Here is a 71,175-nt window from a genome sequence, read left to right on the forward strand (position 1 = left end):
AGGGAAAGAACAAGTCAGTAGAACAAGTCAGTGATGTTAAAGAGGGAAAGAACAAGTCAGTAGAACAAGTCAGTGATGTTAAAGAGGGAAAGAACAAGTCAGTAGAACAAGTCAGTGATGTTAAAGAGGGAAAAACAAGTCAGTAGAACAAGTCAGTAGAACAAGTCAGTGACGTTAAAGAGGGAAAGAACAAGTCAGTAGAACAAGTCAGTGATGTTAAAGAGGGAAAGAACAAGTCAGTAGAACAAGTCAGTGATGTTAAAGAGGGAAAGAACAAGTCAGTAGAACAAGTCAGTAGAACAAGTCAGTGACGTTAAAGAGGGAAAGAACAAGTCAGTAGAACAAGTCAGTGATGTTAAAGAGGGAAAGAACAAGTCAGTAGAACAAGTCAGTGATGTTAAAGAGGAAAAAGAACAAGTCAGTAGAACAAGTCAGTGATGTTAGAGGGGAAAGAACAAGTCAGTAGAACAAGTCAGTGATGTTAAAGAGGGAAAGAACAAGTCAGTAGAACAAGTCAGTGACGTTAAAGAGGGAAAGACAAGTCAGTAGAACAAGTCAGTGATGTTAAAGAGGAAAGAACAAGTCAGTAGAACAAGTCAGTAGAACAAGTCAGTGATGTTAAAGAGGGAAAGAACAAGTCAGTAGAACAAGTCAGTGATGTTAAAGAGGAAAGAACAAGTCAGTAGAAACAAAAGTCAGAAAGAACAAGTCAGTAGAACAAGTCAGTGATGTTAAAGAGGGAAAGAACAAGTAGTCAGTAGAACAAGTCAGTGACGTTAAAGAGGAAAAGAACAAGTCAGTAGAACAAGTCAGTGATGTTAGAGGGAAAGAACAAGTCAGTAGAACAAGTCAGTGATGTTAAAGAGGGAAAGAACAAGTCAGTAGAACAAGTCAGTGACGTTAAAGAGGGAAAGAACAAGTCAGTAGAACAAGTCAGTGATGTTAAAGAGGGAAAGAACAAGTCAGTAGAACAAGTCAGTGACGTTAAAGAGGGAAAAGAACAAGTCAGTAGAACAAGTCAGTAGAACAAGTCAGTGATGTTAAAGAGGGAAAGAACAAGTCAGTAGAACAAGTCAGTGATGTTAAAGAGGGAAAGAACAAGTCAGTAGAAAACAAGTCAGTAGAAAAGAACAAGTCAGTAGAACAAGTCAGTGATGTTAAAGAGGGAAAGAACAAGTCAGTAGAACAAGTCAGTGACGTTTAAAAAGAGGAAAGAACAAGTCAGTAGAACAAGTCAGTGATGTTAGAGGGAAAGAACAAGTCAGTAGAACAAGTCAGTGATGTTAAAGAGGAAAGAACAAGTCAGCAGTAGAACAAGTCAGTGACGTTAAAGAGGGAAAAACAAGTCAGTAGAACAAGTCAGTGACGTTAAAGAGGGAAAGAACAAGTCAGTGATGTAAAGAGGGAAAGAACAAGTCAGTAGAACAAGTCAGTGACGTTAAAGAGGGAAAGAACAAGTCAGTAGAACAAGTCAGTGATGTTAAAGAGGGAAAGAACAAGTCAGTGACGTTAAAGAGGGAAAGAACAAGTCAGTGACGTTAAAGGGAAAGAACAAGTCAGTAGAACAAGTCAGTGATGTTAAAGAGGGAAAGAACAAGTCAGTAGAACAAGTCAGTGACGTTAAAGAGGGAAAGAACAAGTCAGTAGAACAAGTCAGTGATGTTAAAGAGGGAAAGAACAAGTCAGTAGAACAAGTCAGTGACGTTAAAGAGGGAAAGAACAAGTCAGTAGAACAAGTCAGTGATGTTAAAGAGGGAAAGAACAAGTCAGTAGAACAAGTCAGTGATGTTAAAGAGGGAAAGAACAAGTCAGTAGAACAAGTCAGGTAGAACAAGTCAGTGACGTTTTAGAGGGAAAGAACAAGTCAGTAGAACAAGTCAGTGATGTTAAAGAGGGAAAGAACAAGTCAGTAGAACAAGTCAGTGATGTTAAAGAGGGAAAGAACAAGTCAGTAGAACAAGTCAGTGATGTTAAAGAGGAAAAAGAACAAGTCAGTAGAACAAGTCAGTAGAACAAGTCAGTGATGTTAAAGAGGGAAAGAACAAGTCAGTAGAACAAGTCAGTGATGTTAAAGAGGGAAGAACAAGTCAGTGACGTTAAAGAGGAAAAGAACAAGTCAGTGACGTTAAAGAGGGAAAGAACAAGTCAGTAGAACAAGTCAGTGAGTTAAAGAGGGAAAGAACAAGTCAGTAGAACAAGTCAGTGATGTTAAAGAGGGAAAGGACAAGTCAGTAGAACAAGTCAGTGACGTTAAAGAGGGAAAGAACAAGTCAGTAGAACAAGTCAGTGATGTTAAAGAGGGAAAGAACAAGTCAGTAGAACAAGTCAGTGATGTTAAAGAGGGAAAGAACAAGTCAGTAGAACAAGTCAGTGACGTTAAAGAGGGAAAGAACAAGTCAGTGATGTTAAAGAAGAAAATAACAAGTCAGTAGAACAAGTCAGTGACGTTAAAGAGGGAAAGAACAAGTCAGTGATGTTAAAGAGGGAAAGAACAAGTCAGTAGAACAAGTCAGTGATGTTAAAGAGGGAAAGAACAAGTCAGTGACGTTAAAGAGGGAAAGAACAAGTCAGTAGAACAAGTCAGTGACGTTAAAGAGGGAAAGAACAAGTCAGTAGAACAAGTCAGTGATGTTAAAGAGGGAAAGAACAAGTCAGTAGAACAAGTCTGTGACGTTAAAGAGGAAAATAACAAGTCAGTAGAACAAGTCAGTGATGTTAGAGGGAAAGAACAAGTCAGTAGAACAAGTCAGTGATGTTAAAGAGGGAAAGAACAAGTCAGTTAGAACAAGTCAGTAGAACAAGTCAGTGACGTTTAAAGAGGGAAAGATCAAGTTAGTAGAACAAGTCAGTGATGTTAAAGAGGGAAAGATCAAGTCAGTTAGAACAAGTCAGTAGAACAAGTCAGTGACGTTAAAGAGGGAAAAGAACAAGTCAGTTAGAACAAGTCAGTGACGTTAGAGGGAAAGAACAAGTCAGTAGAACAAGTCAGTGATGTTAAAGAGGGAAAGAAACAAGTCAGTAGAACAAGTCAGTGATGTTAAAGAGGGAAAGGACAAGTCAATAGAACAAGTCTGTGACGTTAATGAGGAATAATAACAAGTCAGTAGAACAAGTCAGTAGAACAAGTCAGTGATGTTAAAGAGGGAAAGAACAAGTCAGTAGAACAAGTCAGTGATGTTAAAGAGGGAAAGAACAAGTCAGTAGAACAAGTCAGTAGAACAAGTCAGTAGAACAAGTCAGTGATGTAAAGAGGGAAAGAACAAGTCAGTAGAACAAGTCTGTGACGTTAAAGAGGAAAATAACAAGTCAGTAGAACAAGTCAGTGATGTTAGAGGGAAAGAACAAGTCAGTAGAACAAGTCCAGTGATGTTAAAGAGGGAAAGAACAAGTCAGTAGAACAAGTCAGTGACGTTAAAGAGGGAAAATTCAAGTTAGTAGAACAAGTCAGTGACGTTAAAGAGGGAAAGAACAAGTCAGTGATGTTAAAGAGGGAAAGAACAAGTCAGTAGAAACAGTCAGTAGAACAAGTCAGTGACGTTAAAGAGGGAAAGAACAAGTCAGTAGACCAAGTCAGTGACGTTAAAGAGGGAAAGAACAAGTCAGTGACGTGAAAGAGGGAAAGACAAGTCAGTGACGTTAAAGAGGGAAAGAAACAAGTCAGTAGAACAAGTCTGTGATGTTAAGAGGGAAAAGAACAAGTTAGTAGAACAAGTCAGTGACGTTAGAGGGAAAGAACAAGTCAGTAGAACAAGTCAGTGATGTAAAGAGGGAAAGAAACAAGTCAGTAGAACAAGTCAGTGACGGTTAAAGAGGGAAAGATCAAGTTAGTAGAACAAGTCAGTGATGTTAAAGAGGGAAAGAACAAGTCAGTAGAACAAGTCAGTGATGTTAAAGAGGGAAAGGACAAGTCAGTAGAACAAGTCAGTAGAACAAGTCAGTGAGGTTAGAGGGAAAGAACAAGTCAGTTAGAACAAGTCAGTGATGTTAAAGAGGGAAAGGACAAGTCAATAGAACAAGTCTGTGACGTTAATGAGGAAAATAACAAGTCAGTAGAACAAGTCAGTAGAACAAGTCAGTGATGTTAAAGAGGGAAAGAACAAGTCAGTAGAACAAGTCAGTGATGTTAAAGAGGGAAAGACCAAGTCAGTGACGTTAAAGAGGAAAAGAACAAGTCAGTGACGTTAAAGAGGGAAAGAACAAGTCAGTAGAACAAGTCAGTGATGTTAAAAGAGGGAAAGAACAAGTCAGTGAACAAGTCAGTGATGTTAAAGAGGGAAAGGACAAGTCAGTAGAACAAGTCAGTGACGTTAAAGAGGGAAAGAACAAGTCAGTAGAGCAAGTCAGTGATGTTAAAGAGGGAAAGAACAAGTCAGTAGAACAAGTCAGTGATGTTAAAGAGGGAAAGGACAAGTCAGTAGAACAAGTCAGTGACGTTAAAGAGGGAAAGAACAAGTCAGTGATGTTAAAGAAGAAAAGAACAAGTCAGTAGAACAAGTCTGTGACGTTAAAGAGGGAAAGAACAAGTCAGTAGAATAAGTCAGTGACGTTAAAGAGGGAAAGAACAAGTCAGTAGAACAAGTCTGTGATGTTAAAGAGGGAAAGATCAAGTCAGTAGAACAAGTCAGTGATGTTAAAGAGGGAAAGAACAAGTCAGTGACGTTAAAGAGGGAAAGAACAAGTCAGTAGAACAAGTCAGTGACGTTAAAGAGGGAAAGAACAAGTCAGTAGAACAAGTCTGTGATGTTAAAGAGGGAAAGAACAAGTCAGTAGAACAAGTCTGTGACGTTAAAGAGGAAAATAACAAGTCAGTAGAACAAGTCAGTGATGTTAGAGGGAAAGAACAAGTCAGTAGAACAAGTCAGTGATGTTAAAGAGGGAAAGAACAAGTCAGTAGAACAAGTCAGTGACGTTAAAGAGGGAAAGATCAAGTTAGTAGAACAAGTCAGTGATGTTAAAGAGGGAAAGATCAAGTCAGTAGAACAAGTCAGTAGAACAAGTCAGTGACGTTTAAAGAGGGAAAGAACAAGTCAGTAGAACAAGTCAGTGATGTTAAAGAGGGAAAGAACAAGTCAGTAGAACAAGTCAGTGATGTTAAAGAGGGAAAGGACAAGTCAGGTAGAACAAGTCAGTTAGAACAAGTCAGTGATGTTAAAGAGGGAAAGAACAAGTCAGTAGGAACAAGTCAGTGATGTTAAAGAGGGAAAGGACAAGTCAAAAGAACAAGTCTGTGATGTTAATGAGGAAAATAACAAGTCAGTAGAACAAGTCAGTGATGTTAGAGGGAAAGAACAAGTCAGTAGAAACAAGTCAGTGATGTTTAAAGAGGGAAAGAACAAGTCAGTAGAACAAGTCAGTGATGTTAAAGAGGGAAAGGACAAGTCAATAGAACAAGTCTGTGACGTTAATGAGGAAAATAACAAGTCAGTAGAACAAGTCAGTGGAACAAGTCTGTGATGTTAAAGAGGGAAAGAACAAGTCAGTAGAACAAGTCAGTGATGTTAAAGAGGGAAAGAACAAGTCAGTAGAACAAGTCAGTTAGAACAAGTCAGTAGAACAAGTCAGTGATGTTAAAGAGGGAAAGAACAAGTCAGTAGAACAAGTCTGTGACGTTAAAGAGGAAAATAACAAGTCAGTAGAACAAGTCAGTGATGTTAGAGGGAAAGAACAAGTCAGTAGAACAAGTCAGTGATGTTAAAGAGGGAAAGAACAAGTCAGTAGAACAAGTCAGTGATGTTAAAGAGGGAAAGAACAAGTCAGTAGAAACAAGTCAGTGATGTTAAAGAGGGAAAGGACAAGTCAATAGAACAAGTCTGTGACGTTAATGAGGAAAATAACAAGTCAGTAGCAACAAGTCAGTGAACAAGTCAGTGGAACAAGTCTGTGATGTTAAAGAGGGAAAGAACAAGTCAGTAGAACAAGTCAGTGATGTTAAAGAGGGAAAGAACAAGTCAGTAGAACAAGTCAGTAGAACAAGTCAGTAGAACAAGTCAGTGATGTTAAAGAGGGAAAGAACAAGTCAGTAGAACAAGTCTGTGACGTTAAAGAGGAAAATAACAAGTCAGTAGAACAAGTCAGTGATGTTAGAGGAAAGAACAAGTCAGTAGAACAAGTCAGTGATGTTAAAGAGGGAAAGAACAAGTCAGTAGAACAAGTCAGTGACGTTAAAGAGGGAAAATTCAAGTTAGTAGAACAAGTCAGTGACGTTAAAGAGGGAAAGAACAAGTCAGTGATGTTAAAGAGGGAAAGAACAAGTCAGTAGAACAAGTCAGTGACGTTAAAGAGGGAAAGAACAAGTCAGTAGACCAAGTCAGTGACGTTAAAGAGGGAAAGAACAAGTCAGTGACGTGAAAGAGGGAAAGAACAAGTCAGTGACGTTTAAAGAGGGAAAGAACAAGTCAGTAGAACAAGTCTGTGATGTTAAAGAGGGAAAGAACAAGTCAGTAGAACAAGTCAGTGACGTTAGAGGGAAAGAACAAGTCAGTAGAACAAGTCAGTGATGTTAAAGAGGGAAAGAACAAGTCAGTAGAACAAGTCAGTGACGTTAAAGAGGGAAAGATCAAGTTAGTAGAACAAGTCAGTGATGTTAAGAGGGAAAGAACAAGTCAGTAGAACAAGTCAGTGATGTTAAAGAGGGAAAGGACAAGTCAGTAGAACAAGTCAGTAGAACAAGTCAGTGACGTTAGAGGGAAAGAACAAGTCAGTAGAACAAGTCAGTGATGTTAAAGAGGGAAAGAACAAGTCAGTAGAACAAGTCAGTGATGTTAAAGAGGGAAAGGACAAGTCAATAGAACAAGTCTGTGACGTTAATGAGGAAAATAACAAGTCAGTAGAACAAGTCAGTAGAAACAAGTCAGTGATGTTAAAGAGGGAAAGAACAAAGTCAGTAGAACAAGTCAGTGATGTTAAAGAGGGAAAGACCAAGTCAGTGACGTTTAAAGAGGAAAAGAACAAGTCAGTGACGTTAAAGAGGGAAAGAACAAGTCAGTAGAACAAGTCAGTGATGTTAAAGAGGGAAAGAACAAGTCAGTAGAACAAGTCAGTGATGTTAAAGAGGGAAAGGACAAGTCAGTAGAACAAGTCAGTGACGTTAAAGAGGGAAAGAACAAGTCAGTAGAACAAGTCAGTGATGTTAAAGAGGGAAAGAACAAGTCAGTAGAACAAGTCAGTGATGTTAAAGAGGGGAAAGGACAAGTCAGTAGAACAAGTCAGTGACGTTAAAGAGGGAAAGAACAAGTCAGTGATGTTAAAGAAGAAAATAACAAGTCAGTAGAACAAGTCAGTGACGTTAAAGAGGGAAAGAACAAGTCTGTGATGTTTAAAGAGGGAAAGATCAAGTCAGTAGAACAAGTCAGTGATGTTAAAGAGGGAAAGAACAAGTCAGTGACGTTAAAGAGGCGGAAAGAACAAGTCAGTAGAACAAGTCAGTGACGTTAAAGAGGGAAAGAACAAGTCAGTAGAACAAGTCTGTGATGTTAAAGAGGGAAAGAACAAGTCAGTAGAAACAAGTCTGTGACGTTAAAGAGGAAAATAACAAGTCAGTAGAACAAGTCAGTGATGTTAGAGGGAAAGAACAAGTCAGTAGAACAAGTCAGTGATGTTAAAGAGGGAAAGAACAAGTCAGTAGAACAAGTCAGTAGAACAAGTCAGTGACGTTAAAGAGGGAAAGATCAAGTTAGTAGAACAAGTCAGTGATGTTAAAGAGGGAAAGATCAAGTCAGTAGAACAAGTCAGTAGAACAAGTCAGTGACGTTAAAGAGGGAAAGAACAAGTCAGTAGAACAAGTCAGTGACGTTAGAGGGAAAGAACAAGTCAGTAGAACAAGTCAGTGATGTTAAAGAGGGAAAGAACAAGTCAGTAGAACAAGTCAGTGTCAGTGATTAAAGAGGGAAAGGACAAGTCAGTAGAACAAGTCAGTAGAACAAGTCAGTGATGTTAAAGAGGGAAAGAACAAGTCAGTAGAACAAGTCAGTGATGTTAAAGAGGGAAAGGACAAGTCAATAGAACAAGTCTGTGATGTTAATGAGGAAAATAACAAGTCAGTAGAACAAGTCAGTGATGTTAGAGGGAAAGAACAAGTCAGTAGAACAAGTCAGTGATGTTAAAGAGGGAAAGAACAAGTCAGTAGAACAAGTCAGTGATGTTAAAGAGGGAAAGGACAAGTCAATAGAACAAGTCTGTGACGTTAATGAGGAAAATAACAAGTCAGTAGAAACAAGTCAGTAGAACAAGTCAGTGATGTTAAAGAGGGAAAGAACAAGTCAGTAGAACAAGTCAGGTGATGTTAAAGAGGGAAAGAACAAGTCAGTAGAACAAGTCAGTAGAACAAGTCAGTAGAACAAGTCAGTGATGTTAAAGAGGGAAAGAACAAGTCAGTAGAAACAAGTCTGTGACGTTAAAGAGGAAAATAACAAGTCAGTAGAACAAGTCAGTGATGTAGAGGGAAAGAACAAGTCAGTAGAACAAGTCAGTGATGTTAAAGAGGGAAAAGAACAAGTCAGTAGAACAAGTCAGTGACGTTAAAGAGGGAAAATTCAAGTTAGGTAGAACAAGTCAGGTGACGTTTAAAGAGGGAAAAGAACAAGTCAGTGATGTTAAAGAGGGAAAGAACAAGTCAGTAGAACAAGTCAGTTAGAACAAGTCAGTGACGTTTAAAGAGGGAAAGAACAAGTCAGTAGACCAAGTCAGTGACGTTAAAGAGGGAAAGAACAAGTCAGTGACGTGAAAGAGGGAAAGAACAAGTCAGTGACGTTAAAGAGGGAAAGAACAAGTCATTAGAACAAGTCTGTTGATGTGTAAAGAGGGAAAGAACAAGTCAGTAGAACAAGTCAGTGACGTTAGAGGGAAAGAACAAGTCAGTAGAACAAGTCAGTGATGTTAAAGAGGGAAAGAACAAGTCAGTAGAACAAGTCAGTGACGTTAAAGAGGGAAAGATCAAGTTAGTAGAACAAGTCAGTGATGTTAAAGAGGGAAAGAACAAGTCAGTAGAACAAGTCAGTGATGTTAAAGAGGGAAAGGACAAGTCAGTAGAACAAGTCAGTAGAACAAGTCAGTGACGTTAGAGGGAAAGAACAAGTCAGTAGAACAAGTCAGTGATGTTAAAGAGGGAAAGAAGAAGTCAGTAGAACAAGTCAGTGATTGTTAAAGAGGGAAAGGACAAGTCAATTAGAACAAGTCTGTGACGTTAATGAGGAAAATAACAAGTCAGTAGAACAAGTCAGTAGAACAAGTCAGTGATGTTAAAGAGGGAAAGAACAAGTCAGTAGAACAAGTCAGTGATGTTAAAGAGGGAAAGACCAAGTCAGTGACGTTAAAGAGGAAAAGAACAAGTCAGTGACGTTAAAGAGGGAAAGAACAAGTCAGTAGAACAAGTCAGTGATGTTAAAGAGGGAAAGGAACAAGTCAGTAGAACAAGTCAGTGATGTTAAAGAGGGAAAGGACAAGTCAGTAGAACAAGTCAGTGACGTTAAAGAGGGAAAGAACAAGTCAGTAGAACAAGTCAGTGATGTTAAAGAGGGAAAGAACAAGTCAGTAGAACAAGTCAGTGATTGTTAAAGAGGGAAAGGACAAGTCAGTAGAACAAGTCAGTGACGTTAAGAGGGAAAGAACAAGTCAGTGATGTTAAGAAGAAAAGAACAAGTCAGTAGAACAAGTCAGTGACGTTAAAGAGGGAAAGAACAAGTCAGTAGAATAAGTCAGTGACGTTAAAGAGGGAAAGAACAAGTCAGTAGAACAAGTCTGTGATGTTAAAGAGGGAAAGATCAAGTCAGTAGAACAAGTCAGTGATGTTAAAGAGGGAAAGAACAAGTCAGTGACGTTTAAAGAGGAAAAGAACAAGTCAGTAGAACAAGTCAGTGACGTTTAAAGAGGGAAAGAACAAGTCAGTAGAACAAGTCAGTGACGTTAGAGGGAAAGAACAAGTCAGTTAGAACAAGTCAGTGATGTTTAAAGAGGAAAAGAACAAGTCAGTTAGAACAAGTCAATGATGTTAAAGAGGAAAGGACAAGTCAGTAGAACAAGTCAGTGATGTTAAAGAGGGAAAAGAACAAGTCAGTAGAACAAGTCAGTGATGTTAAAGAGGGAAAGAACAAGTCAGTAGAACAAGTCAGTAGAACTAGTCAGTGACATTAAAGAGGGAAAGAACAAGTCAGTAGAACAAGTCAGTGACGTTAAAGAGGGAAAGAACAAGTCAGTAGAACAAGTCAGTGACTGTTAGAGAGGGAAAGAACAAGTCAGTAGAACAAGTCAGTGATGTTAAAGAGGGAAAGGACAAGTCAGTAGAACAAGTCAGTAGAACAAGTCAGTGATGTTAAAGAGGGAAAGAACAAGTTCAGTAGAACAAGTCAGTGATGTTAAAGAGGAGGAAAGGGACAAGTCAATAGAACAAGTCTGTGACGTTAATGAGGAAAATAACAAGTCAGTAGAAACAAGTCAGTGACGTTAGAGGGAAAGAACAAGTCAGTAGAAAAGTCAGTGATGTTAAAGAGGGAAAGAACAAGTCAGTAGAACAAGTCAGTAGAACAAGTCAGTGATGTTAAGAGGGAAAGGACAAGTCAATAGTACAAGTCTGTGACGTTAATGAGGAAAATAACAAGTCAGTAGAACAAGTCAGTAGAACAAGTCAGTGATGTTAAAGAGGAAAAGAACAAGTCAGTGACGTTAAAGAGGGAAAGAAACAAGTCAGTAGAACAAGTCAGTGATGTTAAAGAGGGAAAGAACAAGTCAGTAGAACAAGTCAGTAGAACAAGTCAGTAGAACAAGTCAGTGACGTTAAAGAGGGAAAGATCAAGTCAGTAGAACAAGTCAGTGATGTTAAAGAGGGAAAGAACAAGTCAGTGACGTTAAAGAGGAAAAGAACAAGTCAGTAGAACAAGTCAGTGACGTTAAAGAGGGAAAGAACAAGTCAGTGATGTTAAAGAAGAAAAGAACAAGTCAGTTAGAACAAGTCAGTGACGTTAAAGAGGGAAAGAACAAGTCAGTAGAACAAGTCAGTGACGTTAAGAGGGAAAGAACAAGTCAGTAGAACAAGTCAGTTATGTTAAAGAGGGAAAGAACAAGTCAGTAGAACAAGTCAATGATGTTAAAGAGGGAAAGGACAAGTCAGTAGAAACAAGTCAGTGATGTTAAAGAGGGAAAGAACAAGTCAGTAGAACAAGTCAGTGATGTTTAAAGAGGGAAAGAACAAGTCAGTAGAACAAGTCAGTAGAACAAGTCAGTGACATTAAAGAGGGAAAGAACAAGTCAGTAGAACAAGTCAGTAGAACAAGTCAGTGACGTTAAAGAGGGAAAGAACAAGTCAGTAGAACAAGTCAGTGATGTTAAAGAGGGAAAGAACAAGTCAGTGACGTTAAAGAGGAAAAGAACAAGTCAGTGACGTTAACGAGGAAAAGAACAAGTCAGTAGAACAAGTCAGTGATGTTAAAGAGGGAAATAACAAGTCAGTAGAACAAGTCAGTGACGTTAAAGAGGGAAAGAACAAGTCAGTGACGTTAAAGAGGAAAGAACAAGTCAGTAGAACAAGTCAGTGACGTTAAAGAGGGAAAGAACAAGTCAGTTAGAACAAGTCAGTGACGTTAAAGAGGGAAAGAACAAGTCTGTAGAACAAGTCAGTGACGTTAGAGGGAAAGAACAAGTCAGTAGAACAAGTCAGTGATGTTAAAGAGGGAAAGAACAAGTCAGTAGAACAAGTCAGTGATGTTAAAGAGGGAAAGGACAAGTCAGTAGAACAAGTCAGTAGAACAAGTCAGTGACGTTAGAGGGAAAGAACAAGTCAGTAGAACAAGTCAGTGATGTTAAAGAGGGAAAGAACAAGTCAGTTAACAAGTCAGTGATGTTAAAGAGGGAAAGGACAAGTCAATAGAACAAGTCTGTGACGTTAATGAGGATAATAACAAGTCAGTAGAACAAGTCAGTGATGTTAAAGAGGGAAAGAACAAGTCAGTAGAACAAGTCAGTGATGTTAAAGAGGGAAAGACCAAGTCAGTGACGTTAAAGAGGAAAAGAACAAGTCAGTGACGTTAAAGAGGGAAAGAACAAGTCAGTAGAACAAGTCAGTGATGTTAAAGAGGGAAAGAACAAGTCAGTAGAACAAGTCAGTGACGTTAAAGAGGGAAAGATCAAGTCAGTAGAACAAGTCAGTGATGTTAAAGAGGGAAAGAACAAGTCAGTGACGTTAAAGAGGAAAATAACAAGTCAGTAGAACAAGTCAGTGACGTTAAAGAGGGAAAGAACAAGTCAGTGATGTTAAAGAAGAAAAGAACAAGTCAGTAGAACAAGTCAGTAGAACAAGTCAGTGACGTTAAAGAGGGAAAGAACAAGTCAGTAGAACAAGTCAGTGATGTTAAAGAGGGAAAGAACAAGTCAGTGACGTTAAAGAGGAAAAGAACAAGTCAGTGACGTTAACGAGGAAAAGAACAAGTCAGTAGAACAAGTCAGTGATGTTAAAGAGGGAAATAACAAGTCAGTAGAACAAGTCAGTGACGTTAAAGAGGGAAAGAACAAGTCAGTGACGTTAAAGAGGAAAGAACAAGTCAGTAGAACAAGTCAGTGACGTTAAAGAGGGAAAGAACAAGTCAGTAGAACAAGTCAGTGACGTTAAAGAGGGAAAGAACAAGTCTGTAGAACAAGTCAGTGACGTTAGAGGGAAAGAACAAGTCAGTAGAACAAGTCAGTGATGTTAAAGAGGGAAAGAACAAGTCAGTAGAACAAGTCAGTGATGTTAAAGAGGGAAAGGACAAGTCAGTAGAACAAGTCAGTAGAACAAGTCAGTGACGTTAGAGGGAAAGAACAAGTCAGTAGAACAAGTCAGTGATGTTAAAGAGGGAAAGAACAAGTCAGTTAACAAGTCAGTGATGTTAAAGAGGGAAAGGACAAGTCAATAGAACAAGTCTGTGACGTTAATGAGGATAATAACAAGTCAGTAGAACAAGTCAGTGATGTTAAAGAGGGAAAGAACAAGTCAGTAGAACAAGTCAGTGATGTTAAAGAGGGAAAGACCAAGTCAGTGACGTTAAAGAGGAAAAGAACAAGTCAGTGACGTTAAAGAGGGAAAGAACAAGTCAGTAGAACAAGTCAGTGATGTTAAAGAGGGAAAGAACAAGTCAGTAGAACAAGTCAGTGACGTTAAAGAGGAAAATAACAAGTCAGTAGAACAAGTCAGTGACGTTAAAGAGGGAAAGAACAAGTCAGTGACGTTAAAGAGGAAAAGAACAAGTCAGTGACGTTAACGAGGAAAAGAACAAGTCAGTAGAACAAGTCAGTGATGTTAAAGAGGGAAATAACAAGTCAATAGAACAAGTCAGTGACGTTAAAGAGGGAAAGAACAAGTCAGTGACGTTAAAGAGGAAAAGAACAAGTCAGTAGAACAAGTCAGTGACGTTAAAGAGGGAAAGAACAAGTCAGTAGAACAAGTCAGTGACGTTAAAGAGGGAAAGAACAAGTCTGTAGAACAAGTCAGTGACGTTAGAGGGAAAGAACAAGTCAGTAGAACAAGTCAGTGATGTTAAAGAGGGAAAGAACAAGTCAGTAGAACAAGTCAGTGATGTTAAAGAGGGAAAGGACAAGTCAGTAGAACAAGTCAGTAGAACAAGTCAGTGACGTTAGAGGGAAAGAACAAGTCAGTAGAACAAGTCAGTGATGTTAAAGAGGGAAAGAACAAGTCAGTTAACAAGTCAGTGATGTTAAAGAGGGAAAGGACAAGTCAATAGAACAAGTCTGTGACGTTAATGAGGATAATAACAAGTCAGTAGAACAAGTCAGTGATGTTAAAGAGGGAAAGAACAAGTCAGTAGAACAAGTCAGTGATGTTAAAGAGGGAAAGACCAAGTCAGTGACGTTAAAGAGGAAAAGAACAAGTCAGTGACGTTAAAGAGGGAAAGAACAAGTCAGTAGAACAAGTCAGTGATGTTAAAGAGGGAAAGAACAAGTCAGTAGAACAAGTCAGTGACGTTAAAGAGGGAAAGATTAAGTCAGTAGAACAAGTCAGTGATGTTAAAGAGGGAAAGAACAAGTCAGTGACGTTAAAGAGGAAAATAACAAGTCAGTAGAACAAGTCAGTGACGTTAAAGAGGGAAAGAACAAGTCAGTGATGTTAAAGAAGAAAAGAACAAGTCAGTAGAACAAGTCAGTGACGTTAAAGAGGGAAAGAACAAGTCAGTAGAACAAGTCAGTGACGTTAAAGAGGGAAAGAACAAGTCAGTAGAACAAGTCAGTGATGTTAAAGAGGGAAAGAACAAGTCAGTAGAACAAGTCAGTGATGTTAAAGAGGGAAAGAACAAGTCAGTGACGTTAAAGAGGAAAAGAACAAGTCAGTAGAACAAGTCAGTGACGTTAAAGAGGGAAAGAACAAGTCAGTAGAACAAGTCAGTGACGTTAAAGAGGGAAAGAACAAGTCAGTAGAACAAGTCAGTGACGTTAGAGGGAAAGAACAAGTCAGTAGAACAAGTCAGTGATGTTAAAGAGGAAAAGAACAAGTCAGTAGAACAAGTCAATGATGTTAAAGAGGGAAAGGACAAGTCAGTAGAACAAGTCAGTGACGTTAGAGGGAAAGAACAAGTCAGTAGAACAAGTCAGTGATGTTAAAGAGGAAAAGAACAAGTCAGTAGAACAAGTCAATGATGTTAAAGAGGGAAAGGACAAGTCAGTAGAACAAGTCAGTGATGTTAAAGAGGGAAAGAACAAGTCAGTAGAACAAGTCAGTGATGTTAAAGAGGGAAAGAACAAGTCAGTAGAACAAGTCAGTAGAACTAGTCAGTGACATTAAAGAGGGAAAGAACAAGTCAGTAGAACAAGTCAGTGACGTTAAAGAGGGAAAGAACAAGTCAGTAGAACAAGTCAGTGACGTTAGAGAGGGAAAGAACAAGTCAGTAGAACAAGTCAGTGATGTTAAAGAGGGAAAGGACAAGTCAGTAGAACAAGTCAGTAGAACAAGTCAGTGATGTTAAAGAGGGAAAGGACAAGTCAATAGAACAAGTCTGTGACGTTAATGAGGAAAATAACAAGTCAGTAGAACAAGTCAGTGACGTTAGAGGGAAAGAACAAGTCAGTAGAACAAGTCAGTGATGTTAAAGAGGGAAAGAACAAGTCAGTAGAACAAGTCAGTAGAACAAGTCAGTGATGTTAAAGAGGGAAAGGACAAGTCAATAGTACAAGTCTGTGACGTTAATGAGGAAAATAACAAGTCAGTAGAACAAGTCAGTAGAACAAGTCAGTGATGTTAAAGAGGAAAAGAACAAGTCAGTGACGTTAAAGAGGGAAAGAACAAGTCAGTAGAACAAGTCAGTGATGTTAAAGAGGGAAAGAACAAGTCAGTAGAACAAGTCAGTAGAACAAGTCAGTAGAACAAGTCAGTGACGTTAAAGAGGGAAAGATCAAGTCAGTAGAACAAGTCAGTGACGTTAAAGAGGGAAAGATCAAGTCAGTAGAACAAGTCAGTGATGTTAAAGAGGGAAAGAACAAGTCAGTGACGTTAAAGAGGAAAAGAACAAGTCAGTAGAACAAGTCAGTGACGTTAAAGAGGGAAAGAACAAGTCAGTGATGTTAAAGAAGAAAAGAACAAGTCAGTAGAACAAGTCAGTGACGTTAAAGAGGGAAAGAACAAGTCAGTAGAACAAGTCAGTGACGTTAAAGAGGGAAAGAACAAGTCAGTAGAACAAGTCAGTTATGTTAAAGAGGGAAAGAACAAGTCAGTAGAAACAAGTCAATGATGTTAAAGAGGGAAAGGACAAGTCAGTAGAACAAGTCAGTGATGTTAAAGAGGGAAAGAACAAGTCAGTAGAACAAGTCAGTGATGTTAAAGAGGGAAAGAACAAGTCAGTAGAACAAGTCAGTAGAACAAGTCAGTGACATTAAAGAGGGAAAGAACAAGTCAGTAGAACAAGTCAGTAGAACAAGTCAGTGACGTTAAAGAGGGAAAGAACAAGTCAGTAGAACAAGTCAGTGATGTTAAAGAGGGAAAGAACAAGTCAGTGACGTTAAAGAGGAAAAGAACAAGTCAGTGACGTTAACGAGGAAAAGAACAAGTCAGTAGAACAAGTCAGTGATGTTAAAGAGGGAAATAACAAGTCAGTAGAACAAGTCAGTGACGTTAAAGAGGGAAAGAACAAGTCAGTGACGTTAAAGAGGAAAAGAACAAGTCAGTAGAACAAGTCAGTGACGTTAAAGAGGGAAAGAACAAGTCAGTAGAACAAGTCAGTGACGTTAAAGAGGGAAAGAACAAGTCTGTAGAACAAGTCAGTGACGTTAGAGGGAAAGAACAAGTCAGTAGAACAAGTCAGTGATGTTAAAGAGGGAAAGAACAAGTCAGTAGAACAAGTCAGTGATGTTAAAGAGGGAAAGGACAAGTCAGTAGAACAAGTCAGTAGAACAAGTCAGTGACGTTAGAGGGAAAGAACAAGTCAGTAGAACAAGTCAGTGATGTTAAAGAGGGAAAGAACAAGTCAGTTAACAAGTCAGTGATGTTAAAGAGGGAAAGGACAAGTCAATAGAACAAGTCTGTGACGTTAATGAGGATAATAACAAGTCAGTAGAACAAGTCAGTGATGTTAAAGAGGGAAAGAACAAGTCAGTAGAACAAGTCAGTGATGTTAAAGAGGGAAAGACCAAGTCAGTGACGTTAAAGAGGAAAAGAACAAGTCAGTGACGTTAAAGAGGGAAAGAACAAGTCAGTAGAACAAGTCAGTGATGTTAAAGAGGGAAAGAACAAGTCAGTAGAACAAGTCAGTGACGTTAAAGAGGGAAAGATCAAGTCAGTAGAACAAGTCAGTGATGTTAAAGAGGGAAAGAACAAGTCAGTGACGTTAAAGAGGAAAATAACAAGTCAGTAGAACAAGTCAGTGACGTTAAAGAGGGAAAGAACAAGTCAGTGATGTTAAAGAAGAAAAGAACAAGTCAGTAGAACAAGTCAGTAGAACAAGTCAGTGACGTTAAAGAGGGAAAGAACAAGTCAGTAGAACAAGTCAGTGATGTTAAAGAGGGAAAGAACAAGTCAGTGACGTTAAAGAGGAAAAGAACAAGTCAGTGACGTTAACGAGGAAAAGAACAAGTCAGTAGAACAAGTCAGTGATGTTAAAGAGGGAAATAACAAGTCAGTAGAACAAGTCAGTGACGTTAAAGAGGGAAAGAACAAGTCAGTGACGTTAAAGAGGAAAAGAACAAGTCAGTAGAACAAGTCAGTGACGTTAAAGAGGGAAAGAACAAGTCAGTAGAACAAGTCAGTGACGTTAAAGAGGGAAAGAACAAGTCTGTAGAACAAGTCAGTGACGTTAGAGGGAAAGAACAAGTCAGTAGAACAAGTCAGTGATGTTAAAGAGGGAAAGAACAAGTCAGTAGAACAAGTCAGTGATGTTAAAGAGGGAAAGGACAAGTCAGTAGAACAAGTCAGTAGAACAAGTCAGTGACGTTAGAGGGAAAGAACAAGTCAGTAGAACAAGTCAGTGATGTTAAAGAGGGAAAGAACAAGTCAGTTAACAAGTCAGTGATGTTAAAGAGGGAAAGGACAAGTCAATAGAACAAGTCTGTGACGTTAATGAGGATAATAACAAGTCAGTAGAACAAGTCAGTGATGTTAAAGAGGGAAAGAACAAGTCAGTAGAACAAGTCAGTGATGTTAAAGAGGGAAAGACCAAGTCAGTGACGTTAAAGAGGAAAAGAACAAGTCAGTGACGTTAAAGAGGGAAAGAACAAGTCAGTAGAACAAGTCAGTGATGTTAAAGAGGGAAAGAACAAGTCAGTAGAACAAGTCAGTGACGTTAAAGAGGAAAATAACAAGTCAGTAGAACAAGTCAGTGACGTTAAAGAGGGAAAGAACAAGTCAGTGACGTTAAAGAGGAAAAGAACAAGTCAGTGACGTTAACGAGGAAAAGAACAAGTCAGTAGAACAAGTCAGTGATGTTAAAGAGGGAAATAACAAGTCAGTAGAACAAGTCAGTGACGTTAAAGAGGGAAAGAACAAGTCAGTGACGTTAAAGAGGAAAAGAACAAGTCAGTAGAACAAGTCAGTTACGTTAAAGAGGGAAAGAACAAGTCAGTAGAACAAGTCAGTGACGTTAAAGAGGGAAAGAACAAGTCTGTAGAACAAGTCAGTGACGTTAGAGGGAAAGAACAAGTGAGTAGAACAAGTCAGTGATGTTAAAGAGGGAAAGAACAAGTCAGTAGAACAAGTCAGTGATGTTAAAGAGGGAAAGGACAAGTCAGTAGAACAAGTCAGTGACGTTAAAGAGGGAAAGAACAAGTCAGTGATGTTAAAGAAGAAAAGAACAAGTCAGTAGAACAAGTCAGTAGAACAAGTCAGTGACGTTAAAGAGGGAAAGAACAAGTCAGTAGAACAAGTCAGTGATGTTAAAGAGGGAAAGAACAAGTCAGTGACGTTAAAGAGGAAAAGAACAAGTCAGTGACGTTAACGAGGAAAAGAACAAGTCAGTAGAACAAGTCAGTGATGTTAAAGAGGGAAATAACAAGTCAGTAGAACAAGTCAGTGACGTTAAAGAGGGAAAGAACAAGTCAGTGACGTTAAAGAGGAAAAGAACAAGTCAGTAGAACAAGTCAGTGACGTTAAAGAGGGAAAGAACAAGTCAGTGATGTTAAAGAAGAAAAGAACAAGTCAGTAGAACAAGTCAGTAGAACAAGTCAGTGACGTTAAAGAGGGAAAGAACAAGTCAGTAGAACAAGTCAGTGATGTTAAAGAGGGAAAGAACAAGTCAGTGACGTTAAAGAGGAAAAGAACAAGTCAGTGACGTTAACGAGGAAAAGAACAAGTCAGTAGAACAAGTCAGTGATGTTAAAGAGGGAAATAACAAGTCAGTAGAACAAGTCAGTGACGTTAAAGAGGGAAAGAACAAGTCAGTGACGTTAAAGAGGAAAAGAACAAGTCAGTAGAACAAGTCAGTGACGTTAAAGAGGGAAAGAACAAGTCAGTAGAACAAGTCAGTGACGTTAAAGAGGGAAAGAACAAGTCTGTAGAACAAGTCAGTGACGTTAGAGGGAAAGAACAAGTCAGTAGAACAAGTCAGTGATGTTAAAGAGGGAAAGAACAAGTCAGTAGAACAAGTCAGTGATGTTAAAGAGGGAAAGGACAAGTCAGTAGAACAAGTCAGTAGAACAAGTCAGTGACGTTAGAGGGAAAGAACAAGTCAGTAGAACAAGTCAGTGATGTTAAAGAGGGAAAGAACAAGTCAGTTAACAAGTCAGTGATGTTAAAGAGGGAAAGGACAAGTCAGTAGAACAAGTCAGTGATGTTAAAGAGGGAAAGAACAAGTCAGTAGAACAAGTCAGTGATGTTAAAGAGGGAAAGACCAAGTCAGTGACGTTAAAGAGGAAAAGAACAAGTCAGTGACGTTAAAGAGGGAAAGAACAAGTCAGTAGAACAAGTCAGTGATGTTAAAGAGGGAAAGAACAAGTCAGTAGAACAAGTCAGTGACGTTAAAGAGGAAAATAACAAGTCAGTAGAACAAGTCAGTGACGTTAAAGAGGGAAAGAACAAGTCAGTGACGTTAAAGAGGAAAAGAACAAGTCAGTGACGTTAACGAGGAAAAGAACAAGTCAGTAGAACAAGTCAGTGATGTTAAAGAGGGAAATAACAAGTCAGTAGAACAAGTCAGTGACGTTAAAGAGGGAAAGAACAAGTCAGTGACGTTAAAGAGGAAAAGAACAAGTCAGTAGAACAAGTCAGTGACGTTAAAGAGGGAAAGAACAAGTCAGTAGAACAAGTCAGTGACGTTAAAGAGGGAAAGAACAAGTCTGTAGAACAAGTCAGTGACGTTAGAGGGAAAGAACAAGTCAGTAGAACAAGTCAGTGATGTTAAAGAGGGAAAGAACAAGTCAGTAGAACAAGTCAGTGATGTTAAAGAGGGAAAGGACAAGTCAGTAGAACAAGTCAGTAGAACAAGTCAGTGACGTTAGAGGGAAAGAACAAGTCAGTAGAACAAGTCAGTGATGTTAAAGAGGGAAAGAACAAGTCAGTTAACAAGTCAGTGATGTTAAAGAGGGAAAGGACAAGTCAATAGAACAAGTCTGTGACGTTAATGAGGATAATAACAAGTCAGTAGAACAAGTCAGTGATGTTAAAGAGGGAAAGAACAAGTCAGTAGAACAAGTCAGTGATGTTAAAGAGGGAAAGACCAAGTCAGTGACGTTAAAGAGGAAAAGAACAAGTCAGTGACGTTAAAGAGGGAAAGAACAAGTCAGTAGAACAAGTCAGTGATGTTAAAGAGGGAAAGAACAAGTCAGTAGAACAAGTCAGTGACGTTAAAGAGGGAAAGATCAAGTCAGTAGAACAAGTCAGTGATGTTAAAGAGGGAAAGAACAAGTCAGTGACGTTAAAGAGGAAAATAACAAGTCAGTAGAACAAGTCAGTGACGTTAAAGAGGGAAAGAACAAGTCAGTGATGTTAAAGAAGAAAAGAACAAGTCAGTAGAACAAGTCAGTGACGTTAAAGAGGGAAAGAACAAGTCAGTAGAACAAGTCAGTGACGTTAAAGAGGGAAAGAACAAGTCAGTAGAACAAGTCAGTGACGTTAGAGGGAAAGAACAAGTCAGTAGAACAAGTCAGTGATGTTAAAGAGGGAAAAAACAAGTCAATAGAACAAGTCAATGATGTTAAAGAGGGAAAGGACAAGTCAGTAGAACAAGTCAGTGATGTTAAAGAGGGAAAGAACAAGTCAGTAGAACAAGTCAGTGATGTTAAAGAGGGAAAGAACAAGTCAGTAGAACAAGTCAGTGATGTTAAAGAGGGAAAGAACAAGTCAGTAGAACAAGTCAGTGACGTTAAAGAGGGAAAGATCAAGTCAGTAGAACAAGTCAGTGATGTTAAAGAGGGAAAGAACAAGTCAGTGACGTTAAAGAGGAAAATAACAAGTCAGTAGAACAAGTCAGTGACGTTAAAGAGGGAAAGAACAAGTCAGTGATGTTAAAGAAGAAAAGAACAAGTCAGTAGAACAAGTCAGTGACGTTAAAGAGGGAAAGAACAAGTCAGTAGAACAAGTCAGTGACGTTAAAGAGGGAAAGAACAAGTCAGTAGAACAAGTCAGTGACGTTAGAGGGAAAGAACAAGTCAGTAGAACAAGTCAGTGATGTTAAAGAGGGAAAAAACAAGTCAATAGAACAAGTCAATGATGTTAAAGAGGGAAAGGACAAGTCAGTAGAACAAGTCAGTGATGTTAAAGAGGGAAAGAACAAGTCAGTAGAACAAGTCAGTGATGTTAAAGAGGGAAAGAACAAGTCAGTAGAACAAGTCAGTAGAACAAGTCAGTGACATTAAAGAGGGAAAGAACAAGTCAGTAGAACAAGTCAGTGACGTTAGAGGGAAAGAACAAGTCAGTAGAACAAGTCAGTGATGTTAAAGAGGGAAAGAACAAGTCAGTAGAACAAGTCAGTGATGTTAAAGAGGGAAAGGACAAGTCAGTAGAACAAGTCAGTAGAACAAGTCAGTGATGTTAAAGAGGGAAAGAACAAGTCAGTAGAACAAGTCAGTGATGTTAAAGAGGGAAAGGACAAGTCAATAGAACAAGTCTGTGACGTTAATGAGGAAAATAACAAGTCAGTAGAACAAGTCAGTGATGTTAAAGAGGGAAAGAACAAGTAAGTAGAACAAGTCAGTGATGTTAAAGAGGGAAAGACCAAGTCTGTGACGTTAAAGAGGAAAAGAACAAGTCAGTGACGTTAAAGAGGGAAAGAACAAGTCAGTAGAACAAGTCTGTGACGTTAAAGAGGAAATAACAAGTCAGTAGAACAAGTCAGTGACGTTAAAGAGGGAAAGAACAAGTCAGTAGAACAAGTCAGTGACGTTAAAGAGGGAAAGAACAAGTCAGTAGAACAAGTCTGTGATGTTAAAGAGGGAAAGAACAAGTCAGTAGAACAAGTCTGTGACGTTAAAGAGGAAAATAACAAGTCAGTAGAACAAGTCAGTGATGTTAGAGGGAAAGAACAAGTCAGTAGAACAAGTCAGTGATGTTAAAGAGGGAAAGATCAAGTCAGTAGAACAAGTCAGTAGAACAAGTCAGTGACGTTAAAGAGGGAAAGAACAAGTCAGTAGAACAAGTCAGTGACGTTAAAGAGGGAAAGAACAAGTCAGTAGAACAAGTCAGTGACGTTAGAGGGAAAGAACAAGTCAGTAGAACAAGTCAGTGATGTTAAAGAGGGAAAGAACAAGTCAGTAGAACAAGTCAGTGATGTTAAAGAGGGAAAGGACAAGTCAGTAGAACAAGTCAGTAGAACAAGTCAGTGATGTTAAAGAGGGAAAGAACAAGTCAGTAGAACAAGTCAGTGATGTTAAAGAGGGAAAGGACAAGTCAATAGAACAAGTCTGTGATGTTAATGAGGAAAATAACAAGTCAGTAGAACAAGTCAGTGATGTTAGAGGGAAAGAACAAGTCAGTAGAACAAGTCAGTGATGTTAAAGAGGGAAAGAACAAGTCAGTAGAACAAGTCAGTGATGTTAAAGAGGGAAAGGACAAGTCAATAGAACAAGTCTGCGACGTTAATGAGGAAAATAACAAGTCAGTAGAACAAGTCAGTAGAACAAGTCAGTGATGTTAAAGAGGGAAAGAACAAGTCAGTAGAACAAGTCAGTGATGTTAAAGAGGGAAAGAACAAGTCAGTAGAACAAGTCAGTAGAACAAGTCAGTAGAACAAGTCAGTGATGTTAAAGAGGGAAAGAACAAGTCAGTAGAACAAGTCTGTGACGTTAAAGAGGAAAATAACAAGTCAGTAGAACAAGTCAGTGATGTTAGAGGGAAAGAACAAGTCAGTAGAACAAGTCAGTGATGTTAAAGAGGGAAAGAACAAGTCAGTAGAACAAGTCAGTGACGTTAAAGAGGGAAAATTCAAGTTAGTAGAACAAGTCAGTGACGTTAAAGAGGGAAAGAACAAGTCAGTGATGTTAAAGAGGGAAAGAACAAGTCAGTAGAACAAGTCAGTAGAACAAGTCAGTGACGTTAAAGAGGGAAAGAACAAGTCAGTAGACCAAGTCAGTGACGTTAAAGAGGGAAAGAACAAGTCAGTGACGTGAAAGAGGGAAAGAACAAGTCAGTGACGTTAAGAGGGAAAGAACAAGTCAGTAGAACAAGTCTGTGATGTTAAAGAGGGAAAGAACAAGTCAGTAGAACAAGTCAGTAGAACAAGTCAGTGACGTTAAAGAGGGAAAGAACAAGTCAGTAGAACAAGTCAGTGATGTTAAAGAGGGAAAGGACAAGTCAGTAGAACAAGTCAGTAGAACAAGTCAGTGATGTTAAAGAGGGAAAGAACAAGTCAGTAGAACAAGTCAGTGATGTTAAAGAGGGAAAGGACAAGTCAATAGAACAAGTCTGTGACATTAATGAGGAAAATAACAAGTCAGTAGAACAAGTCAGTGACGTTAGAGGGAAAGAACAAGTCAATAGAACAAGTCTGTGACGTTAATGAGGAAAATAACAAGTCAGTAGAACAAGTCAGTAGAACAAGTCAGTGATGTTAAAGAGGGAAAGACCAAGTCAGTGACGTTAAAGAGGAAAAGAACAAGTCAGTGATGTTAAAGAGGGAAAGAACAAGTCAGTGACGTTAAAGAGGAAAAGAACAAGTCAGTAGAACAAGTCAGTGACATTAAAGAGGGAAAATTCAAGTTAGTAGAACAAGTCAGTGACGTTAAAGAGGGAAAGAACAAGTCAGTGATGTTAAAGAGGGAAAGAACAAGTCAGTAGAACAAGTCAGTAGAACAAGTCAGTGATGTTAGAGGGAAAGAACAAGTCAGTAGAACAAGTCAGTGATGTTAAAGAGGGAAAGAACAAGTCAGTAGAACAAGTCAGTGACGTTAAAGAGGGAAAATTCAAGTTAGTAGAACAAGTCAGTGACGTTAAAGAGGGAAAGAACAAGTCAGTGATGTTAAAGAGGGAAAGAACAAGTCAGTAGAACAAGTCAGTAGAACAAGTCAGTGACGTTAAAGAGGGAAAGAACAAGTCAGTAGACCAAGTCAGTGACGTTAAAGAGGGAAAGAACAAGTCAGTGACGTGAAAGAGGGAAAGAACAAGTCAGTGACGTTAAAGAGGGAAAGAACAAGTCAGTAGAACAAGTCTGTGATGTTAAAGAGGGAAAGAACAAGTCAGTAGAACAAGTCAGTAGAACAAGTCAGTGACGTTAAAGAGGGAAAGAACAAGTCAGTAGAACAAGTCAGTGATGTTAAAGAGGGAAAGGACAAGTCAGTAGAACAAGTCAGTAGAACAAGTCAGTGATGTTAAAGAGGGAAAGAACAAGTCAGTAGAACAAGTCAGTGATGTTAAAGAGGGAAAGGACAAGTCAATAGAACAAGTCTGTGACGTTAATGAGGAAAATAACAAGTCAGTAGAACAAGTCAGTGACGTTAGAGGGAAAGAACAAGTCAATAGAACAAGTCTGTGACGTTAATGAGGAAAATAACAAGTCAGTAGAACAAGTCAGTAGAACAAGTCAGTGATGTTAAAGAGGGAAAGACCAAGTCAGTGACGTTAAAGAGGAAAAGAACAAGTCAGTGATGTTAAAGAGGGAAAGAACAAGTCAGTGACGTTAAAGAGGAAAAGAACAAGTCAGTAGAACAAGTCAGTGACATTAAAGAGGGAAAGAACAAGTCAGTGATGTTAAAGAGGGAAAGAACAAGTCAGTAGAACAAGTCAGTAGAACAAGTCAGTGACGTTAAAGAGGGAAAGATCAAGTCAGTAGAACAAGTCAGTGATGTTAAAGATGGAAAGAACAAGTCAGTGACGTTAAAGAGGAAAAGAACAAGTCAGTAGAACAAGTCAGTGACATTAAAGAGGGAAAGAACAAGTCAGTGATGTTAAAGAGGGAAAGAACAAGTCAGTAGAACAAGTCAGTAGAACAAGTCAGTGACGTTAAAGAGGGAAAGAACAAGTCAGTGAGGTGAATCAGGTTAACACACCCATGTTAACTCTCTAGACAGGTGTGTGTATATCCTTTACTTATTTGAATGATCATGTGAGCAGTATATGTTGTATTGTGTTATGCTGCAGTGTGTATGTTGTATAGTGCTATGCTGCAGTGTGTATGTTGTATGGTGTTATGCTGCAGTGTGTATGTTGTATAGTGCTATGCTGCAGTGTGTATGTTGTATAGTGTTATGCTGCAGTGTGTATGTTGTATAGTGTTATGCTGCAGTGTGTATGTTGTATAGTGCTATGCTGCAGTGTGTATATTGTATGGTGTTATGCTGCAGTGTGTATGTTGTATAGTGCTATGCTGCAGTGTGTATGATGTATAGTGTTATGCTGCAGTGTGTATGTTGTATAGTGTTATGCTGCAGTGTGTATGTTGTATAGTGTTATGCTGCAGTGTGTATATTGTATGGTGTTATGCTGCAGTGTGTATGTTGTATAGTGCTATGCTGCTGTGTGTGTATGTTGTATAGTGCTATGCTGCAGTGTGTATGTTGTATAGTGCTATGCTGCAGTGTGTATGTTGTATGGTGCTATGCTGCAGTGTGTATATTGTATGGTGTTATGCTGCAGTGTGTATGTTGTATAGTGCTATGCTGCTGTGTTTGTATGTTGTATAGTGCTATGCTGCAGTGTGTATGTTGTATGGTGTTATGCTGCAGTGTGTATGTTGTATAGTGCTATGCTGCAGTGTGTATGTTGTATGGTGCTATGCTGCAGTGTGTATGTTGTATAGTGCTATGCTGCTGTGTGTGTATGTTGTATAGTGTTATGCTGCAGTGTGTATGTTGTATGGTGTTATGCTGCAGTGTGTATGTTGTATAGTGCTATGCTGCAGTGTGTATATTGTATAGTGTTATGCTACAGTGTGTATGTTGTATAGTGCTATGCTGCTGTGTGCTGTCTGTGTGCATGAGCTCATTGTAAGAGCTAGGGGTCTCTCTTTCTCTCCTCCCCCTCTCTCTCCCACAGACCTCAGCAGAGCTCCACGTCATGTCTGTCACCTTCCCTCTGGCCACAAAGCTGCCCATTATAGACAGGGCTCAGTGACCAGAGCAGACCCTTACCAGCACCCCTCCACCCTTCTTCTTCACAGGGCTCTCCCCTTCTCCTGCTGCTCCCCCCTCTCTCTCCCTCCCCAGTTTCCAGAGTGATTGTGAATATCCCCTAGCTAGTCCAGTGTTCTCAAGGAGAGAGCAGAGTGGTTGAAGCAGGGCCAGGATCATCCCTTTTGGCTCCAATCAAACTAGTCAGCAAATCTGCTGCTGACTGATCCGCCTCCATCGCTCCTCTCATCCCCTTTCAGCCCTTCTATGCCTCCTCTCATCCTTCTCTCCCCTTCCCTCGCTCCTCTCTTCCCTATTTCACCCTCTATCACTCATCTCTCTATGGCTGAAGCTCTCTATGGTTGTCTATGGCTGAAGCACTCTATGGTTGTCTATGGCTGAAGCACTCTATGGTTGTCTATGGCTGAAGCTCTCTATGGTTGTCTATGCCTGAAGCACTCTATGGTTGTCTATGGCTGAAGCACTCTATGGTTGTCTATGGCTGAAGCTCTCTATGGTTGTCTATGCCTGAAGCACTCTACGGTTGTCTATGCCTGAAGCACTCTATGGTTGTCTATGGCTGAAGCTCTCTACGGTTGTCTATGCCTGAAGCACTCTACGGTTGTCTATGGCTGAAGCTCTCTATAGTTGTCTATGGCTCAAACTCTCGATGGTTGTCTATGGCTCAAGCTCTCTACGGTTGTCTATGGCTGAAGCTCTCTATAGTTGTCTATGGCTCAAACTCTCTATGGTTGTCTATGGCTCAAGCTCTCTACGGTTGTCTATGGCTGAGACCTTCCTAATAGTGAATTGTGGTTGAGAGCAGAGAGTCCTGGAGTGGAGCTCTGTGGCCCAGAGGTGAACCAGCAGTGCTCCAGGTCTGGACAGGTCCTGATTTACTCCTGCAGTCTGGAGACAGTATGTCGACAGATCTATGTTGTGGAGTGGACCCCCGGGATCTTAAAGAGGGCCATAATTGGACTCTGTGCTTTTGGGAAACACTTGCTACAGTACTACCTAATGCTGACACCTTTTGTGAGAGAAAGAGAGAGAGTGATAGGGGGACTAGTCCTGGGGAAAGATAAAGGTAGAGAAAGGAGAGTGAAAGGGAGGTTATTCATGAGGAGGAGGGTAGAATGAGAAGGGAGGAGAAAGAGGTAGAGTAAACTCTTCTCTCACGAGAGCTACAGGACTCCCCCCAGTGTCCCAAACTCGCTCACTGCCTGACAACTCAGACAAAAGTGCAACTGAGATCCCGGGGATTCTCACCTTTTAGACACACACATACACACACACACACACACATCTCACACACACACTAACTCACACTGTGAATACATTACATTTACATACCCCACCATCTGTCTTATATACATTTAAATCTACACCCATGTTCTCTCTTTCTCATACACACACAAACGTATGCTTGCTGCAGCAGGAGTCAAATGGCCCAATGTGTTAAAAGTATTAGGTAAGCACAAATCCAAAAATGCTTCTCAGGCTGATATCATGTGTATACATTCAGCTGCATCTCTGACCCCCCTCTCCCCCCTCCGCCCCCTCCTCTCCCTCAGGGGAGCTCTAAAACGGAGCGGCTTGGATTTTTGCTGAAGAATAGATGGGGTATTATTATTTTAAGCGTGTATGCTCTCGTTGGCGGTGGAGCCTGTCCAAGCAGGGCGCTGATGTTTGGACGAAAGGTATATAAAAGTACACTTCAAAGCCCTGCAGCGGCCTTTATGTGGCCGGACCCTGTTTATCTTTGCAGCAGACACATGCACGCGCACAGCGAAAAATAAGGAAAGTCATTTCTATCGCAGGATTTATGAGGAAGGAGGTAGAGCGCGGTAGAGGTAAAAGGGGCAGGCCGTGCAGAAGCGAAATGACAGAAAACACCACCATTTGATATGAGTTTAACAAGAAATGTATTGTCCAGATTGGTAAAGAGAGTCATTTTTTATCGGTAAAGAGAGTCTCTTTGTTTTTTTTGTGGCTATTTTGGGTCCTGATACAGTACTACACGGGAAGAAGCTGACCAAGGAAATCCTCTGCTTTGACCGTGGCCACTGGCCACTCTGAGAGAGAGAGAGAGAGAGAGTGCCCCAACCTACTGGTTGAGACCGTATACAAAGCCACACCTCAGCACATGAAACCAACACAGACCTTATTTGTGCAGCGCAGCCATTGGCGTCCCGTCCAGTCTCTAACAGGCAGGGTTAGGGTAATGTTAGTGTTAGCAGTTTCTCCCTCTGCAAGCAGCCTCAGCCCTGCCAGCCACCTGCACACAGGGAAGAGCTGAGGCATAGAGGTCAGGGGTCACAGACTAGACCAGAGGAGAGGGGTGGACAGAAAAAAGGGATGGCTGGTAAAGCTGGTGAGCCCTGCCAGCCACCTGCACAATGGAAGGGGTTGAGGCAGAGGGGTCAGGGGTTAAAGATCACCAAGGGAAGGTCATCGCTGTCTTTGGGTGCACATGGAGGAATGTCCCTAATTTAGACTGTGGACAAAGACAGGAGAGAGGGAAGGGGTGAAAGGAGTTAGGGAGGAGTAAAGAAGAGACAGAGGGGGGCTAGATAGGGGTACAGAGACAGGGTAGTGAGGGGAAGCAGGAGAGTTCCCTTTCACACTACAGTCCTGTTTAAGTTTGGCATTGCTAATCTGACCTCCATAAATCAAGCCCCAAATATCATCCATCAACACTGAGATCTCTCTCTCACACGCACCCTAACAGGTTGAAAAAACACAACTGCAAGCTCAAACTATCTCAACTCAATCATAAGCCCTCTGACAGGCTGGATTTCTAAACCAGAAGCCCAATAACAGAATAGGCTTTGTGTGATACTCTGCAGAACGCTAAGAGAGAGGAGAGAGAGAGCAGTGAGAGAAGAAAGGAGTGCGAAGGAATATCTTGGAGAGGGGGGGGGGGGGGGTTCCAGTGGCCTTAGTGAGTAACTGTTGTCGTGGTGGTGTGGTGTGTTCCAAACGGCAGGCTGGGGAGTTGGTAGGAGCTGCAGCCTCTTCTCAGCTGCCTCGATGGGTGTCACTGACTCACACCAGTACACCAAAATAACTCCACTACACCCCCGATACACACACACACACACACACACACACACACACACACACACACACACACACACACACACACACACACACACACACACACACACACAAGTAAAATAGAACTTTTGAAAGAAAGGAAAAGGTTTGGGTAATCACTCTTTGGCTCTTGATTGTGTGCTCATGCACCCCCCCACCCCCACCCCACCCCACCCCCATAACTCTGGCTAGTTGTAATAGATGAGGATAGCAGAGTGCATGTTTACGAGCGCGAGTGCTGGACTTGGCAGGCCTGAACGCTCCTTCAGTGTCTCACAGTTCATCACAGCTCAGTGTCTGGGCCCTGACTCAACCCGTGTCTCTTACACACAGTTTACATGGGGGGGGGGGGGCTGTCATGCACCCAACCAAACCCCCCACTACCCCCATACTGCACCTATCCCTGTTCACCCCCACCCCTCTCTCTATCCCTAACCGCCCTGGCTTACTGTACCCCTTATAGCCCTTTGTCGCTGCACAGTATCTGTCTTATTGTTTGAAATTGTGCATTGATTAAGTACAGTACTACCAAATACAATTTTTTTGCCATTTACTCAACAATCTCTCTCTGTCTCTCTCTAACTTCCTCTTTCCTTCTCTGTCTCTCTGTCTGTCTGTCTCTCTCTTTCTTTGTCAGTCTCTCTCTCTCTCTCTCTCTCTCTTTCTTTGTCTGTCTCTCTTTCTTTGTCTGTCTCTCTCTCTCTTTCTTTGTCTGTCTCTCTCTCTCTTTCTTTGTATGTCTCTCTTTCTTTGTCTGTCTCTCTGTCTCTTTCTTTGTCTGTATGTCTCTCTTTCTTTGTCTGTCTCTCTCTCGCTTTGTCTGTCTCTCTCTCTCTCTTTCTTTGTCTCTCTCTCGCTTTGTCTGTCTCTCTCTCGCTTTGTCTGTCTCTCTCTCGCTTTGTCTCTCTCTCTTTCTTTGTCTGTCTCTCTCTCGCTTTGTCTCTCTCTCTCTCGCTTTGTCTCTCTCTCTGTCTCTCTCTAGTGGTCGTATGCATTGGAGAAGCCTAACACTGGTCAGCAGACGGCACGCAGCTCACAGGGACCCCCACCAAGAGGAGGACCATGCAGGTAGAACACACAGATCACCCTCACCAAGAGGAGGACCATGCAGGTAGAACACACAGATCACCCTCACCAAGAGGAGAACCATGCAGGTAGAACACACAGATCACCCTCACCAAGAGGAGAACCATGCAGGTAGAACACACAGATCACCCTCACCACGAGGAGGACCATGCAGGTAGAACACACAGATCACCCTCACCAAGAGGAAGACCATGCAGGTAGAACACACAGATCACCCTCACCACGAGGAGGACCAAGCAGGTAGAACACACAGATCACCCTCACCGCGAGGAGGACCATGCAGGTAGAACACACAGATCACCCTCACCAAGAGGAGAACCATGCAGGTGTTTCGGTTCCTTATGCCATATGATTGGTTAAACCTCCAGAAAAAGTCTTAATCTTTACTTCACCTAAGAAGCCAAACAGTCCCCGAGCCTAAATTAATTAATGAGACAGCTAACTGAGGGTGAATAGGCCGGTGTGAGAGGCAGACGCAAGTGAGGTGAAGTTAACAGGCTATTTTAAAGGGCCAGACTATTCCCCAGGCCTGGGTACTTGTGGCTATACATTATGCTATAAGCCTCCCAGTGTGGACCAGTGACAATGGCTAGCCTGTATAGCAGCCTCCGTCACAGAGTGTGTTTAAACTTCAGAAAACCACAAGGTAGCGTTTACACGCGGTCAACACACCCCCGTGCGCACACACACTGTAACGGACACACACACACGTGGATAAGCGCATACGCACACGCACATGCACTCTCACCATAGACAACCCTCACTGAGCACTGTTTGCGTTAACCAAACAAACCTGTGTCTTCAGCCATTTATTTTCAGGCTTGCAGGGTTTTTTTCTCTCCCTCTCTCTTTTTTAAAAGTGCACATCTGCCAATGGTTTGTGAATCAGGCGGCTAAATTTACCACTTCGCGGTTAAACATTTTTATTCCTGGTTGTTTGGTGAGTAAATTTGGGTTGTTAGTGGGGGTTAAAGAAGGATGATGTTTGAACCGTTAAATAAATACCCACCACACCTTTTACCTGCTGGTGGAAAACCACATTTCATTCATTCATTCATTCATTCATTCACAGGGGAAATGGGGAAGAACATTTTTATCCTAACGGGTGAAAAAAGTAGAAACACACGCGGACGTACGTTTCCACACCAGGCATTTCTGTCCCCTCCTGTCCTATGCTTAGACATGGGCTGTTTCCTGTGTATATCAACAGTTAATCCACTCTGGAGTTTACGTGAGTGCCTCCATACCGACGAAACATCTATGAGTGTCTCAGAAAATAGGTCTTGTGTGTGTATGCTCTAGTCTGTTTGTTACAATTAGTTTGTTAGTATTTCAGATTATTTGGTAGTCAATGTTTGTGGGTCAAGATCTGAGCGACGTGTGTGTGTGTGTGTGTGTGTTCCTAAACTGTCCCTCTCTCTCTCTCTATCCATCACCCAGGTGAGGAACGTGGTGAATGATGCGGGGGATATTCTGGAGTTCAGGGACCAGGTCACCAAAGCCTCTCCGGCCCACGGTCACCTAGTGGTCACCACCTCTCTCCAGTACTATGCCTCCAGTGCTAAGAACTGGAACACACCTCTCATTTTTGACCTGAAGGAGGGGACCGTCAGCCTCATTATACAGGCTGAGAAGTAAGTCTCTCTTTATCCTTGTATCTCATTCTGTCCCTCCTCCATTTCTTAGTCTTTCCCATATTGCCTATCCCTGTTGCACCTATCTCCCTGTTGCTCCGATCTCTGGACCCCCTCTCCTTTTCGTTCCCTCCCACTCTCTCACTCTGTGTGTGTGCGTCTGTGTGTGTGAGTGTGTGTGTTTGTGAGAACTGTGTGTGAGAGTGCGAGTGTGTGCCATTAGCAGAGCAGGTCTGGCTATGGAAGCCTGACTGCAGTGGGGAACAAAGAGATGGACATTTATCATTCTCTCCTCTGGGTTGTTCCACCTCTTAAAGCACCAGAAAGAGGATTTCAACTCCCACCATCTCAGATTGTTCTGAAATAGTTTCTGTTGATAGAAACAGATAAGATGAGCATTCCTGCAACATTACTTTGTTGAAATATAATTTGATCTCTGAGAAATTACGATAATTCATTGCACCCAAATTGTCCATTTTAATTTATAGGATTCATAATATATTAAATAAATATAGTACCTAACATCTGATTTGGACCAAACTTTTTTATAACAATGAGTAAGACACGAGGATCCAAAGAAATGGTCAAAAGCCCCACTCGGACCCCCCACACCCCACGCCAATCCCACACCATGCCAATCCCACCCCAACAAAGAGGTTATAGCGTCAGCTCTCTGACAAGTAGTATGGAGCTGTGGCTCAGAGTATTGTTTGTTCATCCTATGTAATGTATTCATCCTATGTAATGTATTCATCCTATGTAATGTATTCATCCTTTGTAATGTGTTCATCCTATGTAATGTGTTCATGTGTTCATCCTATGTAATGTATTCATCCTATGTAATGTGTTCATCCTATGTAATGTATTCATCCTATGTAATGTATTCATCCTATGTAATGTGTTCATGTGTTCATCCTATGTAATGTATTCATGTGTTCATCCTATGTAATGTATTCATCCTATGTAATGTATTCATCCTATGTAATGTATTCATCCTATGTAATGTATTCATCCTATGTAATGTATTCATCCTATGTAATGTGTTCATGTGTTCATCCTATGTAATGTATTCATGTGTTCATCCTATGTAATGTGTTCATCCCACGTAATGTATTCATCCTATGTAATGTGTTCATGTGTTCATCCTATGTAATGTGTTCATCCTATGTAATGTGTTCATCCTATGTAATGTGTTCATGTGTTCATCCTATGTAATGTTTTCATGTGTTCATCCTATGTAATGTATTCATGTGTTCATCCTATGTAATGTGTTCATCCTATGTAATGTGTTCATCCCACGTAATGTATTCATCCTATGTAATGTGTTCATGTGTTCATTCTATGTAATGTATTACTCCTATGTAATGTATTCATCCTATGTAATGTGTTCATCCTATGTAATGTATTCATCCTATGGAATGTGTTCATGTGTTCATCCTATGTAATGTGTTCATCCTATGTAATGTATTCATCATATGTAATGTATTCATCCTATGTAATGTGTTCATGTGTTCATCCTATGTAATGTTTCATGTGTTCATCCTATGTAATGTATTCATCCTATGTAATGTATTCATCCTATGTAATGTATTCATCCTATGTAATGTGTTCATCCTATGTAATGTGTTCATGTGTTCATCCTATGTAATGTATTCATCCTATGTAATGTGTTCATCCTATGTAATGTATTCATCCTATGTAATGTATTCATCATATGTAATGTATTCATCATATGTAATGTATTCATGTGTTCATCCTATGTAATGTATTCATCCTATGTAATGTATTCATCCTATGTAATGTATTCATCCTATGTAATGTATTCATGTGTTCATCCTATGTAATGTGTTCATCCTATGTAATGTATTCATCCTATGTAATGTATTCATCCTATGTAATGTATTCATCCTATGTAATGTATTCATGTAATGTATTCATGTGTTCATCCTATGTAATGTATTCATCCTATGCAATGTATTCATCCTATGTAATGTATTCATCCTATGTATTGTATTCATCCTATGTAATGTGTTCATGTGTTCATCCTATGTAATGTATTCATGTGTTCATCCTATGTAATGTATTCATGTGTCCATCCTATGTAATGTATTCATGTGTTCATCCTATGTAATATATTCATGTGTTCATCCTATGTAATGTATTCATGTGTTCATCCTATGTAATGTGTTCATCCTATGTAATGTATTTATCCTATGTAATGTGTTCATCCTATGTAATGTATTCATCCTATGTAATGTGTTCATCCTATGTAATGTGTTCATCCTATGTAATGTATTCATCCTATGTAATGTGTTCATCCTATGTAATGTATTCACACTATGTAATGTATTCATGTGTTCATCCTATGTAATGTATTCATCCTATGTAATGTGTTCATCCTATGTAATGTATTCATCCTATGTAATGTGTTCATCCTATGTAATGTGTTCATCCTATGTAATGTATTCATCCTATGTAATGTATTCATCCTATGTAATGTGTTCATCCTATGTAATGTATTCACACTATGTAATGTATTCATGTGTTCATCCTATGTAATGTATTCATGTGTTCATCCTATGTAATGTATTCATCCTATGTAATGTGTTCATCCTATGTAATGTGTTCATCCTATGTAATGTGTTCATCCTATGTAATGTGTTCATCCTATGTAATGTATTCATCCTATGTAATGTATTCATCCTATGTAATGTATTCATCCTATGTAATGTATTCATCCTATGTAATGTGTTCATCCTATGTAATGTATTCACACTATGTAATGTATTCATGTGTTCATCCTATGTAATGTATTCATGTGTTCATCCTATGTAATGTATTCATCCTATGTAATGTGTTCATCCTATGTAATGTGTTCATCCTATGTAATGTATTCATCCTATGTAATGTGTTCATCCTATGTAATGTATTCATCCTATGTAATGTATTCCCAGTAAGTATGAAATTGTTTTTTTCCTTGTTCAGAGAAATGAGTCATTGAAATTGTTACGTCCCATCATCCTACATCCTGATATTACCAGGTTCTGACCACTAGATGGTGAATTTACAAAATGATATATTGATTTCCACAACCTGTAAGCAGTCTATGGACAAGTATTGACAGCAATCCAAATCATCCTAATGTTAAAAAAAATGGATTGTGTAACTCAATGATGTTACCTATAGATGATTTGGATATGAAGCACAAAAATGCTACTATAGATGCCATTGACTTATTTGGGATTTATGCCACTAATGCTAAAAGTTAGCATTTGAAACAGTTGCCAGGTAAACAAAACCTAATATGCTTTCATACCTTGTCCATAGACTGCTTACAGGGTAAGTGTAACAATATAGCTTCCGTCCCTCTCCTCGCCCCTACCTGGACTCGAACCAGGGACCCTCTCCTCAGCACACATCAACAACCTCCCACCAAGCATCGTTACCCATCGCCCTTACAGAGCAAAGGAAACAACTACTTCAAGGTCTCAGAGAGAGTGACTTCACCGATTGAAACGCTATTAGCACGCACCCCGCTAACTAGCTTCCCATTTCACATCGGTTACACTCACCCCCCCTTTGACTTCACTGAACGGAGAAAAAAACGTCACCAAATTCACTGAGAATACATTACATAGGATGAAGAAACAATACTCTGAGTCACAGTTCCGTGCTGCTTGTCAGACACAGATAACTGATACTGTATAGTCGTTGATGGGATTGGCGCGTGGAGTCTGTGTGGGGCTTTTGACCATTTCTTTGGATTCCTCATGTCTTACTCCATGTTAAAAAAATGTTTGGTCCAAATCGGATGTTAAGTACTATATTTATTGAATATTATATGAATCCTATAAATTAAAATGGCCAATTTGGGTCCAATCAATTCGCTTAAATTATATTTAAACTAAATAATGTTGCAGGAATGCTAATATTTTCTGTTTCTAACTACAGAAAAGACATCAGAAGAATCTGAGATGGTGGGTGTCATGGATTGCAGAAATGACATGGAATGACCCTAATGCTCCATTTCTCAGTGTTTGTTCATCAAGCCGCCTGTGAAATAGAAACTATTTAGATTTCTGGCAGCCCCTCTTCGCTCTGTTATGAAATTTGATTGAGAACGAGACAGTAGATGGAAATGAACTTGATAGACCCCTGACAAATACACTGAATGAATATATCAATCAAATTAACAGACTCCCTCTTATTTATTTGGTGAGATTTTTGTAATATCTTGGCTCCATCTTGCGGTTTGTTACTCTCTTCTCCTTTCTACCACTCCCACTCTCCTCTTTGTTGCGCCCTCCTTTCTCTCACTCGTTCTCTTCTCCATCTCTCTGTCCCTAACCCTGCTTTCTATCACCCCCCCATCTTCATCTCTCTATCCTTCCCTTTCTCCTCTTTGTTTTGGCTCCTCTCTGTCTCAGACACTTCCTGTTGGACGGGGGTCTATGTGTTCTCCTACGAGGGCCGTCTCATCTCCACGCCCAGATTCCCCGGCATGAGAACGGACATCCTCAATGCCCAGTCAGTCTCCCTTAGCAACGCCACCATCGCCATCCGGGACAAGAGCGATGAGAAGGGTGAGTGGAAGGCCAGCCGAGCTGTCCCTTCACTACTATAATACTAAACTTTGTTGTCCACAGAGCAGGGCGAGATTTGCCTTAGGCTTTTTTACTCAATGACATTTACAGCCGTTAAACACATTGAAACATCAGGAGCACTTTGTCAACAAGAGGATTACTCTTCACCAGGAGATAAAACGCTGGAGAAATGACTTTAGCAGGACTGGAACAACGACCATTTGTCATCATTATCCTGCTCGCTCTGTCCTCCATCCTCTCTTCTTTTCCTCAAATCATCTCTCTGTTTGGTGCCCTGACGGGGAAAGCCCTGGGTGAAGGGAAGCCCCTGACTGACAAGCTGGGTGATTCACCAACCAACACACACCAACAGTCAGTCACAGCACACATTACACACTCCTGTTAGTGTGCACACACTGACATGAGAAGACTGTGCATATCTCCACGTGCCTACGTCTTAATCCATACTGTTACATTGAGCAACCTGTTAGGATTGGGGGAGGGTAAGCCGATCCTAGATCTGTGCCTCAGGGTAGCTATGGGTTCGAGTGCCCCCAACAGGCCAGGGTGAAAAGGTCAGGGAGCCATGGAGAGAAGACAGAGAGAAGAATTAGTGGTGTTGAGGGGAAAGAAGAAACTTCATAGTTAAGAGGGAGACATACAGCCTGTGTGGAAATTGGAGTGAGTGCATGTGTGTGAGAAAGAGATGGAGAGAAAGGGGGAGGGTTATGGAGGAAGAACAGGACTGAAAGGGATTAAGATAGAGGGAGTGAATTAGAGAGAGAGAAAAGGAGGAGAAGTGGCCAGGATCAGTAGTTACTGTCTCTGCCAGCACTCCACAGCTCCAAGACAGAGGAGCACTGCACTGGAGCCAGCTGGCTCTGAAACACACGCACACACACACAGTCACACACCCCTGTTGGGGAGTATGGGCCAGGAGCTGTGGGGTCAGACTGCTGGCACCCCCTTCCACTCTCTTGCCTCCCCCATTTCTCCCTTTCCTCCACCTCTTCCCTCTGAGTTGAGTCTCTTCCCTCTGATCTGGCCTCAATTGTTCCCTCCTAGTCCTCCTGTGTACTCAGGGCTGTACTGGGGACTAGAGAGTGTGGAGGAGGAGAGGAGGGGGCCTGTGATTTGGGTGATCATGTGTTGAGAAGAGATGTGTATCAAAAGACACTATTGTAAGTGTATGTGTTATGGGGACTGGTGGGGTTTGACACTGGTGGGGTTTGACACTGGTGGTTCAGTTTGCCCTGTTAATGTGAACCAGGCCTCTCTCACACAACTTTCTGCCTCCCATTTCACTGTGTGTGTGTGTGTGTGTGTGTGTGTGTGTGTGTGTGTGTGTGTGTGTGTGTGTGTGTGTGTGTGTGTGTGTGTGTGTGTGTGTGTGTGTGTGTGTGTGTGTGTGTGTGTGTGTGTGTGTGTGTGTGTGTGTGTGTGTGCGTTCCAGATGGAGGTGGTGGAGATAGCTCTGGACCAGTGTGGCCCGTCCAGCGAGAGGAAGATCGCAGTCATAGACAAGAACCGTGACCTGTACCTGACCGCTGTGCATCGCATCAACAGAGAACACAACATCTGCAAGATAGGTAGGAGAGAGGGAAAGAGAGAAAGGGAGGGGGAGATAGATTTCAAACTGCTTTGTGTTGTTAAGCACCTAAAGCCTACCAGATAGATCCTTCTAACCATAACCCACATGCACTATGGTCTACACACCATGTGGTAGAGCTTATAGTTAGTTATTCTGAGTGTAGTCAATAAGAGTGTGTTGTCTGTCTCTATCCTGCTCAATAGGTCCACACCATGTCCTAGAATGACTCCGCTAACATCCTGTGTGGTATTCAGGACACACAGTTCACTGTGTGGCACTATCCCGGTGCGGTCTTCTAGCCAGCGGACCTGCTGGCTAAAACACTCTACATGAAAGACGCCAGGTAACATGAGCGCACACACACACACACACACACACACACACACACACACACAGAGAGAAATCAGTTCCCCATTATCGGAAATAAAAGGTACTGCATCATCTGAAATGTTTTCATGTTGTGGTAAAGCTGTTTAAAAGAGATTCCTGAGTGGCTGCCCCCAGAATGTATTTTTATATCTGTCGGTCTGTCCCCCTCCACAGTGAGTTCAGCCGTGCGGCCCACATCCTGAACTATGTGGGGACCCAGGTGACGGCTCGTTGGTGTACAGCAGCTTACCTACACCACCGTGCTGCATGAGTACAGCGCCTCCTTTCGCTGGGAGGACGCACTGCGCCTCTGCCGCTTTGCCAAGGTAACACACACCTGACAGATTCTCGTGGGGACATTCTATGGTGACTCCCTGGTCCGGTGCAGAATGAGTCTGATCTGTATAGAGCAGAGCACACATCATATTCAACACCAAATACTGTACAAAACACATCTTTAAAAAACATTATGTTGAAAATAGAATAATGGTGTGGAATAATCCAGGGCCAGATGGCTAACACCAGGCCTGCTGTCTCCCTGGCCCTGTCCCTACCCTACCCAGGAGTGGAGGCCTGCTGTCTCCCTGGCCCTGCCCCTCCCCTACCCAGGAGTGGAGGGCTGCTGTCTCCCTGGCCCTGGCCCTACCCTACCCAGGAGTGGAGGCCTGCTGTCTCCCTGGCCCTGCCCCTACCCTACCCAGGAGTGGAGGCCTGCTGTCTCCCTGTCCCTACCCTACCCAGGAGTGGAGGGCTGCTGTCTCCCTGGCCCTGCCCCTACCCTACCCAGGAGTGGAGGGCTGCTGTCTCCCTGGCCCTACCCCTACCCTACCCAGGGGTGGAGGGCTGCTGTCTCCCTGGCCCTGCCCCTACCCTACCCAGGAGTGGAGGGCTGCTGTCTCCCTGGCCCTGCCCCTACCCTACCCAGGAGTGGAGGGCTGCGGTCTCCCTGGCCCTGTCCCTACCCTACCCAGGAGTGGAGGCCTGCTGTCTCCCTGGCCCCGCCCCTACCCTACCCAGGAGTGGAGGGCTGCTGTCTCCCTGGCCCTGCCCCTACCCTACCCAGGAGTGGAGGCCTGCTGTCTCCCTTCCCTACCCTACCCAGAAGTGGAGGGCTGCTGTCTCCCTGGCCCTGTCCCTACCCTACCCAGGAGTGGAGGCCTGCTGTCTCCCTGGCCCTGCCCCTCCCCTACCCAGGAGTGGAGGGCTGCTGTCTCCCTGGCCCTGCCCCTACCCTACCCAGGAATGGAGGGCTGCTGTCTCCCTGGCCCTGCCTCTACCCTACCCAGGAGTGGAGGGCTGCTCTGAGCCATGAGCTCTGAGCCCTCTCTAAAAGCCAGTTATTTATGATAAATGGTGTAATTAGCGGCCTGTAATTGCTAGCACATTGTGGGTTGCAGCAGAGCAAAGCAGGGCCAGAGGGACCACAGAACCAGAGCCCTGGCCCCAGGGGAAACAGTCAGCCCCCGAGAGGGGCCACGCGGCCTAGGGGGCCACAGATCAGTGAATGTGATTTCTCCTTATGGGTTCCCCCCACCATAGCGTGGTAACAACAGGCAGCGTGGGAACTCACTGTCACCCTTTGGAAGTGGGGTGTATGTGTATCTCAATGTCTTGTCTCAGGTCTCAGTGTGTCAAATTTCTTTCCTCATTTCTGTGTGGTCTGTTCTATTGTCTCATGTCGGTCTTGTTGCCTCATGTCTGTCCGGTTGTCTCGTGTCTGTCCGATTGTTTATTCAAATAACATTTTATTTATCACATGCGCCGAATACAACAGGTGTAGTAGACCTTACAGTGAAATGTTTACTTACAAGACCCTAACCAACAAAGCAGTTTTAAGAAAGTACTTTTTTTTAAAAGTAAGAGATAAGAATAACAAATAAATAAAGAGCAGCAGTAAATAACATTAGCGGGGCTATATACAGGGAGTACCGTTACAGAATCCATGTGTGGAGGCACCTGTGTCGAGGTAATTATGTACATGTAGGTAGAGTTATTAAAGTGACTATGCATAGATAATAACAGAGAGTAGCAGCAGCGTAGAAGTGGGGGAGGCAATGAGTCTGGGTAGCCATTTGATTAGCTGTTCAGGAGTCTTCTGGCTTGGGGGTAGAAGCTGTTTATAAGCCTCTTGGACCTAGACTTGGCGCTCCAGTACAGCTTGCCGTGCTGTAGCAGAGAGAACAGTCTATGACTAGGGTGGCTGGAGTCTTTGACAATTTTTAGGACGTTCCTCTGACACCGCCTAGTATAGAGGTCCTGGATGGCAGGAAGCTTGGCCTCGGTGATGTACTGGGCCCTACGCATTACCTTCTGTAGCGCCTTGCGGTCGGAGGCAGAGCAGTTGCCATACCAGGCAGTGAAGCAACCCGTCAGGATGCTCTTGATGGTGCAGCTTTAAAATCTTTTAAGGATCTGAGGACCCATGCCAAATCTTTTCAGTCTCCTGAGGCGGAATAGGTTTTGTTGTGCCCTCTTCACGACTGTCTTGGCGTGCTTGGACCATGTTAGTTTGTTGGTGATGTGGACGCCAAGGAACTTGAAGCTCTCAACCTGCTCCACTACAGCCCTGTCGATGAGAATGGGGGCGTACTCGGTCCTCCTTTTCCTGTAGTCCACTATCATCTCCTTAGTCTTGATCACTTTGAGGGAGAGGTTGTTATGCTTGCACCCCACTGTCAGGTCTCTGACCTCCTCCCGAAAGGCTGCCTGATTGTTGTCGGTGATCAGGCTGTTGTGTCATCGGCAAACTTAATGATGGTGTTGGAGTCGTGCCTGGCAGTGCAGTCATGAGTGAACAGGGAGTACAGGAGCGGACTGAGCACGCACCCCTGTGCGGATGTGTTGTTTTCTACCCTTACCACCTGGGGGCAGTTCTTCAGGAAGTCCAGGATCCAGTTGCAGAGGGAGGTGTTTAGGGGTGAAAGGGCAGTGTGGAGTGCAATAGAGATTGCATCATCTGTGGATTTGTTGGTGCGGTATGCAAATTGGAGTTGGTTTAGGAGTTCTGGGATAATGGTGTTGATGTGAGCCATGACCAGCCTTTCAAAGCATTTCATGGCTAGAGGCGTGAGTGCTACAGGTCGGTATTCATTTAGGCAGGTTACCTTCGTGTTTTTGGCACAGGGACTATGGTGGTCTGCTTGAAACATGTTGCTATTCCAGACTCAGACAGGGAGAGGTTGAAAATGTCAGTGAAGACACTTGCCAGTTGGTCAGCGCATGCTCGGAGTACACGTCCTGGTAATCCGTCTGACCCTGTGGTCTTGTTGACCTGTTTAAAGGTCTTTCTCACATGGGCTGCGGATAGCGTGATCACACAGTCGTCTGGAACAGCTGATGCTTTCATGCATGTTTCAGTGTTACTTGCCTCGAAGCGAGCAAAGTTATTTAGCTTGTCTAGTAGGCTTGTGTCACTGAGCAGTGCTCGGCTGTGCTTCCCTTTGTAGTCTGTAATAGTTTGCAAGCCCTGCCACAGCCGACGAGTGTCGGAGCCGGTGTAGTATGATTCAATCTTAGTCCTGTATTGACGCTTTGCCTGTTTGATGGTTCGTCGGAGGGCATAGCGGGATTTCTTGTAAGCTTCCGGGTTAGAGTCTCGTTCCTTGAAAGCGGCAGCGCTACCCTTTAGCTCAGTGCGAATGTTGCCTGTAATCCATGGCTTCTGGTTTGAGTATGTACGTACAGTCGCTATGGGGACGACGTCCTCGATGCACTTATTGATAAAGCCAGTGACTGATGTGGTGTACTAGTCAATGCCATCGGAAGAAGCCCGGAACATATTCCAGTCTATGCTAGCAAAACAGTCCTGTAGTTTAGCATCTGCTTCATCTGACCACTTTTTTATAGACCGAGTCACTGGTGCTTCCTGCTTAAATTTGAGCTTGTAAGCAGGAATCAGGAGGATAGAATTATGGTCAGATTTGCCAAATGGAGGGCGAGGGAGAGCTTTGTAAGCATCTCTGTGTGTGGAGTATAGGTGGTCTAGAGTTTTTTTCCCTCTGGTTGCACATTTAACATGCTGATAAAAATGAGGTAAAACTGATTCAAGTTTCCCTGCATTAAAGTCCCCCGGCAACTAGGAGCGTCACCTCTGGATGAGCATTTTCCTGTTTTCTTATGGCGGTAGACAGCTGCCTGAGTGCAGTTTTAGTGCCAGCATCGGTTTGTGGTGGTATGTAGACAGCTACGGAAAATACAGAAACTCTCTAGGTAGATAGTGTGGTCTACAGCTTATCATGAGATACTCTTCCTCAGGTGAGCAAAACCTTGAGACTTCTTTAGATATCGTGCACCAGCTGCCGTTTAAATATATGCATCGGCCCCCGCCCCGTGTCTTACCAGAGGCTGCTGTTCTATCCTGCCGATAGGGTGTATAACCCGCCCGCTGTATGTTATTAATGTCGTCGTTCAGCCACAACTCAGTGAAACATAAGATATTACAGTTTTTAATGTCCCATTGGTGGAACATACATGCTTTCAGTTCGTCCCATTTATTTTCTAGCGATTGAACGTTAGCTAGCAGGACGGATGGCAAAGGCAGATTAGCTACTCGTCGCCTGATCCTCACAAGGCACCCTGATCTTTTTCCGCGAAATATTTGTTTCCTTCTTGAGCAAATTACATGGATGAGGGCCTGTTTGGGTGTTTGTAGTATATCCTCCCCATCCGACGTATTAAAGAAAAACTCTTTGTCCAATTCGAGGTGAGTAATCGCTGTTCTGATGTCCAGAAGCTCTTTTTGGTCATAAGAGACGGTAGCAGCAACATTACGGGGCGGCAGGTAGACTAGTGGTTAGAGCATTGGGCCAGTAACTGAAAGATTGATAGATCGAATCCCTGAGCTGACAAGGTACAAATCTGTCATTCTGCTCCTGAACAAGGCAGTTAACCCACTGTTCCTATGCCGTCATTGTAAATAAGAATTTGTTCTTAACCTCTCTGCGCACAGAACCCGTTAGCGGGATGAAATTCGACAACATACGGTGATCGCTACATAAATAGTCATATTAAACATTCATGAAAATACAAGTGTCTCACGTTTCGAAAGCCTAGAATCTTGCTAATTCAACTGCGTTGTCAGATTTTAAAAAAGGATTTACTGCGAAAGAATACGATGCGATTATCTGAGGATAGAGCCCCATAAAAAAACAACTATTTCAACCAGCCCAGGCGTAACAAAATCACAAACTGCAATAAAATAAATTGTTTACCTTTGACAATCTTCCTCTGTTTGCAATCCCAATGCTCATTGTTACACAATGAATGGTCTTTTGTTTGATAAAATCAATTTTTATAGCCTAACACGAAACATTCCTCCATGCAAAACAGCTCGAGCTCAGTGAGGTTTGATGGAGAGCATTTGTGAACAGCAGTTTTCAGTTCTTTCCACAGATTCTCGATTGGATTCAGGTCTGGACTTTGACTTGGTCATTCTAACACCTGGATATGTTTATTTTTGAACCATTCCATTGTAGATTTTGCTTTATGTTTTGGATCATTGTCTTGTTGGAAGACAAATCTCCGTCCCAGTCTCAGGTCTTTTGCAGACTCCATCAGGTTTTCTTCCAGAATGGTCCTGTATTTGGCTCCATCCATCTTCCCATCAATTTTAACCATCTTCCCTGTCCCTGCTGAAGAAAAGCAGGCCCAAACCATGATGCTGCCACCACCATGTTTGACAGTGGGGATAGTGTGTTCAGGGTGATGAGCTGTGTTGCTTTTACGCCAAACATAACGTTTTGCATTGTTGCCAAAAAGTTCAATTTTGGTTTCATCTGACCAGAGCACCTTCTTCCACATGTTTGGTGTGTCTCCCAGGTGGCTTGTGGCAAACTTTAAACTACACTTTTTATGGATATCTTTAAGAAATGGCTTTCTTCTTGCCACTCTTCCATAAAGAGTAAATCTTTTTGTATCCAAATCCGGCTTTAAACTTCTTCACAACAGTATCTCGGACCTGCCTGGTGTGTTCCTTGTTCTTCATGATGCTCTCTGCGCTTTTAACGGACCTCTGAGACTATCACAGTGCAGGTGCATTTATACGGAGACTTGATTACACACAGGTGGATTGTATTTATCATCATTAGTCATTTAGGTCAACATTGGATCATTCAGAGATCCTCACTGAACTTCTGGAGAGAGTTTGCTGCACTGAAAGTAAAGGGGCTGAATAATTTTGCACGACCAGAGCACCTTCTTCCACATGTTTGGTGTGTCTCCCAGGTGGCTTGTGGCAAACTTTAAACTACACTTTTTATGGATATCTTTAAGAAATGGCTTTCTTCTTGCCACTCTTCCATAAAGGCCAGATTTGTGCAATATACGACTGATTGTTGTCCTATGGACAGAGTCTCCCACCTCAGCTGTAGATCTCTGCAGTTCATCCAGAGTGATCATGGGCCTCTTGGCTGCATCTCTGATCAGTCTTCTCCTTGTATGAGCTGAAAGTTTAGAGGGACGGCCAGGTCTTGGTAGATTTGCAGTGGTCTGATACTCCTTCCATTTCAATATTATCGCTTGCACAGTGCTCCTTGGGATGTTTAAAGCTTGGGAAATCTTTTTGTATCCAAATCCGGCTTTAAACTTCTTCACAACAGTATCTCGGACCTGCCTGGTGTGTTCCTTGTTCTTCATGATGCTCTCTGCGCTTTTAACGGACCTCTGAGACTATCACAGTGCAGGTGCATTTATACGGAGACTTGATTACACACAGGTGGATTGTATTTATCATCATTAGTCATTTAGGTCAACATTGGATCATTCAGAGATCCTCACTGAACTTCTGGAGAGAGTTTGCTGCACTGAAAGTAAAGGGGCTGAATAATTTTGCACTTGTTAAAAAGTTTGAAATATCCAATAAATGTCGTTCCACTTCATGATTGTATCCCACTTGTTGTTGATTCTTCACCCCCCACTGAGTCTCTGAGGAAGAGTTGAGTCTCTCTCTCTCGTTCATTTACGTCTTTCCATGTCCACGTCTTTCCATGTTGTGATACAGCCCGGGCTCGAACCCGGGTCTGTAGTGATGCCTTTAGCCCTGGGCCTTGGAATGGTGAAGGGTCCATGACGGAGCCACTGTAGTGGAGCTTTAACGAGACATGACCAGCAGCTTTGAATTAGTTTCTAATTCGCCTGGGTGACACCATTTATGTATTTAACCTCCCCAACACACACACACAGCCAACCCCTGAACCCCAACCCCAGTGAGAGCCTAACTTGCTGACCAGCGCGAGTGTCGAAAAATACATTTAGAAATCCATGTTATTCAATTATTGCACCCACACTGCTTGCACGCGCCAACGAGCGTCTGCGTTGCCAAGGGCTAAAATAGAACTCCTTTCTATTACTGATGCAGATCATGCTGCGAGGCAGGACTTTCAGCGCGATCTGCGTCAGAAATAGAAAGAAGTTCTATTTTAGCCCTTGGTAACGCAGACAATCATTGGCGAGTGCGAGCAGTGTGGGTGCAATAATTGAATAACATGGATTTCTACATTTATTCTGCGACTTGTCCGGTCTGGTCAGCATGTAAGGCTGGACAAAATTGTTTAACGGATTTTCCCCCCAGAAAAGTGAGGCGAGCGAGCGAAAAATATATAAATAAATCAAATCATTAGGTGGTAAAGGAATAACAGTAGTTTACCACATTGTTCTGGGCTGCTATATGGACATGAACAATCGGATAAATATTCAATTTCAGACTGATTGTCAGATGATTATTATAATACACAAATGAACATTATTCAGGATGTATAATAGAATGCAATATTCTATCATATTCAAAACTTATTTGAAAAAAAAAGTTATGACTGTATTCAGTTGTATAGCCTAACAAATTCAATAATTATTGACAATAAATAATTGTCATCAAATTAAAATGTTGATGAATAATAATGAGTTCATTACCTGAATGCATCTATATAGCCTTGGCGTTAACAAAATATTCAATCAAATATGATTAGGCCTCTCATAGACTAGGCCTTGTAGAAAGAGAGTCAATCAAGTTTGGTCTGCCAAATGAATGTAGCATTGACAAAAATACATACATCCAGCCATAGAGTATAACCTTTAATCATTCAAAAAATGTGTTTATAAAATGCACAATTAGAAGCATCAATATATATAGAGCAAGCGTGACTAAATTCGAGCCCAAATCCTCACCGCATCCTCATTCGATTGTCTCGTCTGGCTGCCACGAAAAGCCCCCACTTGCTGAACTGCACGAAGTGTGTGCGTGCCGCTGGCGATGTACTTTGCTGGACATGCTAGCTGTTCTCGGCGTTGCATCATCACTTCAAACGCATTCCATTGTGGTGTTATCGGTTGGCCTAGTACTACCGGTAAAATGTAAATTATGAATTGCAAATCACCATATAGCTGATACACTTCGAGTTCATCAATCATTTTGACTTAAATTTGGTTATCCAAAATACTATCAGCTTGCACTGCGTCTTTGCTGATGAATACTCTGATCTCTGGCCAGTCAATTGGTTAAATTACATTGTTGTTTCGTCTTTTTAATCGCTTATAATAGATCTGAAAAGTATGGCATCACCATGAATTTAACTGACTGTTTGTTTATAATGAGGGATGTCCCACATTTAACCTCGACACATAATTTGCGCTGGCATGAGAGAGAAATGAAACATCTGCACGTTGCCTGCAGGTGCGAGCGTGTGTATTTCGTTGTCCAATCCGAGACCCAAACATGATCTGAGCACGTGATCTGAGGCTGTTTGGTCTCTTGGGCGTCAATTTGGGAAGCCAGACTGACGACACCGCTCGCACGACCGTTTTATGTGTGAATTCATTGTCAGAGTAGAGGACCTTGTGCATTTCAGGTAAAATAACAACTCAATGTTTATATCCCAGGACAAATGAGCTAGCAACAGCAAGCTAGCTAAATGGGACAAATTAGCTAGCAAGTGCAAGCTAGCTAGCTAAATTGTCATAAATGTTTAATGCTTTTCGACCTGTCCCCAAATTAATGTAATTGGTTCAGCGTTTGTTTTGATATTTAACCTGCATGTCGTGATCGCGTTTGGTGTGGGGATGACAAAATAAATGTATGCAAGCTGGAGCATGCTCACAGCCGGGTTGGGTTCGGTGTCATCAAGGGAGAGCTGACAGTTAATTATAAACAATGAGCCGCATATATTGGCCAAAATAAACAGTAACACGGAACCCAAACTGACTGGTGTGTTAGAACTGACTTCTATTTTTGCCATTTTTTGCCATTTTACTTTAGTACCTTGTTGAAAACAGGATGCATGTTTTGCATATTCTGTACATGCTTCCTTCTTTTCACTCTGTCATTTAGGTTAGTATTGTGGAGTAACAACAATGTTGTTGATCCATCCTCAATTTTCTTCTATCACAGCCATTAAACTCTAACTGTTTTAAAGTCACCATTGGCCTCATGGTGAAATCCCTGAGCGGTTTCCTTCCACTCTGGAAACTAAGTTAGGAAGGATACCTGTATCTTTGTAATGACTGTGTGTATTGATACACCATCCAAAGTGTAATTGATAACTTCACCATGCTAAAAGGGATATTCAATGTCTGCTTTTTTAAATGTATTTTTAATAGGTGCCCTTCTTTGCGAGGCATTGGAAAACATCCCTGGTCTTTGTGGTTGAATCTTTGTTTTAAATTCACTACTCAACCTGGGGGACCTTACAGATGATTGTATGTGTCGGGTACAGAGATGAGGTAATCATTCAAAAATCACGTTAAACACTATTATTGCACACAGAGTGAGTCCATGCACCTCATTGTGACTTGTTTAGCACATTTTTTACTCCAGAACTTATTTAGGTTTGCCATAACAAAAGGGTTGAATACTTACTGGGTAAAGACATTTCAGCTTTACATTTTTTATTAATTTGTACATAATTACACTTTGACATGATGGGGTATTGTGTGTAGGCCAGTGACACAAAATCTCAATTTAATCCATTTCAAATTCAGGCTGTAACACAACAAAATGTGGAAAAAGTTAAGGGGTGTGAATAGTTCCTGAATGCACTGTATGGAAGAAGGAGCGTCACCACTTTAAATAGCCACCCCTCCTCCTTCCTCCCCCATTTCTGGTAAGGGTTTGGTCTTTCGTGGCCGTTTGGTGTGGTTTTTCCCGGAGTGGGAGGAGTGTTGTGGGGAAGTCCTGTCAGCCAGGTATGGAGGATTAGCCCCTTGTGGATACTTTTCATGGCACTGATTGTTGGTAACAGACGCACGCACACAACACACATAGACACACACATGCTGATAGACCTGTACACAAACAACCATACTGTACACAGTCACACAAACATGGACAGCCCAGCAGTGTGACTAAATCCCTAGCCAGGCTCTAACAGTGAGCCAACACCACAATCTCTCCTCTGATTGGAGGATACTGGCCCATCTCTCTGACCAGCATTTAGTGGCTTTAGCAAAGGATGATTTTGTTGTTGTCTTCACAGTTTTATGGCCAATGTTGTTTTTCTTAATGAAGGATTCAGATGACAGGATGCATCAGGATGTTGTTCTGGGCTTTGCTTTCAACGATAATGTTGAGTGGCGTAGTTTGAGTGTGACTAAGAGTGAATGGGAGTGACATTATAGTGACATTATGTCTGTGTGCGTGTGTGCCTGCATGTTTGTCTAAGTACGTCTCCATGTCCTGAATGAGTATGATATCAGAATCACACACACGGAAGTCAGTTTACAAGGTGTGTGTGTGTGCCCTGCAGAGTGACACTAACGAGGCCTGTGTTGTGAGGATGAGCAGACTGGTAATGGGAAGAGTGTCCATGTGGAGACGCCAGTGTAATGGACCTCCCATCCCTCTAATAACACACAGCCCTCCTCTCTCTCAGTGCCCCGTCCCTTTAATGACCCAGGCGAGCAGGGCTAAGCTAGCCCCCCTGTGCAGGGCCTTGTGGTCAGGGCTGGGCCACGCGCTACGCCCCGGCGCCACCACCAGCCTGTCAGGCTGAGCAGCAGCCCACCCCCCCGACAAATATCCCCATATCCCGGCTCACTGTCCCCTGGCACTCATGCCTGCTCCCTATCATGTGTGGATGTGTGCGTTTGTTTATATGTGCGTGAGTGAGTGAGTGAGTGAGTGAGTGAGTGAGTGAGTGTATGCGTGCGTACGTGGTGTGTGTGTTTATTTATGCTAAGATAATGTGTGCATGGCAAATGTAATTTCCTATTTGCTTAATGTCTGTCTCTGTTTCTATAGGACCAGTTGCTGTGGGCGTGTCTCGCTGGCATGGCAATGGCCAATAGGGAGATGACGACAGTGGAGGTTGCCTATGCTGCCATTGGAGAGGTAAGACCCTCCATCAATCTCTTTCTCTCTCTCTTTCTCTCTCCAGGTGGTTATGGTGCAGTATATTAACTCTATCAAGGATCTGCCATCTAAGGAATCTTTAGTGGCCCACATGTTACTGTCCACTCTGCTACAGGCTGGTCTACCAAGCCATACAGGTCCACATCAACCTCTACAACTGGGACAGGTGTGGGGGTGTGTGTCTGTCTCTAAATGTCTGTCTGCCTGTGAATCTGAATATTTCTGTCTCTCTGACATGCCTTTCTGTTGGTCTGTCTGTCTTACATATGCGTCTGTGAATGGGACTGAAAGCTTCATGTGTCCTCAGGGCGTTGGAGCTGGCAGTAAAACATAAGACCCATGTGGACACAGTGCAGGCCTACAGCCTCCAAGTTCCAGCAGGACTTTAGCAAGAAAGAGACCAACAAGAGGTTCATGCAGTACGCTGACAGGTTAGGATATGTCATTGCTTTTGACTGTCATATAGTGAACACTAACCAGCTGTAGTAGTAAAGACTTATTCTCTTTGAAACTAGAAAGGATTTTGTTACAAGAGGTAATGTGCACTTTCTATCAAACTATGTCCCATTAGACTGACCCACTTCTCTAATTCCCCCCCCCCCTGGGAAAAGATCCAGGTTAAGGAGAGAGAGAAGGCTGCCATCACCTCTGTTGGGAGCAGCTTGGCCTCTCGACTCTGACCGTTGACCCCACACCTCTGACCTCATCCAGGGATCAAATGTACAACATATTTTAAAGTCGTCATTTATCAAACGTGGTTAGTGTTATTTTTGTGTTTGTGATTTTTATAAAAAATATATTTTTACAATTTAACTTAAATGCCTTATTCTCTTAGAATGTACATATGTAGACGTTTAATAAATACATATTTATCAGATCGATCAACTCTGACTTATTTTTATCTCAACTGCTATTTCAATTCAATGCAGTCAGCCCCAGCCCAGTGCGTTTGAACTAGTAATCATAGGCTGCTCGAGGGACAGAGTGGTCTAAGGCACTGCTTCGCAGTGCTAGAGGCGTCACTACAGATCCGGGGTCGATCCCAGGCTGTGTCGCAGCCGGCTGCGACTGGAAGAACCATGAGGCGGCGCACAATTGGCCCAGCGTTCTCCAGGTTAGGGGAGGGTTTGGCCAAACGGGATGTCCTTGTCTCATCACGCTCTAGCTACTCCTTGTGGCGGGCCGGGCGCATGCACAGTGACTTCAGTTGTACAGTGTTTCCTCCGACACATTGGTGGGCTGGCTTCCAGGTTAAGCAAGCAGTGTGTCAAGAAGCAGTGTGGCTTGGACCGGGTCGTGTTTCGGAGGACGCATGGCTCTTGACCTTCGCCTCTCCCGAGTCCATATGGGCGTTGCAGCGATGGGACAAGACTGTTACTACTACCAATTGGATATTGTGAAAAGGGGGTAAAGAGAACCTTTTAAAAAAGAGTAATCATAGATATTTGTGTTTATATTAAGTATTAAGGCTTTTACATGTATTCTCTGTGGTGGTGGGAAACAGCTTCCTCCCCTGACAGCGGTCCAGCCCATAATTTGCCATTACACCCTATCGATCTCCACTTCCAACACACACACTCAAACACAGCCCCAGTATGGAAGCCAGGAGCAGCAGGATAGATCCCTGTTATTCTGGTCTGGACACCGGCGCTCCTGGATTCCTGATGGATACAGGATGATGGCTAATGGGCGCAGTAGAGGAGCAGTCTAGGGCTGCTTGTCATACACCATTACAGAGCAAGACTGAATCATTAAGTTCAGCCTCTCTCACACCCCTTTCTCTTCATGTCCACTCTTTTTCTCTCTCTGTTTTTGTATCCTATCAATCCCCGTTCACCCAGGTATTGTCCTAAGTGCAGGCTAGAATGAATTCCCTCCATCTTTCCCCAGCTAACTGCAGTCAGGCCGTTCTTGTCTAGAGTAAAGTTCAATAGAGGGGGACAGGTAGCTATGATGCCGGTGGTAGTGTGGAAGCTCTCCAGTCATCTCTGACCCAAGAGGAGCAGCACTCTGTATCAGCCAGGAGTCAGGTTTCTCATGTGTTACCACCGGAAAACACACACCTCAACACACGTGTTCCCTGAACTCTTACATAAGTATGTTCAGACACACAGCACACAGATAACACACATACTGAATTGAATACGCTTTATCCAAACCATGCTGCTACTACCAAAGCTCAGACCCTGACGGGGCATAATGTAGGATTTATGAGGAGCTTAATAATGCACATTGATCTGGCCGATGAGTGAGTCAATTGTAAGCTGGGGATGATTAGGTGGCGGTATGGGGGCCAGCTTGGGAATTTAGCCAGGACACCTGGGTTAACACTCCTAAGTGCCATGGGATCTTTAGGTACCACAGAGAGTCAGAACACCCGTTTAACATCTCATCCGTAAGACAGCACCCTACACAGGGAAATCATTTCCCTGGGGCTTTGGGATATTATTTTTTTAGACCAGGGGAAAGGGTGCCTCCTACTGGCCCTCCAACACCACTTCCAGCAGCATCTGGTCTTCCATCCAGGGACCAACCCTGCTTAGCTTCAGAAGTAAGCCAGCAGTGGGATGAAGGGTGGTATGCTGGTGGCAGCAAGTCATGTCAGCAGTCTGTCTCATTATTGTATTCAGATCTCCTTCGAGGGACTCCTCAATGTGCAGAATAGCAGAGATTTACTCCATCAGATTAAACATTAATGCTGGGGATTCTAGAGGATTGGACCGTGCCCTAGGCCCCTGCTCACAGCCTGAGTGCAGAGGACTTGTAGAGGCTGTCTCCACTGCAGAGAGTGAAAGTGAGAGAGAGAGAGCCTCAGAGCCAAAGATGCAAAAATATGATCTCTACTGTTAAATCACAAAATCCAGTAAACCATATCTGTATTCTGACACTAAAACGTACTGTGATGTGTAATGTGTCTGCATCTTGTCTCATTCATCCATCAGTGGATTGAATGCATTTTTGTGTAAACTCCTCTTATCCACCAATTTCCTCTGTGGAGGAAATCCATCAGTGTCCAACACAACAGGCCGGCCCTGGCTGGACGGCATAGTATTACCCTCCAGTCAGACAGACTAGCTTTCCCATTATCGTGATCCATAACGGCCATGGTCAGAAACCCTATTGAAGATGATGATATCATTGAGACTAGGAAGCCTGGCTAAAGCACATACAGTATTTATCTGACATCACTCCTGTAACCCAAACTCCTAATGAGTATCCTTTAGTTTCTCATTGCTTATCCACTCTTATGCACTTCAGTTAAACCAGTTCTTGGAGAGTTGGTGCATCTCAACAGTCCACTGTTCCACAGAAAGATTAATGATGACTTTTCTCACCCAGCCTACTGTGGAGAGGATGTGGCTGTGCACAGAGGAGTAGTTTGTAAATGTAGAAATCTATTGCCCAATTCCAAATAGAACCCTACTCCTGTGTCATTTTCTGTGTAGATCTGAGAAGAATGGATAGGTAAGGTTTATAAAATATGGCCAAAAATGCCACCTAGTCTATCATAAGCTTAGCTGGACATAGCTACAGTTGAAGTCGGAAGTTTACATACACCTTAGCCAAATACGTATATGCTCAGTTTCACAATTCTTGACATTTAATACTAGTAAAAATTCCCTGTCTTAGGTCAGTTAGGATCACCACTTTATTTTCAGAACGTGAAAAGGCCAGAATAATAGTAGAGATAATGATTTATTTCAGCTTTTATTTCTTTCTTCACATTCTCAGTGGGTCAGAAGTTTACATACACTGAATTAGTATTTGGTAGCATTACCTTGAAATTGTTTAACTTGGGTCAAATGTTTTGGGTAGCCTTCCACAAGCTTCCCACAATAAGTTGGGTGAATTTTGTCCCATTCCTCCTGACAGAGCTGGTGTAACCGAGTCAGGTTTTTTCTGCCTCCTTGCGCGCACACACTTTTTCAGTTCTGCCCACAAATGTTCTATAGGATTTAGGTCAGGGCTTTGTGATGGCCACTCCAATACCTTGACTTTGTTGTCCTTAAGCCATTTTGCCACAACTTTGGAAGTATGCTTGGGGTTGTCCATTTGGAAGACCCATTTGCGACCAAGCTTTAACTTCCTGACTGATGTCTTAAGATGTTGCTTCAATATATCCACATAATTGTTCATCCTCATGATGCCATCTATTTTGTGTAGTGCACCAGTCCCTCCTGCAGCAAAGCACCCCCACAACATGATGCTGCCACCCCCGTGCTTCACAGTTGGGATGGTGTTCTTCGGCTTGCAAGCCCCCCCATTTTCCCTCCAAACATAACGATGGTCATTATGGCCAAACAGTTCTATTTTTGTTTCATCAGACCAGAAGACATTTCTCCAAAAAGTATGATCTTTGTCCCCATGTGCAGTTGCAAACCGTAGTCTGGCTTTTTTTATGGCGTTTTTGGTGCAGTGGCTTCTTCCTTGCTGAGCGGCTTTTCAGGTTATGTCGATATAGGACTGGTTTTTACTGTGGATATAGATACTTTGTACCTGTTTCCTCCAACATCTTCACAAGGTCCTTTGCTGTTATTCTGGGATTGATTTGCACTTTTCGCACCAAAGTACGTTCATCTCTAGGAGAAGGAACCGAACGCGTCTCCTCCCTGAGCGGTATGACGGCTACGTGGTCCCATGGTGTTTGTACTTGCTTACTATTGTTTGTACAGATGAATGTGGTACCTTCAGGCGTTTGGAAATTGCTCCTAAGGATGAACCAGACTTGTGGAGGTCTACAGTCTTTTTTCTGAGGTCTTGGTTGATTTCTTTAGATGTTCCCATGATGTCAACCAAAGAGGCACTGAGTTTGAAGGTTGGCCTTGAAATACATCCACAGGTACACCTCCAATTGACTCAAATTATGTCAATTATCAGAAGCTTCTAAAGCCATGACATCATTTTCTGGAATTTTCCAGGCTGTTTAAAGGCAAAGTCAACTTAGTGTATGTAAACTTCTGACCCACTGGAATTGTGATACAGTGAATTATAAGTGAAATTTGTCTGTAAACAATTGTTGGAAAAATGACAAGTAGTTGTCCTAACCGACTTGCCAAAACTATAGTTAACAAGAAATTTGTGGAGTGGTTGAAAATTTTGTTTTAATGACTCCAACCTAAGTGTATGTAAACTTCCCGACTTCAACTGTATATTATTTCTGGTTCCTGGACTACAGATCGATTTAGAATTGAGCATTAAGATATTGAAATGTACCTGCCTGCTAACTGGTCTGGGCGACAGACAGACAGACACAGGTAAGTATGACAGATCAATCAATAAACAGACAAGGGTGTAATCTCTGTTCACTGATCTCTCCTGTATTCTGGCTATCTCAGTCTGCAGCTCCAGCTTTATGTCTGCCAGCTTAGCTCTTTATTTACTGCTGTCTATTCTATACTTCTGTCTTTATGACTGTCTGTATTGTCTATCAGTCATCTTCCTGCCTTTTTCCATGCAAGGCATGTCTGTATTCAAGTGCTCTAATGCTGATGATGGTGAGTGATTTGTCATTCAACTATGGTCACTACATCAAAGAAACTATCAGAGGTGGTCTGCTCACTCACATAGTAACTAGACCTTGGCTCAGTATTTAGGATCATCATCATCTCTCATTGAGGAGGGAGGGAGGTGTTCATGCTGCAGTGTGTGTGAGCTGAGCTCTCTGATACATTGGATAAAAGCACTTGCTGATGTAACAAAATGTCAGGCATAGCTTATGTAGATGTGTTGGAGAGAGTATTTGTATTCATTTCATGGTGTGACTATTCTATTACTTTTGAATCCCCACTAGGCTACTGAAAACTGCACTAGGTGATTCTCATAGACCCAGCCTGTGACCTGGGGAGAGTTGTGATATGAAGAAAATAAAAAAAAACATTTCCAATTCTCGCATGCATAATAATACACAGTTGTACATGTGTGAAAAATGACAAATACTATTATATGACATGATTTCTAGGATATAGATATATGAATGAATAGACGTCTTTCAGGCCCAGTAGACTCAAACTCATTCTCAGCCTGTTCATCTCATAAAAGAAAAATATGGAGGAGAAAGCCAACTGTCTCATGGTGCCTTTGGAAATTGAACCACTCAGCAAAACTTAATGTGATTGTACCGGGGCCAAATTAGCTGCCTGTCAATACACAAAAGAGCGCCAATTATAGCAGCCATATCTCTTTTATTGTCTCCGTTTCTCATACCAAGTCTTAATTTGCATACAAAAGGGGAATCATCCACCCAATCATATAAAACTCACGTCATTGACCAAATTGCCAGTTCATATTATTTTTAACATTCATTGCAACAGATTGTAATTGCACTTGTTATAATATAGCCTGTAAGTCTCTCCTTTAGTTCATAATAAAATAACAATTCTTAAATTGGATAGTCCATCACATTTAGTCAGACAGAATTCCGTGACGCGCGTATGTCCTGTCCTGAAGTGTCCTGTCCCTCTTCTCTAGGTATCGGTCCTCCCCGCGTCCCTCGGTCCGCAGCAGGCACCTCCGAATGGACCAGTAAATTATCATCCGACTGGTCTCTGCGCACCTCCTGCATGGTCTCTTCGTAGGTCGGCAGGTACTTCACCTCATCATATGCGGGTAGCAGCACTGGCGAGGTGAAGTCCCCAAAACTGTATTCGGGGTACCGGTCCAGTAGGGAGTCCTGGGACGCGGTGGCGTGTCCGTGGAAGAGAGAGGGCTCCTCGGGGTGTTCTGGGTGGGGGTGTCGGCGCGGGCGCGGGCAGATAATCCGCTGGATGAAGTAGCCCATTGCGAAAAGGAGCAGCAGGATCAGGATGCCCGATAGTTTGCGCGTCACCCAGCCCACATTGTCGAAGAATATATGCAGTGGGAGCTTGCAGCAGCGCACCATGGAACTCGCGCTACCGTTGCCGGTAACGGTAGGGGGACAGCACTGCTGGCCCTCAACGCACTGCACGTCCCCACAGCGGCGGAGCGCGTGGCAGGAGGAAATCACGACCGCGGACAGAAAGGTGATGCTGTATATGCACGTTCTGCTGCAGGTGGCTAGATTAAACATTATGCCCATTTACTAGTCGGTTCGTCCGGTTAGGATAGACCTGTGCGTCCGTGCGTGCCTGCCGTCTGGTTCCTCTTTTGGTGAGAAAGAGTCCACAGCAGTTTTAGCTACTATGCTGCCTGTTTGTTCCAATCTTCTTCCTTCATTCGCTCACCGGAGACAGCTACTGCAGAATAATATAGCCACCAGCTCCTCCGGTTCTGCGAGTGAGACGAGTAGCCTCTTCTACAGGGTGTGAGTGCGCGGGACAAGACCACCAGTAAGCAAAATGACGTATTTTTCAGACGTTGAAGTCAGGTGCATTCTAGGTGCTGAGTGAAAGGTGGAAAACGTCTTTTCCGGGTGTCGAAAATATGTATTTTCTATCCGTTAAATAAGTATTTTGGGGATGTTGAAATCCAGTGCATTTTAAGTGCTGAAACAAAAGTGAAAATAAGTATTTTTGGAATTTTCCAGATGTAAAAAAATATGTATGTTCCAGATGTTGAAAATACAACATTAGCAGCAGTAAATTCCATGGACAAATTTCAACTGCACATACAGTGCTTTTGGGAAGTTTTCAGACCCCTGACTTCTTCCACATTTTGTTACATTACAGCCTTATTCTAGAATTGATTAAATTGATTTCCCCCTCATTAATCTACACACAATACCCCAAAATGCAAACGCAAAATCAGGTTTGTAGACATTTTTGCAAATTTATAAAAAATAAAAAACATACCTTATTTACATGAGAATTCAGATCCTTTGCTATGAGAAATTGAGCTCAGGTGCATCCTGTTTCCATTGATTATCCTTGAGATGTTTCTACAATTTGTTTGGAGTCCACATGTGGTAAATTCAATTGATTGGACATGATTTGGAAAGGCACACACCTGTCCATATATGGTCCCACTGTTGATTGTGCGTATCAGAGCATAAAACAAGCCATGAGGTCGAAGGAATTGTCTGGAGAGCTCCGAGACAGGATTGTGTCGAGGCACAGGGCTAGGGATGGGTACCAAGAAATGTCTGCAACATTGAAGATCCCCAAGAACACAGTGGCCTCCATCATTCTTAAATGGAAGAAGTTTGGAAACACCAAGTCTCTTCCTAGAGCTGGCTGCCCAGCCAAACTGAGCAATCAGGAGAGAAGGATCTTGCTCAGTGAGGTGACCAAGAACCCGATGGTCACTCTGACAGAGCTCCAGAGTTCCTCTGTGGAGATGGGAGAACATTGCAGAAGGACAACCATCTCTGCAGCACTCCACCAATCAAGCCTTTATGGTAGAGTGGCCAGACAGAAGCCACTCCTCAGTAAAAGGCACATGACAGCCTGCTTGTAGTTTGCCAAAAGGCACCTAAAGGACTCTTGGACCATGAGAAACAAGATTCTCTGGTCTGAAGAAACCAAGATCAAACTTTTTGGCCTGAATGCCAAGGGTCACGTCTGGAGGAAACCAGGCACCATCCCTACAGTGAACTAGTCATCGATGTCTAGGCTATGTTTCACAAGTTTGAACATCACAGTGCAGTACGGCACAGTTCACTACAGTAGAGCACAGTACGGTATGGTACAGGATTGTAGAGTTCTATTCAGTAGAGTAGACTACAGTAGAGTTCAGTATAGTTACAGAGTAGTTTAATACAGTAGTGTACAGTACAGTATGGTTTAATTCATTAGAGTACAGTAGAGTTTAATTCAGTAGAGTAAAGTAAGATACAATAGAGTACACAATACTTTACTAGTATTTACTTTATTTACTATATTCTACTGAATTGTACTGTACTCTACTGTACTATACTATGTACTGTAATGTAGGCCTACTGTACTCTGCTGTGCTCTACTGTACTGCATTGTGCTGTACTGTTCTGTCCAAACTTGTGAAACATAGATGTCTATGATTGGCTCAGATTTGGACAGGACCAAATCTGAACCAATTGTAGACGTCTTTGTTTGCGCCAAATCAAGGCCGGTCCGGACCAAATCTGAACCAATTATAGATGTCTATGTTTGGGCCAAATATAGGCCGGTCCAGACCGGACAAAATCTGAATCAAGCATAGATGTGTGGGGTAAGATTAGCTCAATCATTGCAGGTTCTGAAGAGCAAAAGTGTGTAAAGGGTTTTGTCCCAGCCCAGCTCTTATACCTGACTTAAATAATCAACATATTGAATCACGGTGATAGGCTATGATTTGTATTCAGGTATGAGCTGGTCTGGAACAAAAGCTAATTCACACCCCTACAATTCAAATCTGGAGATGGACACCCTTTTAAGTCATTATTCTGTACTATGGGTACAACATATTGAATCACGGTGATAGGCTATGATTTGTATTCAGGTATGAGCTGGTCTGGAACAAAAGCTTATTCACACCCCTACAATTCAAATCTGGAGATGGACACCCTTTTAAGTCATTATTCTGTACTATGGGTACAATTGGTGGGATTCATTTAGATGGTATTGATATACAGTTGAAGTCGGAAGTTTACATACACCTTAGCCAAATATATTTAAACTCAGTTTTTCACAATTCCTGACATTTAATCATAGTATAAATTCCCTGTCTTAGGTCAGTTAGGATCACAGTGGGTCCCAGTGGGTCAGAAGTTTAAATGCACTCAATTAGTATTTGGTAGCATTGCCTTTAAATTGTTTAACTTGGGTGAAACGTTTCGGATAGCCTTCCACAAGCTTCCCACAATAAGTTGGGTGAATTTTGGCCCATTCATCCTGACAGCTGGTGTAACTGAGTCAGGTTTGAAGGCCTCCTTGCTCGCACACGCTTTTTCAGTTCTGCCCACAAATTTTCTATAGGACTGAGGTCAGGGCTTTGTGGTGGTCACTCCAATACCTTGTTGTCCTTAACATTTTGCCACAACTTTGGAAGTATGCTTGGCGTTATTGTCCATTTGGAAGACCCATTTGTGACCAAGCTTTAACTTCCTGACTGATGTCTTGAGATGTTCCTTCAGTATATCCACATAATTGTTCATCCACATAATTGTCCCTCCTCATGATGCCATCTATTTTGTGAAGTGCACCAGTCCCTCCTGCAGCAAAGCACCCCCACAACATGATGCTGTCACCCCTGTGCTTCACGGTTGGGATGGTGTTCTTCAGCTTGCAAGACTCCCCCTTTTTCCTCCAAACATAACGATGGTCATTATGGCCAAACAGTTCTATTTTTGTTTCATCAGACCAGAGGACATTTCTCCAAAAAGTATGATCTTTGCCCTCATGTGCAGTTGCAAACCGTAGTCTGGCTTTTTTTATGGTGGTTTTGGAGCAGTGGCTTCTTCCTTGCTGAGCGGCCTTTCAGGTTATGTTGATATAGGACTCGTTTTACTTTGGATATAGATACTTCTGTACCTGTTTCCTCCAGCATGGAGGTCTACGATTTTGGGATGATTTATTTTGATTTTATCATGATGTCAAGCAAAGAGGCACTGAGTTTGAAGGTAGGCCTTAATACATCCACAGGTACACCTCCAATTGACTCAAATTATGTCAATTAGCCTATCAGAAGCTTCTAAAACCATGACATCATTTTCTGGAATTTTCCAAGCTGTTTAAAGGCACAATCAACTTAGTCTATGTAAACTTCTGACCCACTGGAATTGTGATAGATTTTACTTATATTTCACTCTGTCTGTAAACAATTGTTGGAAAAATTACTTGTCATACACAAAGTAGATGTCCTAACCGACTTGCCAAAAATATATTTTGTTAACAAGAAATTTGTGGAGTGGTTGAAAAACGAGTTTTAATGACTCCAACCTAAGTGTACGTAAACTTTTGACTTCAACTGTATAACACATGCTCCACTCTCAATTTGAAGTTGAACTAGTTGACTGATGCCAAGGCAGTGGCTGCTAAGGAAGCAACCTAGTTTATTATTTGTTTTAACCAGTGGAGGCTGGTGGGACGAGTTATAGGAGGATGTGCTCATTGCTAAGACTGGAATGGAACGGTATCAAACATATGGAAACCACATGTTTGACTCTGTTCCAATATTCCTTTCCAGCCATTACAATGAGCCCATCCTCTTATAGCTCCTCCCACCAGCATCCTCTGGTGTCAAATTTGAATTCAATCTAATCCACAGATTAACTTCCTAAATTTTGTACTTGACCTTTATAGATGCAGACCAGAAGACATTCAAGCAGAACTTTGAGAGCAAGCATCCCAAGTCTCCAATTGTCCCAATACTGGTTGATATGCAGACCTAAGTGACCACACACACTGAAATGGACCTACAGCTTGGGTAAGATTCTTCTATCATTCACACACAGTAGACATAGTGTAAACCGCCATGATGTCAACAAAAGGCTGTCCTCAATGCTTAAGGTGTATTTTGTATGGTTTAATTTCTGGAAATGCTGTGATCACTCATAGTCTTTAAAGTTGTGATTCACAGACACACGATGACCACGATTTGAATGCTTCAACTGAGACGGCATGAGGGACACACAGAGACCCTGTGTATGACTGGATATTTGTGACAACGACCTAAAAGGGCTGCAGAAGCACACCAGCCCCCATTTTGTTTATTCCACAACTAAGCATCCCTCTAGCTACCCCTTATTCCACAGTGCCTTTTATGCCCCATGGTCCCTCAACATCAGACATTTTGGAACTCTCCATCTTATCTCTATAAACCCACCCTAAACCCATTTTCTCTCTGCTGCTTCCTACATTGGTTATTCTCCTGATTTGATAACGTCTAGACTAAGTAAACAAAGTGTTGCGGTGTACTGTTTTTGTAAAAAAAAAATCATCAGTGTAATACTGTCCTGCTTATTTTGTGGTTCAGACTGAATGCAGTGGTAAATGTTCTGCTCACAACTGACATCAGCAATATGGGCCTGTTACATTGACAAGAAGGTGTTGATATAGCTGCGTTCAGGCATGGCGTCCTTGTTTTGAGTCTACTGAGTGTGTTTCTTATTCCGCTGGAGTTGACCTAGTATTTTATATTAGACCTACCTTACACATCCAGTTGTTTCTCCATTTGTAACTCACCCACCAAAAATCACAATATCCTGTTTTACAGGTTGTGTTATTTGTGCTGGTTTAATTCCTAAAATGGAAAATAAGAAGAATCTGTGGCTCTCTGATAGTAATAAGAGTTCATATGGGGATCTTCGATGTCCCAGGTTTGTAGCATTGATTAATAAATCATTTAATCTTTATTTCAAGTCAGATGTTTATATGTTATGTATGAAAGGCATATGTATGCATTGTTTAGTATTTTTGTTTATTAAAATGTCATTGTTTGAGTTCAGGTGTTTGATGGGTGACTAGATGCATTCTTGTCAAAAAAAAGATGCTTATTCATGATAATGGATACATTCTGCAATGAGTTAATCTGGCTTTGAATCTGCAACAGAACATGGCAACAAGTTAGTTATGAATAGCTTTAATACAGCAGTGGATTCTGACACCATGAAGGGAAGTAGATTTCACCTCGTTCATATAGTTGGCAGAAATGATAAGGGATTAAATAAAGACCTCTGCTGGCTGAAGGAGAAGAGGATATGGTAAAATAAGGGTCTGTTGCTAATATCATGTAGGTGGGTAGCTAGCTACTTTGCAAAATAATAATATTCATGGCACAATGTAAATACCTGACTGCTACTAGGATGGTATTCTATACAAGACAGAAGACCTAATGCATAAATAAACCAGCACATATGAGTTTCTATTTTCATTGTTCATTTTGGATCAAGGTGGCTAGCTAGCTGACAGCAAAGGTGTCAGCTAGAGATGACGTGCAGGAGCTTGCAGAGATTTGTAGTCTTGCATGTTTTCTACTTTGATGCTAATTAGCATTTTCGAATCTGAGAGGAAATAGAGACAAATATATTGATAAAAGTAAACTTGTCCGTGAGAGATTTACACAGTTATCAAAATGTCACACCAGTGAAAGCCTACATGAAACACAGACCTTGTTTGAAGTGGTTCTAAAATCCCCTATGGGAAAAATGAAAGGTGAAAAAACATTTAGAACAATTTCCTTGTTTGACAGCTAGGTTATATGGGTATTATGATGTGTCCACTGTGGCGCTCTATTCCTATGGGGGAAATTAATGGAGAAAAAAATGGGTTTTGGGATAAACTGCAAAAATAAGGTGTAAGGTTAACACAGGCTTAGGAGATCTTATCCGTTTTGTTAATATCAGTCAGTTAACATGGCCTTTATGAATTATGAAGCCTTTATGTGCTTTTTTGATTACATAAATGCTTCAGAATAGCTAATGAAATTTATCTCATAGAACAAAACGTATAAGATCTCCAATGCCTGTGTTTACCACAGACCTTATTTCCCAAAATAACTCCTTTCATGTTCCTGTAGGCTTTGTCCAACGAACCATAGTGGAATTAGTGGCTACAAAAAGACGGCATTACTATTGCTCTCTATTAAAACCAGTAGATAATGATAGGAATGCTTGGATGACGTCAGCACTATGTAAAACTCCCGATGGCGCATGATGCTGGAAGCATTGAATTTGAAGCACATTTTTTAAATATATTTATATTATTATTACATTTCTAAAAAACATAGGACATGTATATTTTCTCTAAAGAAACATCAAATAACACTAAAGTAAATATAAAAAATACATTAAATTAAAAATTAAACACGTTAATTGAGTTTCAAAAGTTAAAGTACCTCCAATAAAATAAATAGAATAAGGTCAGGGCTGAGTGGGGCTGAATGACACCCAAAAAATGCTAAAGATCATGGTGAAAGTGGCTGTAACTAGCAAAGGATCATGGTCGATGTAGTCGTTTTCATTGTGCCTGAGAGAGTCAACCGGGAGACTTTTTTTGTTTGGACGTTCTGTCGATTGTTATTTACATTGGCTTTCTAGGCAGACCAGGGCTTTTGGCACCGCTAGCAGACCAGCAGAGCTCCTGACTTCAAGCTCCAGACCGGACACTGGGGGCCTGGTCTGCCCACACTCATTGCTTGTTCCACCGCAGTTCACCAGCTGATGTAAGCTGTGTTTGCCAGGTGGGACACAACCTTCCCACTGCTGAACAGAACTGCGCTGTGCATCGGTTCTGCTAATATTATTTGTGCTTATCACTGAAAAGCTTTAAAATCTCTCCAAAACCTCTTGTCCAGTCCACCTGGTCAGATTCTAGTAACAGACAATTTTGTCTCGTCTCGTTTTAGTCAACTGAAATTAAATCATTTTATTCCCGGACTAATATTTTTGTCACTTTTTGTTGTTGAAATTAACACTGTTAATGTGTTCACCTGAAACTCCATAAGAGGGAGTTGGACCTGGTACAAGATACATTTTCTGTACTTTGCACTGCATCTCATGGTGACAGACCATTCTCTCAGCGACTGAATGGGCATGGAGAGTCACTGTGCTCCTCCCTTAACCCGTGAGTCTGTTACTTCACTTGATACAGGTGTTCATTAGCTATCAGTTCCATTGTTTCCTGTAGTTTTTATAGTCTCTGAACTTGTGGCCTTTATTTTCTGATTTGCTGTAGCATAAACGCTGCAAGTGGAGATCAGACTGTGGCTCAAAGGAAATCAATTGGGTTTATGAGCAGAAGCTTACTCCAAAAGGCCATTGAGGACATTGTCAGTCACTTGACCTACCTCCCAGCCTCCAATCTACAGAGTGCATCTTGGGTGGTGGTGGAAATTGTCACCAGTCTGATTCTTAGCATTGGAGCCAACCCTGCAGACTCCTCTGAGGAAGAGGGATACACCAGCATTGCATGGTCAACCTGATCGTGTGGGTGGTGATGTCTGTGCTGCAGGACCTGGCTGGTACTCTGCACTTCACAGATGCTTTCATTGATACAAAGCAGCTGCAGATCCTCTTCTCCAGGCCTGTGGGATTCAGGATTGTGAGCTCTATACTTAATGACCTGCTGAGTGTGGCTGGTGGCCCCATTGCCTTGAGAAAAGCCTTGAGTGCCGGAGATAGCAAAGTTACCGAAACTGTCATGAAAGCTGATCTCTCTAAGTGTCAATTAGCTTATCACATGTAGCCACAAGACTAGACCCTCCTCCTGTGTAAACCTTTGTTATATACAGAACTCCCGAGACACACCTTGGCAGTAAGCCCCCTCTTGTCTATAGAGAACTTATTTTGTTTGGTTCTGCCACTCTGCACACTATTGTGACCAAACTATTGTGACCAAAATCTACTGTGGTGCCCCAAAGGAGGATGCCAAACACTTCCTGAGGCACTTGCCCTTTCTGGATGATCTGAAGAACCACCTTGGAATGTCAGTGGCTAGTGGAGAAACAGAGGTAAACTTCTACTTGAAACCAGCAGAGGCAAAACAGATTGTAGCCTCTGTCTATGATCAACTGGCCTAGAGCTCAGAATCCAAGATGATTCGTCAGTGTAGTGTCTCCTCCAGGAGCCAAATAGTGTCCAGAGATATCGCCTGCCTGATTGTGAGAGCCATGATGAAACTCCTTCCCAATATGTATGGACAGTAACATGTAAAACCTGGATACTGTGGAGAGCACAAAGCTGTGAGCTACTGGACACTAACTACTGGTCCCTTATGCCCTATTTCTGGACATCATAGACAAATGTGTCCATACCATCTTTCCAATTGAGCCTGCCATGTGAATTGTGAAGATGTGAGGAAGACGAGTTCACCAAAGCTCCAAAGAGCAAGGCTCTCCTGCGAGGGTTGAATAAACTACCTGGATTGTGAAGAGAACCTGGGCCAGGTTTCCTCTGAGTTACATATGTTACAGAATTCCATGCTTACCAACTCAATATTGATGCCTTCATGTAGAATGGATGGATGGGTGTACAACGCAAACGTCTAGCAACCCAAAGATTGCGTGTTCGATTCGCAACACGGACAACTTTAGCTAATTAGCAATTTTGTAACTACTACTTTTGAGCTACTTTGGAACTACTTAGCATGTTAGTTAACCCTTCCCCTACCCTTTAACCAGTGGCGATTTTAGCATGTAAATCTTGATGGATTTTTAAAACATAACTGATATGGCTGACTTGCTTAAACAAGTGTGGTTTCTACTGACATTTGAGATGTACAAACTATGGCATAAGGGAATGATGACAGGATAAGAGGCAATCTGTATTTCAATGAAAACATTAATGACTGAGCTAAGACGGACATAGTCAATATCACTATTTATTCAGCACTTTTGAAATGGGCCGATCTTACAGTGTTCTCCCTGTACACCAAGTCAGAACCGTATGATAAATAAAGGGGGCATATAAACAGACAATGAAAGCTCTTACAATATTCAATGATGACATTCTTTATTTATTTATTTATTTTTCGTTCAAATATTTTTTATTGAACACGCACAAGAATGGTTTATAGGTATAAAAGACAAGTATGCAATTCTTCAAGACCCAGAGTTCTAGATATAAAACAAGACATACAGAACAAGAACAGGTAGAAAGAAAGAGGGTAGATGTCACCCCCACCCCTTATTCCCCTCCCCCTTATTCCTCTCCCAACTGCTCGGGTGGCGGGGCCAGCACATGCTGCCCAAAGGTAGATTCAAATATTACAATTGAGAGTGCGTTAAAATATACAAATTCACAGCGCCGACTGGTCCAAGTAAGAGAGGAAAGGCTGCCAGATTTGATCAAATGTTGATAATTTATTGTTCAGAATATATCTCATTCTTTCTAAGTGTACAGTGTTTGCCAATTCGCTGAGACATAATTTGGGAGAGGGAGCTTCCCTCCTTTTCCAAAACAACAAGATATTTTTTTTTGCTGAAATGAGAATGTAAGAGATGAGTTGTTTTGGGGGGTTGGTTAATCCGTTTAGGGAATCAGACACTCCCAGGATTATCAGAAGCGGGTCTGGGTCTATTGAAGTCACCAGAACTTCAGAGAGGATCCTAAAAAATTCCACACCAATAACCATACAAGTTCAAGCACAGGGCAAAGCAGTGGAGTAGTGTACCCTGCGCAGCCTGACATTTATCACACATAGGGGATGTATCAGGAAATATCCTATTCAGTTTAGTTTTGGAATAGTGTAATCTGTGTAATACCTTGAATTGTATGAGATGATGTCTGGAATTAATGGAGCATGTGTGGATATACTCCAAGCTCTCTTCCCAGTCTGCCACCGAGATGTCAGTCCCTAGTTCTTCCTCCCAATTTGCCTTAATGGCATCTGTAGAAGGTGTGCTAACAGATTGAAAAGCATCATATAGATGCGATATCAGTTTATCTGAGGTGGGGCATATTTTTATGCATCCGTCAAACATGGAAGGTTTAGCATTCCCAAATGTTGGGAGGAGTTTTCTAACATAGTCTCTAATTTGTAGGTATCTGAAAAAATGACTTCTGGGAAGATTATAAGTTTCCCTCAGCAACTCAAAGGAAGCAAAGGTCCCCTCTATGTATAAATCCCCTATGGTACGTATCCCCAACTCTCCCCATCGCTCAAAGGTGTTATCAAGGTTAGAAGGGGCAAAGGAGGGATATTTTTTTTAACCTATCCTGTGTGTTTTATAATCCCAGATGAAAAAATTGATAATTGAGTCCAGTTGTTTATGAAAGGACTTAGGTATGAATACTGGGATGTTCTGGTATTGGTAGAGCAGTTGTGTGAGGAAGACCATTTTAATGGCATTAATTCTTCTGAGCAGAGAAATTGGGAGAGTTCTCCAAAATTGTATGTTTGCCTTGAGTTTTTGCATCAGAGAGGGGAAATTCTCTTTAAAAAGTGAGGAGTATTGTTTGGTAACTACAATTCCTAGGTAGGTAAACCTTTCTGAAATTTAGCCAGGAGGTGTTTTGCAACCGTATGGGCATTAATTTGCTCTGGTTTCAATTTATTCTGTATCCCGAGAAGCTACCAAACAAAATAATCACATCAAGGATAGCTGTCATACTTGCTTGGGGTTCTGTTATATAGAGGAGAATGTCATCTGCGTATAGAGAAATCTTATTTAGAGTATCTTTAGTATTATAGCCATGTATTGCTGCATGAGATCTAATCGCCTGAGCGAGAGGTTCAATAATTAGGGTGAAGAGCATAGGCGCCAGCGCACAACCCTGCCTTGTCTCTCTGTAAAGGTTAAATCAGGGCGACAATGATTGGTTAATGGGTATTCTCGCACACAGGTTCCAATATAAAAGCTGGATCCAATTTATGAACCCATCTCCAATATTACATTTCTGTAGGGCCTTGAATAGATAGGACCACTCAACTTGGTCAAAGACCTTTTCGGCGTCAAGAGATATAATGGCAAGGTCCACGTTAGGTAACCTCTGAGAATACATAATGTTGAAGAAGCGCCTGAGATTGAAGAATACGTTTCTGTTAGGGATAAAGCCAGTCTGAACCTACAATTTATGCAGGTAGGGAGAGAGCATGTTGCTGAATGTTTTACAGAATTCACCTGGGTATCCATCTGGGCCCGGGGTCTTGCCACTCTTTAGAGATTTAATTGTTTCTCGAATTTCTCCAAGAGATATTTCCTTATTCAGTAAGTTAGAATCTTCCTGGTTCAGGACAGGGAGATTATAGTCCTCCAAAAAGTTTTGCATAATTAAGGGGTTAGGATCCGCTTTAGATGTACAGTGTGGCAAAAAAGTATTTAGTCAGCCACCAATTGTGCAAGTTCTCCCACTTAAAAAGATGAGAGAGGCCTGTAATTTTCAACATAGGTAGACTTCAACTATGACAGACAAAATGAGAAAAAAAATTCAAGAAAATCACATTGTAGGATTTTTTATGATTTTATTTGCAAATTATGGTGGAAAATAAGTATTTGGTCAGCTACAAACAAGCAAGATTTCTGGCTCTCACAGACCTGTAACTTTAAGAGGCTCCTCTGTCCTCCACTCATTACCTGTATTAATGGCACCTGTTTTAACTTGTTATCAGTATAAAAGACACCCGTCCACAACCTCAAACAGTCACACTCCAAACTCCACAATGACCAAGACCAAAGAGCTGTCAAAGGACACCAGAAACAAAATTGTAGACCTGCACCAGGCTGGGAAGACTGAATCTGCAATAGGTAAGCAGCTTGGTTTGAAGAAATCAACTGTGGGAGCAATTATTAGGAAATGGAAGACATACAAGACCACTGATAATCTCCCTAGATCTGGGGCTCCACGCAAGATCTCACCCCGTGGGGTCAAAATGATCACAAGAACCGTGAGCAAAAATCCCAGAACCACACGGGGGGGACCTAGTGAATGACCTGCAGAGAGCTGGGACCAAAGTAACAAAGCCTACCATCAGTAACACACCGCCAGGGACTCAAATCCTGCAGTGCCAGACGTGTCCCCCTGCATAAACCAGTACTTGTCCAGGCCCATCTGAAGTTTACTAGAGAGCATTTGGATGTTCCAGAAGAAGATTGGGAGAATGTCATATGGTCAGATGAAACCAAAATAGAACTTTTTGGTAAAAACTCAACTCGTCGTGTTTGGAGGACAAAGAATTCTGAGTTGCATCCAAAGAACACCATACCTACTGTGAAGCATGGGGGTGGAAACATCATGCTTTGGGGCTGTTTTTCTGCAAAGGGACCAGGATGACTGATCCGTGTAAAGGAAAGAATGAATGGGGCCATGTATCATGAGATTTTGAGTGAAAACCTCCTTCCATTAGCAAGGGCATTGAAGATGAAACGTGGCTGGGTCTTTCAGCATGACAATGATCCCAAACACACCGCCCGGGCAACGAAGGAGTGGCTTCGTAAGAAGCATTTCAAGGTCCTGGAGTGGCCTAGCCAGTCTCTAGATCTCAACCCCATAGAAAATCTTTGGAGGGAGTTGAAAGTCCGTGTTGCACGGCAACAGCCCCAAAACATCACTGCTCTAGAGGAGATCTGCATGGAGGAATGGGCCAAAATACCAGCAACAGTGTGTGAAAACCTTGTGAAGACTTACAGAAAACGTTTGACCTCTGTCATTGCCAACAAAGGGTATATAACAAAGTATTGAGATAAACTTTTGTTATTGACCAAATACTTATTTTCCACCATAATTTGCAAATAAATTCATTAAAAATCCTACAATGTGATTTTCTGGATTTTTTTTTCTCAGTTCAGTCGTCAAGCCGGAATCAAAGTAAAATGAACGTTAAATGAGAGCTCTGACTGCCCTCCATTGGCCGGCTCAGCGACTTACCGGTTCGGTAGCTCTTGCTGAGACAGTTTAATAGGTTTCATCAGCAGTCCATAACACACAATGACAAGGCGCTCTAACCTGTATATTCCTGGATTAACTTCTCTGCGTCCAAAACTGAGGAGAGCCAAATCTTCTCACCGGAAGGAGGGGTAGTTCTGAGTCTTGCAGGGAAGAGCAAGGCTGGGTGAAGATGGATTTTGTAGAGTTTGGTCATGACATCTCTCACATCTTTGGTCGCTTATTACTTTGCATTTTCACATAGAAATTTACAATATTGTATTAGAAAGAGATGTAAAAGTGCCATAAAGTAGGTCAAGTTAGATTGTTTCGCAAAAAAGTTGCAGGAGCCTCTCTTACACTCAGCCTTTCACTCCAACATGCTAGCTCCACTCCCAATGATGACATTTCTATAAAACAGCGTATAGGCTACATGTGCACCACCAATTCAGAACAGTAGGCTAAGTTATGAGGTTAAAAGGACCAAATTATTAGGGTGAGGCACATGGGCAGCCAACAGTTTACTACACAACATACACTGACACGGAACCCAAACCGGCTGCGTGCGTTCGCCATCGTGCGCTATCGTGCATACATTTATTTGACACGCATGTTGACACGCATGTTAAAATATCAAAACAAACTCTGAATCAATGACATTAATTTGGGGACAGGTCGAAAAGATGATAAGATAAACATGTATGGCAATTTAGCTAGCTAGCTTGCACTTGCTAGCTAATGTTAATTTGTCCTATTTAGCTAGCTTGCTGTTGCTAGCTCATTTGTCCTGGGATATAAACATTGAGTTGTTATTTTACCTGAAAGGACCTCTACTCCGACAATTAATCCACATATAAAACGGTCAACCGAATCGATTCTAGTCATCTCTCCTCCTTCCAGGCTTTTTCATCTTTGAACTTATATGGTGATCGCATCTAAACTGCTCGAGCAGTGTGGGTGCAATAATTGAATAACATGGATTTCTAAATGTATTTTGCGACGCTCGCGCACGCAACGTGTCCTGTTTGGTCAGCATGTTAGTATTACTTTCTTAGCTACAGTATACATATCTCCCTGGCATATTACATCATTAATGCAGCAGCATACTCTAAGACACTCTTGGACTCAGCGTTGTACTGTGCTAACTTGAACAGGAAGGTGGTGCGGCAAATTCGGTCATTAAACTTTTTCATCAAAGTCTGGCATTCTCTGGATTTAGGGTGCTTTCAAGTCTAAAACTATTTTGGTTTTAAATATATGTAGTTGCTAAAATATACTTAAGTATTAAAAGTAATAGCATGAATAACTGAAAAAAAGTAAAGTACAGACACACAAAAAACTACTTAAGTGGTACTTTAAAGTATTTTCAC

The 71,175-nt window shown here is 41.9% G+C and overlaps 2 protein-coding genes across 4 annotated transcripts; one reads left to right on the forward strand and one right to left on the reverse strand.

Moving 5' to 3' along the window:
- The first annotated feature begins 29,961 nt into the window (after positions 1-29,961).
- Positions 29,962-50,514, forward strand: LOC109909068 (decreased expression in renal and prostate cancer protein-like). 3 transcript variants are annotated; one of them, XR_004204015.1, is made up of 9 exons: positions 29,982-31,348; positions 31,558-31,751; positions 36,179-36,334; positions 37,788-37,923; positions 38,129-38,268; positions 38,469-38,620; positions 49,522-49,611; positions 49,940-50,063; positions 50,244-50,509. XR_004204015.1 is itself a non-coding variant. In XM_031796310.1 (7 exons), the coding sequence occupies exons 6-7, from the start codon at positions 38,562-38,564 to the stop codon at positions 39,597-39,599; spliced, it is 801 nt and encodes a 266-aa protein (XP_031652170.1). In that variant the 5' UTR covers positions 29,962-30,099; positions 31,558-31,751; positions 36,179-36,334; positions 37,788-37,923; positions 38,129-38,268; positions 38,469-38,561; the 3' UTR covers positions 39,600-40,338. The 3 variants fall into 3 exon arrangements, 1 of the variants encoding a protein (XP_031652170.1); XR_004204016.1 differs by having other exon boundaries at positions 29,994-30,099; positions 50,244-50,514; XM_031796310.1 differs by lacking the exons at positions 49,522-49,611; positions 49,940-50,063; positions 50,244-50,509 and adding an exon at positions 38,858-40,338 and having other exon boundaries at positions 29,962-30,099.
- Positions 50,515-55,803: 5,289 nt separating this feature from the next.
- Positions 55,804-56,998, reverse strand: c15h3orf80 (chromosome 15 C3orf80 homolog). The gene has a single exon (XM_020508772.2). It carries the CDS (start codon positions 56,687-56,689, stop codon positions 56,039-56,041), a length of 651 nt encoding a protein of 216 aa, XP_020364361.1. The 5' UTR covers positions 56,690-56,998; the 3' UTR covers positions 55,804-56,038.
- Between the last annotated feature and the right edge of the window lie 14,177 nt (positions 56,999-71,175).

The sequence above is a fragment of the Oncorhynchus kisutch genome, linkage group LG18 (genome assembly GCF_002021735.2).
Source record: "Oncorhynchus kisutch isolate 150728-3 linkage group LG18, Okis_V2, whole genome shotgun sequence".
Taxonomy (NCBI): domain Eukaryota; kingdom Metazoa; phylum Chordata; class Actinopteri; order Salmoniformes; family Salmonidae; genus Oncorhynchus; species Oncorhynchus kisutch.

What these genes read in the sequence shown, in the direction of transcription:
- LOC109909068 (XM_031796310.1), top strand. Translation starts at nt 38,562, where the DNA reads ATGAGTACAGCGCCTCCTTTCGCTGGGAGGACGCACTGCGCCTCTGCC. An exon ending in GCCTCTGCCGCTTTGCCAAG is followed by an intron (nt 38,621 to 38,857) that starts GTAACACACACC and finishes TACCCTACCCAG; the next exon opens with GAGTGGAGGCCTGCTGTCTC.
- c15h3orf80 (XM_020508772.2), bottom strand. Translation starts at nt 56,689, where the DNA reads ATGGGCATAATGTTTAATCTAGCCACCTGCAGCAGAACGTGCATATAC.